Source organism: Panthera pardus, unplaced genomic scaffold (assembly GCF_024362965.1).
Source record: "Panthera pardus isolate Hobbes unplaced genomic scaffold, ASM2436296v1 HiC_scaffold_13, whole genome shotgun sequence".
Classification (NCBI taxonomy): domain Eukaryota; kingdom Metazoa; phylum Chordata; class Mammalia; order Carnivora; family Felidae; genus Panthera; species Panthera pardus.
Genome location: NW_026526688.1, coordinates 148358215 through 148430303, shown reverse-complemented (window position 1 = coordinate 148430303; position 72089 = coordinate 148358215). Strand labels below are relative to the sequence as shown.

General features: G+C 35.0%; 1 protein-coding gene, 1 long non-coding RNA gene, 1 other non-coding gene and 1 pseudogene across 3 annotated transcripts; 3 read left to right on the top strand and 1 right to left on the bottom strand.

The window, feature by feature from the left end:
• The first annotated feature begins 29519 nt into the window (after nucleotides 1-29519).
• On the top strand, nucleotides 29520-37488 carry ODAM (odontogenic, ameloblast associated). Its single transcript, XM_019463045.2, has 10 exons — nucleotides 29520-29581; nucleotides 29670-29711; nucleotides 30242-30289; nucleotides 30833-31066; nucleotides 32392-32439; nucleotides 34727-34831; nucleotides 35643-35690; nucleotides 36696-36767; nucleotides 37196-37342; nucleotides 37477-37488. Exons 1-10 carry the CDS (start codon nucleotides 29531-29533, stop codon nucleotides 37486-37488), a joined length of 807 nt encoding a protein of 268 aa, XP_019318590.1. The 5' UTR covers nucleotides 29520-29530.
• Nucleotides 37489-37569: 81 nt separating this feature from the next.
• Nucleotides 37570-39426, top strand: LOC109275386 (uncharacterized). The gene is made up of 2 exons (XR_002084105.2): nucleotides 37570-37630; nucleotides 39090-39426. It is a non-coding gene; the product is annotated as an uncharacterized LOC109275386 (long non-coding RNA).
• A 7650-nt stretch (nucleotides 39427-47076) lies between these two features.
• On the bottom strand, nucleotides 47077-50889 carry LOC128776461 (SNRPN upstream reading frame protein-like; annotated as a pseudogene).
• Nucleotides 50890-63595: 12706 nt separating this feature from the next.
• LOC109275381 (uncharacterized) lies at nucleotides 63596-65105 on the top strand. The gene is made up of 2 exons (XR_008421483.1): nucleotides 63596-63804; nucleotides 65017-65105. It is a non-coding gene; the product is annotated as an uncharacterized LOC109275381 (transcript).
• Nucleotides 65106-72089: the final 6984 nt, after the last annotated feature.

Here is a 72089-nt window from a genome sequence, read left to right as displayed (position 1 = left end):
GGATGGTAGCAGGTGAGATTATAAAAATGGAGATAGTGAAAATGAGAAGGCAGAGAAAGAATATTAGCTAATGGATTAGGTTTGGGGTGGGAGAAAAATAGATTAAAATCTATTCTGATCGTGTGAAATAAGTGATGCTAGCAGACACTCAAGTAGAGATGTGGTATATGTAGCTGAATATGTGTACGGTTCTTAGGGAAGAACAGTGAAAAGTTCTATTCAAATAAAATTGTATTAGGTATATGACCTAGATTGGTACTTCTTAAGCCACCTTTTGGTGAACTTTGTTACAACTCTATAATGAAATAAGGATGCATCCAGAATGCAAATCAACACACTGCTTCCTAAATTTGAATCCACTGACATCAGAGACCTTGTACTTCCATAACAAACTTTTAGCCTAAACTCCATCCAAATTCCCTAATCATGACTGAGCATGGTGGGAAGTAATAAATATTATCAATAACAACATCTTGTCTCTTCTATAATCTCCAGATGTCTCTATCAGTCCTCTCCCACTTCACTCTCACTGACCCTGCCTCAGTTCTTCTCACTGAAAGGGACCTATTAGTAGCTCTCCCTGATTTCATTCTCCTTTCCACACACTTCTTTTTATCCCACTCAGTCTCTCCAGAATAGCCCTTCTCTCCTCAATCTACTCTCCACTGATGGGAAGGGATCTTTCTAACAAAAACTTAAATACATTTGAAATTTTTGCATTAAAGTTTTTGCAGGAACTCTTGACTGCATTCTTAGGCTTTTATTTATGCTTGTCCCTATCTTCTCCCTTACATTTTAATGGTCTAACTCTCTTCAAACTGATCTTTACTTTCAATGCAGTCATAAACAAAATCCCATTGGGGTTCTTTGGGTAGAACTTGATTAACGTATTTATTTTTAAAATTGATGTGGAAACACACAACATAGAGTAGCTGAAACAAGTTTGAAAAAGGAAAACAAAATAGAGAACGTGTATTAGCAAATTTTAAGCATATTATATAAGGCAATATGTGAATATGTAAAGATATCATGGAATAAAACAGACTCCAAAAATAGGCCCACATATATCTTGTCATTTAATTATTGACAAAGTATTGATTTTCATAAGAAAAGATGAATGTTTTAATTAATAGATGATGTTGAAAGGAATGGATATATGCATGAAAAAAATAAACACTGTCTTCTACCTCACAACACATAAAAATTAATTTGCATTATATCATAACCTTAAAGTCAGGCTAAAAGATAGAGCTTCTGGAAGAAGACATAGAAGCTATTCTTGACCTTGGGTAGGGTAAAGATTTCTTGGACAAAATGAGTAAAGCACAAACAACAAACTTGACATACTGGAATCCACTTAAAAGGGCAAAAAGACTTTTCATTAAATATCATCATTAAGAACATGAAAATTCAAACCATATATCAGGAAGAAAAAATATATGAATATATATCAGTAAATATAAATCAATATTTATGAATATAAATTTATATAAACCTATGTTTACATAAATATGTAATACACACATATACATACATATATAGTGTATAAAGGAAAGGCCTTATTTCTAGTATAGATATACTATCTATGGTTATAAATCAATAAGAAAATGACAAAGAGACCAATAAAATAGGCACAATATGTAAACTGCCATTTCTCAAAATAATATAACTAAATAGAAAATAAATTTATGAAAACTTAATTAACATCCTTTCTTACCATAGAAATGTTTACTTTTCCCTCAGACCTTAATCCCTACATGGCTTAATATATTTCATTTTCTGAACCATCTGATACCCTTTCCTGCGACCCTTCCAGTATACCCTATGAAACTCATGGTCAGTCACCAGCAAATCCACTGTATTCCAAATCTCTTCTATGCATTTTATTTTATCTCTTGATCTGAATGAAACCTAGATATCAAGTTTATCATTCCTAAGGATGACATCATTGAAATAACAATTTAAAGACCTAAATAAATGAAAAGATATCCCATGTGCATGGATCAGATGACAATATTTTAAGATGGTAACACTCCTGAAATTGATGTATAGATTCAGTGTAATTATTCTCATAATCGCAGAAAAATTGCCCTTTTTGGAAAAATTGGCAAGACGATTCTAAAATTCATGTGTAAATGCAAGGGATCTTGAATAGCTAAAACAATCTTGTGAAAGAACAGTTAGCTCACTCTTCCCAATTCCAAAGTTTACTACAAAGCTAATCAACACAGCATGGCACTGACATAAAGATAAACAGATAGACTAACAGACTAGAATTGAGAGTCCAGAAATAAGGTCTTACATTCATAGCCAATTGGTTTCCAATATATCTGCCAAGAAAATTCAATGGAGGAAAGAATAGAGTGTGAGTTTTTATCCTGCCTGCCCATTATCCACAACAAATCTCTAAAGGGTTGATAAGGGTAACCTTTCAGCCTTCATAGCATAGGGCATTGGTACCAGTATCACCAATGAGCAAAGATAGAATGTATTTGAGGATCTAGAATTAAAATCAGCAAAACATGTGAAAGAATGTTATTCTACTCATCAGCATAGATATTATACTTCTTTCTATCATTTCCTTAGTACTTAAATAAAAATGAACATGATCAGAGTGATAATCATATTGAACACCTGACTATAAAACAGACTCTCCCTGATGTTCTGGTAATCCGATATACTTCGGATTTAGGCTCACCATTAACAGATACAAGGTAACTTATGATTTATTTCTGATTATATAAAAATAGGTTCTAAGCTGTTTTGCTTTTAAATATTTTATAAACTCAGATTAAATATGTGTAAATATTTGTGCACAGTGTATTGGTTTAATGATTATATGGTATGGATGCTGGAATCAGATAAAATAGGTTCAAATCCCAGGTTCAGTAAATAAAAACATTGTAACTCAAAGCAAATTATTAAATTTCTCTAGTGTTGATTTTCTCAACTAGTATTTTCTCAACTAATACTATTGTGTATGTCATATGACATTATGTAATATATCTGTAATCTAGTAAGCACATACTAAATCCCGTTATTGCTGTGTCATTTTAAATATCAATGGGATTTTTCCTCCAAAATATTTCTTTGCTGAGTAAATAAAATCAATTGAGTATGGAAAAATAGTCATTTCTGGTCTAACCTTATGACTTGTCTACAATATAATAGAGAATGTTTACAGATACAGTTTAGCACCAAATTGCACTTCTGCTCTCCCATAGGAGGAGACCTTTTTAAAAAATGTTATTTGCTTACTGTTTTCCAGGCATTATATTTGATGCTTTCACATAAAATCTAGAAGCTTTTTTAAAAATTTTTTAATGTTTATTCACTTTTGAAAGACAGAAACAGAGCATGGGTGGGAGAGGGGGAGAGAGAGAGAGAGAGAAAGAAAGAGAGAGAGGGAGAGAGAATCTGAAGCAGACTCCAGGCTCTGAGCTGTCAGCACAGAGCCCCATGTGGGGCTCAAACCCATGAACTATGAGATCATGACCTGAGCCAAAGTCGGATGCTTAACTGAGCCACCAAGGTGCCCCAAATCTAGGAGTTTTTAAATAATAAACAGAGAAGAAATATTATTCTGACATCTAATATGATTTTTTAACTCTACATAAATAGAAAAATACTGTAAATACAGTTGTACATCTGGTTCCTTCATTTTATATGATTCAGGCACACTTTTGCATTGAACAATAATTTATTTTCATGGCTGTGTAATATTCCATTGTGTAATAATACCACAAGTTATGTATCCACATTTGTGCTTTCCAATTTTACATTTATGTGAGTAATGCTTTTATGAACATCCTTGTACATGTCTTTTGCTGAACGTATCAGTCATTTATATCGGAGATGAAATCGCTTGGTCGTAAAGTATGTACACGCTCAACTTCAGTAGGTAATGTAAACAACTTTCCAAATTAATCATGGAACTTCATGCTACAAGCACTTAGGATCTGGAAATACGTGGAAGTGTTCTTGAAAACAAATTGGTGCTATAAAGCTCTATATTTGCCTTTTATGAGAGTGCAAGGACAGCTTGTTAAAATAGTACATTAACATAGTAATCTGAGCACATTCTTGAAAATAAAAAACTTACTGCATATTCCTTTCAACATTAATTACTATAACTTTTGATACACTTAAAACCTTTGTTTGTGAGCATAATTCATTCCGGAAACTAGCTTGTAATCCAAAGCATTTGTATATCAGAGCAAATTTCAAGAACCATTGGCTCAACTATGATCATGTGCCATTTGGCATCAAGTACTACTTGATTGCAAGACCTCGTTTTTTATCAAGTTAAAATTTGTTAGCAATGTTTGCTCACCTGGCAGAACACTGGAAGAACAAGTTTTTACTGTTCACAATCCAAGGTTTTATTGTATTTGTCAGATTGAAGTAATTTGCTATTATTTTTTACTAACTACATTGACATATATTATTGTGTTTAACAAGCTGAGAAATTATTAACAGTTTGCCAACATAATTTCAAAGATAAAAAAGTCACTTAACAGAACTTAAAACTTCTATATAATAAATTCAAAGGGAAACTAGAATTTTAATGCTTAGAGAATGTCTGGAAAAAATAATCCCTCTCTCTCTCAAGTCTGTATTTTTCTGGAATTTAAAGTAAACACACACACACACACACACACACACACACACACACACACACAGATTAAAACCACTGAGAGAATATGTTTATCAATTAACAGTTTATTGAGGTACTAATATGTACCAGGCATTTTGGCTTTATGTTTATTTTTTAAATTATTTGGGGGGCACTTGGGTGGCTCAATTTAGCGTCCGACTTCAGTTCATGTCATGATCTCACCATTGGTGAGTTCGAGCCCCGCGTCAGGCTCTGAGCTAATAACTCAGAGCCTGGAGCCTGCTTGGGATTCTGTGTCTCCCTCTCTCTCTGCCCGTCCCCCATTCTCACTGTGTCTCTGTCTCTCAAAACTGAATAAAAGTTAAAAAAAATTTTTTTTAATTATTTGAGTATATGAGGGAGGCTTAATATAGAATGACATTCTGGTACTACACTGTACTAAATTTCACCCTTGAAAATGATCAATCTTTTCCTAAAGCATCTACTGAAGATTTGAATTAGATTACCAAAGTGAAGTATTTTAAATATAATATTTGCCAACAAATCATGTATGATGCAATAATGGAAACATTATAATGGAAAACTTTATTACATCTCATGTTATATAGAATATGTGTACAGGAAATAATATTTATATTAAATAATATTTATTGTATTTCATGCTACACTACACTTTTATTTTTTATTTATTTACTTTATTTTAGAGAGAAAGCATGAGCAGGGGAGAGGGGCAGAGAGCGGGAGAGAGAGAGAAAGAGAGAGAGAGAGAGAGAGAGAGAGATAATCCCAAGTAGGCTTCATGCTCTGCGTGGAGCCCAATGCAAGGCTTAATCCCATGACCCTGGAATCATGACCTGAGCCGAAATTAAGAGTTAGATGCTCAACCGACTGAGACACCCAGATGCCCCAACACTTTAAAAAAATTATTTATGAATTCTAGACGTGACACAAAACCGTTACATATGAATTAATAGGTGCTATGATGCTGGCTATTCTGAGAGAAAAACAGATTGGTAAAATTTTGATATTGCTAAGAAAAGACAGAATCCACATACTAATAACATATCATTTCATCGCGGCATGGTCTTGTTCTACACCTCATTCAGTATCACTCTACTTTGTTTTCTACACAGGCCACAGATCAGTGTCCCAGCTACTAAACCCTCTGCCAAATGCCTTTTAAATGAGACCAAACCAAGAATTCTTTTACTATCAAATATAAAATGCATTCAGTTTTCTTTTAACGATTTTTCCATTCATTCTGAGTGTCAGCAGAGAGCAGAATAGAAATGTTTTTCAGTAAATTTAAAATGTGTTGCTTTCCAAGTTTCTCTCTTGAAGATATAACATGCAGTTTTAAGACACTGATACATATTTTGCTTTTTCAGTCTCTAGCTTTTTAAACATAATTTTGCGGGGCGCCTGGGTGGCTCAGTCGGTTAAGCGTCCAACTTCTGCTCAGGTCATGATCTCGCGGTCCGTGAGTTCGAGCCCTGCGTCGGGCTCTGTGCTGACAGCTCAGAGCCTGGACCCTGTTTCAGATTCTGTGTCTCCCTCTCTCTCTGCCCCTCCCCCATTCATGCTCTGTCTCTCTCTGTCTCAAAAATGAATAAACGTTAAGAAAAAAAAATTTTAAATAAAAAAAAACACATAATTTTGCAACTAAAACGATCCAAATTCTTCAGTGCAATTATGTTAACTTTAATAATCTAAGAAAGTAATTCTAAAATGCTTATTTTCTTTCTGTGGCTGGATGTGGTGGAAATGCCTGGAACTATCATTGCTTTCCACCTTTTCCCTAAGACTGCAAAAGTTCTCTGTAGTGTCTGATTTCATTATATCAATTTACTCATTTATATAAACAATGTTTTCTTCTTGAGAAACTCAATGAAACATAAGCAAGATCATTACTTTATACCCAAACCCATGTTTAACATTATAAATAAGATAAATATTCCAAACTGGGAACACTATAATAAATTAAAATTATTTATTACAATACTAAGTAATAAATTTAAAAACTGGATTTGCATTAATATAAACATATTGTTGAAAAATTTCAATAGAGTTGATCATATTTTAAAGACCTGATATAAAACTTTTAAAGTACTTCATTGAATATATAGATATTGCAAATAATGAAATGCTGGGTTCCCAGCATAAAAACAAAATGAGCCTGCAGTGAAATCTGGAAAATTATGAGTAGAATAAACCCTATTAGTATGTGCAACATTAAAAAAAAATCTGACTTTTCCTGAAAAATTCTTTTTTTTTTAATTTTTTTAATTTACATTTATTTATTTTTGAGAGACAGAATGAGACAGAGCATGAGTGGAGGAGGGGCAGAGAGCGGAGACACAGAATCCAAAGCAGGTTCCAGGCTCTGAGCAAGCATTCAGCACAGAGCCCAATGTGGGGCCCGAACCCATGAACTGTGAGATCATGACCTGAACCGAAGTCAGGCACCTAACCGACTGAGCCACCCAGGCACCCCCAAAAATTCTTAACCCAACTTAATACCCCTGCTATTTTCTAACAGGTTTACAAAGATGAAACTCAGAATTCTTGGGTCTCAAGCAAACATTGCTTATTTACCTACATTTTCAAAGTATGATAAGCAACTGTGAAGTTGGAACTTTTCACTTTTTCCCTCAAAATGCATCACTCAACCCACTTTGTTTGAACATGCTTCTGAAAAGTGGGTGACCAGACTAAAAAGATGAATAAGACATGGTTCTGGCCTTGAGGACCTCACAATCAGGTGAGGGACAATAAACACTTGACAGAAATTTAGCTTACCTTCCTCTCTTGTTCTCTGCCTTTGTTCATGTCTACTTCCCTAGGTAGCATTTCCTCATCTTGTATGCCTGTTAACTTCCCACTCATTCTCTCAATGATTCACTTCCTGAGTGGCTTCTTTGGCTCAAAGCACACATCTAGCTATCTGGGTAGGGCTGTGGTTCACCAGGGCAGGTGGTTCATATGAGCACAGAAAGGAAGGGGTCTAAGACTGACAAGAACCAGAGAGAGGAGGTCAGGATGACCACGACATGCCTTGAAATGTTTCCTTCAGGGAAAAAAAAGTTATTAAGGACTTTCATAAAGTGAAATGTTATGACGGTATCTCTATTTTAGAAAGATTCAGCTCCTGGCAAGCTATGTTTATCCTTAATATGAAATATGAAGATATCACAGGACTCAAAATATGTTATCAAAGAGTGACTAGTTGAAATTCTTTGATTCAGTACTATAAATAAACCACATTTTTCTCACCATAAAAATTCTTCTTTTGTTCATAGAAGTTTAGAAAATATCTATAAAAGAGAAAACTATGGCACTTCCATAAATCATACATGATGATGGGATGATGGGATTAAAACAGATTAAAAGACGAAGTTTTACATTCAGAAAAGACCACTGGGCCAGTCATTAATGACAGCTCTTGAGATATTTTTACTAAAATAAAGGAAGAGAATAGGATGTTGAGGACATAAACTACAGAAGACAAATGATTATGGACTCACTTCATGAATACGTGGAGAAATTTTTAATTCATTACATCTGGAAAGAACCAGTCCACATTTGCAAAATTAAAGTTATTCTTTAAATTAATCCAAGGAAATTATTACTATAATATTTAAACATATTAGTTATCAACTTAAAGGAAGAGTAACCAGAGGCGCCTGGCTGGCTCAGTCAGAAGAGCATACAAGTCTTGATCTCAGGGTCGTGGGTTAGAGCCCCCCCCCTGCATGTACAGATTACTAAAAATAAATAAATAAATAAATTTAGAATAAAAGGGAAGAGTAACCATCTGAGGGTCATACACATTATAAAAACCCAATACCTGCTCCTCATACTTGCCTCTGTCTCAGAACCACAGTTGTAAAATATATACTAAAACTACACAGAGCTGAAACATCTATAACCCTTCCTTTTTCCCTCCTCCTCTCTTCAAATCCCTCCTCAATCCCCATCCCAATCTCAACCCCCCAGATCTCTTTCCTTCCCTTCCTCCCCACCCTATCCCTCTTCTTTTCCGTTTGTTCCTCCTTACCCTCCCTCTGCCGCTCTCTCTCCAGTGCTTTTCCAGTTGGCATAAACATCACCCAGGGATCTTGTAGGTTCTGATTCAGTGGGTCTGCAGTGGAACCTGACTTTTTACATTTCTAACAGGATCCAAGGCAATGCTGATGCTACTGGTCCAGAGTCCACACTTGTGCAGCAAGGTTATCAATAAGAACACAGAGGCAATCTGGCCATTCTAATTCTATGTCCTGTTCCTTCATCCCTCTACAAACAGTTTATATTTACTTACAATTATTCATTGCAGGAAAACAGCAAAGCTTTAGGCGTCTTTGTTGGCAAATGAAAATCTCTGCTGAGTAGGAATCAGTAACTTGAAGTATACTTCAAACACAGATTTAAAGCAGTGATGAGAGTTCTAACTACATACATTGCTCCAGTGATTTAAAACCCTGAAAGTCATTAACTCATGACAATCGCTATATTCTTTTTTCTTTTGATTATTCTTACTGTATTACAAAAGATAATATTGAACAGTTTAAGACAGAATCTATACTTAGTTAAGGAAAATGAATATGATTACTATTCATTTGTAATAGTTTTTTTAAAGCTTCTTAGAAAAGAATCTCAATATGAAGTAGAGAAAGTTCATCAAGTATAAGTTTCCAACGACAATATGAGTAGATAGTGTTGATCAGATAATCAGAAACCACACATGCTGCATATCCAGACAGGAATCACTAAAATACAAAGAAAGTTCTGAATTTTTTCCAATGCCTAAGCCTATCACAATTCTGTTATTTTAAAAGGCTATTGACTCTCAGGGGTTTATGTAAGAAACATTAACTTACAAGAAAAAAGAAAATGTTGAAATTATAAAGTCAGAGAAACTCCAATTCTGTTTTTGAGACTTTACATATGGCATAAATACCAACTTAACATTATTCTTTTTTTCAGAGATGAAGAAATAAAATCTAAATAAAATATTTCTTCTTTAAAAGTTTATTTCTGATTCTATATCAAAATATGTCTCTTTTGCTTTCTCTTTTTCAGTCAGCTTAATTGCAAAAATAATGATTACATATATGGATTTTCTTCTGTTCTCTTTTAAGGAAAAACTCTATACCTATAAAGATAATTGTTAGAATTGAAAATATGTGAAACAATAAACTTTTTGGAAGATAAATCCAGTTCATAAATAAACTGTATAAATTATTTCATTTAAATTTGTTCTTTTTTTTTTTTTTTTTCCTAAACCACCCTCCCCTGAAAGAGGACAGGAAGTAGCAGGTGGGGAGGAAGCTATCAGTGGTGACTCTCTCCCTACTCCTTTATGCCTAACCTACATTTCACATCTCAGGGAAGGGCAGGGACATCTTTGAAGTGGCTCAAAGTAAGAAAGGAGTTTGACTTCACATTCCCTTCCTCCTTTATCTCACCAGTCACCAGGTCTTACCTATTCTTCCCACATCCCAGTTGTTGTTAGTTTAATCTAGAGACATAAAGTCGGTGGATATGTTAAAACACTGCCCCGTGATTTTTTTCTGAATTTGCATTCAGTTTTGTTGCTGGTTTATAAGCATTCATACTTAGTTGTTAGATATTTAATAAAGTCTCAGATCTTATTTGCAGGACTTACATATTTTAACATTTTGAGTTTTTCTTGTTGCTGTTGGGTGTTTATTTATTTTCAAATATTTCATTGCAGTGTCACATCCATACCAAAAAAATGTACACAACTTGTAATTTTGAAGCTCACTGTATTACTACAAAGAGATCTTATTGTTAGAAAAAAATCTGAGGTGCTCCCCTCAGGTCTTACAAAGACACACAAACTGCTCTATGCATGACCTCCTATAGCTCAGTAAATAAGAACAGTATTATTCTAGTCATCCTTTACTCTTCTCTTTGGCACATATGAGATTATGAGTAAATCACATCTTCAAAATATCCAAAATCCAGTCACCTGTCATAATATACACTACAAGGACTTTAGTCACAATCACTATCATTTCTCATCTGAGTTTCACAGTAGCCCCAGGACTGCACCGCTTGCTCATCCTTCCCCTTTAGGACCTATTCTCAACATAGTTGCCACAGTGATCTTTTCAGAATACTAGCCATATCCTGTCACTCTGCACAAAGCCTTCTAAGAAATTCCCATATCCAAATAAAAGTCAAAGTCCCTTCAAATGTCGGTTCCTCTCAATCCTCTGACCTATCTCCCCTTGGCTTCATTTACTCAATCACATTGGCCTTCTTGCTATTCTTTGAACACCATGGATATTGCTCTCAACTCATGGCTTTTGCACCTACCGTTCCCTTTGCCTGGAATGCTCATTTTTTTGCACAGTTTGCATCCTCGTCTCCTCTGGATGTTTCCTCATCTGTAGGGTTGTCAGATTTAGCAAAAATAAATAAATGAGAAATAAGATATCCAGTTAAGTTTGAATTTCAAATGATATATTTTAATAAGTATGTCCCATGCAATATCTAGTATATATACACATTAAAAAATTATGTAATTGTTTATCTATAATTGGATAATATCTTTAGAGAAGAAGAAGAAAGAAAAACTAGCTTCTGTTTACAGTTCTTCTACTTAATCTCTTAATTACTTAAACAGAGTGGACAAAAGCTATGTGGTATTATTATCCTAGTCTCTGGATCCAGGTAAGGCAGAATTGCTTACAGAATGATCTATGAAAAAAGGCCTATTTCCATTTGATTTTTCTAACACTCTCGCATGTGCACACACACACACACACACACACACATAACTGACTATATTTGCTCCAAGTATTTTGTCCTTTTTTATACAGCTTTGGTTGATTCAACCTCAACTTTCTCAAACAAAGAATCAAAAGAAGGTGAAAATAACAATTTCGCCACAATGAAAAGAATCAAGGCTTGAAATTATTGTGAAAGATCATAGTTTCTTGTGAAAATCTGGCCACTGTCAATTTTTTTTATTTAAAAAAAAAACTTTTTTTGATGTTTATTTACTTTTGAGAGAGAAAGAGAGACAGAGCATGAGCGGGGAGGAGCAGAGACTGAGGGAGACAGAGAATCTGAAACAGGCTCCAGGATCTGAGCTGTCAGCACAGAGCTCAATACGGGGCTCGAACTCGGGAACGGTGAGACCATGACCTGAGCCAAAGACAGACACTTAACCGAATAAGCTGCCCAGGCACCCCATGACCACTGTCAATTCTTAAATTGCAGTAAAATTATCCATTTCCATATCTTGACTACTGTGAATAATGCTTCAATGAGGATGGGGGTGCAGATAACTCTTTGAGATACTAATTTTGTGTCCTTTGGATATATACCCAGAAATGAAATTTCTGGATCATATGGCAGTTCTACTTCCAATTTTTTGAGGGACCTTCACACTGTTTTCCATAATGACTACACGGATTTACATTTTCACCAACAGTACACAGGGTTTTTTTTTTCTCCACATCCAAGCCAACACTTGTTATCTTTTGATTTTCTGATAATGGCCATTCTAACAGGTGTGAGGTGATATCTTATTGTGCTTTTGATTTGCATTTCCCTAATAATTAGTGATACTGAGGTCTTTATGTATAACCATTGGCTGTGTAACCTTAAAAAGGAGGAAATCCTACCATTTGTGACAACATGGATAAACCTGGAGGACATGATGCCACATGAAATAAACCAGACACAGAAAGACAAATATTTCATGATCTCACTTATATGTGGAATCTTACAAAGTCAAACTCATAGTTACAGAGAGTAGAATGGTGGTTACCTGGCTAGGGGTGGGGAAAATGGGGAGATGTTGGTCAAAGGGTACAAACTTTCAGTTATAAGAGGAGTAAATTCTGGATATGTACTGCATGGTGACTGATTACAGTTAATAGCAATGCATTGTATACTGGAAATTTGCTAGGAGTCTAAATCTCAAGTTTTCTAGCCACACACACACACACACACACACACACAAATGGTATGTGAGGTGACGTTATGTTAATTAGCTTAATGGTGATCATCATCTCACAATGTATATGAAACCATAGCATTGTATATGTTAAATATGTATACTTTTTATTTGTCAGTCTTACCTCAGTAAAGCTGGGGGGGCGGTGGCAATCTGCAGTAAAGTTAGGTGAAAGTCTTTCTGCAAGTAAATAATTGATGCCTGATGGCAAAGCACAGGAGCAAAATTGATTAGTACATTGTAATTGCTGCTTAAATCACCAAATAATTATGGAAAGGAGTTGATTCATTCTGAGATATGCAATAGAAAAGCAGGATGATGCACATGAAGAAGGGATTCAAGTATGATATCTGTAAAGCCCTCCAACTCTTTTGCTATTAAAGATTCATAGGTGCAAAGGAATTTCACATTAAAATATTTTTTGTATTGTCTAATTTCAATCCCTGCAGACTCACTGTAAGCTGTATTTCTATCACAAATTTCTCCAGAAGAAAGAAAACAAAGCATCCAATGGTGACTCTAGAAAAATATCAAAGCAGCGTTCCTACTTTAAGCTCCAGAAGAAGGGTGATACAGGGAAGAGGTACAAGACACCACTTTGTAACTTCATGCGATATAATTTCAGACACCTATGGTACTTGCTAGTCCTATTTTACACGAACCAAAAGATCTCAGTCCTTTACCCTACATGCAGAAATCAATTTGCTAGACTTTTAAGTATCTCACTTGTCTCCCTGGAATTCCCTATTAATCCTCCAAATGCCTCAAATATCACAAATCTAACAATAATATAAATACTTGGCATTTATTTGTCTAATTTAGAATGAAATTTTGCTTATCTCAGGAGAATTGTTCTTTAACCCCAGCCATCTGAAGGGTCAAGAAAATGACAATACACAAAGGACAATTTTCAAGGATACCACTTTCAGGAATAATTATACAATGGTCCAAAAATCTTTCATGCCCCCCAGGCTCATAAACCTGATCCTTTCTGCCCCAATATATATCCTCACTTTCTTCCTCGTCTATTCCTACCTAACCTTGGTCTCTCCAGATGTCATAACAGCACGAGTGACCTTTTCCAACCACTTCTTTCTGGGGACTGCCTGTAGTTCCATCTCCAACCTTCTGAGAGTCTAAGTTCTCAGCACTTATTCATTTAGGTAAATGAAAAGGCAGCATGTAAACAGAGCTTAAAACTCTAATGTAAAAGACAACATTTAAGCAGATTTTAAAAGTTTTAATAAAGATGAAATCACACAATTTTAGGGAAAATTCTGGCATCAGTGAGCAAGTGATAAGCAGATGAATGAAATGGATGGGGAAAAAAAATCAGCCCTTTGAAATTGCCAAACCACAGAGACAACTGGCAAAAATACTGTTCAATTATGCCTTTGGGTATGTACACAGGTGACTGGCCTCTGGTCTGTCCTTTTAAGATTTAGGAAACCAAATATCAGCATTATGCACGGAACACTTTGAAAAAGTCATTGAGTTTATTTAGGGTAAATTTAGACGTCTTTATTTTTCCTCATGTCTTTGTTTCCTTTGGCTTTTCTCTGGCTGGCAAACAGCATGTCTCTGTTCTTGTTTGTGAATGTCTTTATTGATTCCGTTGTCACATTTATTTTCCTTGTACTAAACTTTAATCCCTGGTATATGCTTTGAGTGAATTTGTCCTTTGTTGCCATAAATGACCTTCGTCTATGCTCTCCTTAGGGGAATTCTTACGGAAGCTGGATATACCTCCTAATGTTGTCACAGGGGTTAAGGAACCATTTTATAAGCTTCTGAGTTGGCACTGAATTTCCTCTAGCATTTAACATTCAAAAGTCTGTCACATTAAAAAAAAAAAAATCATGTGTAGATTCTGATTCCCACGGCAAAGGATACCCCTACCTTATCTTTCTTTTAAAATGGTTCTCTGTATTGCCATTACTTATTAAACAGTAAAAGCCAAATAAATGGCGCCTATCCATCACATACTAGATTTGAACAGATACAGCGCCTTTCTGACAGCAGTCTGAATTTTTCAGCATTTTACAACTCCTTATTTCACTTACAGAAAAATGCCAGGTATGCATCCACATTGATGATTAAAAAATGAGTACTCTCACCACAAATCTATTCAGTGCAATTTGTCCCTCAGCCTTAGCATGTGTAGCCTTTCATATTCTTTAACATATTCAGTTGGCTAAAATTAAGTTTAGTTATCTGCAGTTATTTGGAATTTATTTTACATGGCATGGAGGAAAATTTAGAATGTGTCATGATAAAGTACAGTGTATAGTTTCTATTAGGGAAAAAAGAATGACACTGAAGAAAAAACAAAACACTAAACATATGTGTACTTGATGAGGAGAGAACCCCCATGTAGTCATGCACAAACAGATTCTGCACGCGTTGCTGAATGCCTACCCTGCTTTACGGCTCACAGAGCATTTTATCATGTCCTGGGGCCCCTCCTGTTCCCATTACAATCATTTCTAATTGACTTAGCCTTAAAATCCCAGTAAGACATTCTCAGTAGCTGTACACAATTGTGACTGGTACTTAAGATAAAATTTTAGTTTCTTTAATTAGCCACAGAATTATTTAGGTAAAGCATCTAAAGATAATCACATTCACCAGGAGCTAGTAAGACTCAGGTGTCCAAGTCTCTGATTTCACACTTTATTCAGTAATTTTCTTTACATTTTAATCAATCTATGTTAATGATTTGACTGTCCAAAAGCAGACAGGAAATCTTGCAACAAAAGCAGAACGTAATCTTGCAACAAAATTACATCACTAACCATATATTCTCTCTCTCTCTCTCTCTCTCTCTCTCTCTCTCTCTCTGTCAAACCCACACACACAGACACACAGACACACACACACACACACACACACACACACTTTTCTTGAACATCATTTCACTTAGGGTCCTCTCAGCCTACTACCTGCAGCTTATTCTTACCAAGGCAATCTGATGATGTATATTCTACTATCTACCCCATCTATATACAAATAGAGTCATACATTTGTAACGCTGACTGGCTGTATGAACAGTTCATGGACACTGAGGATTGTGCATCCTAAAGTAAAATAATTGATGAAATATATATAAGTATATATTCATAAATAGGAACCAACTTGGTAGTGAAGTTGCAATTAAAAATCATAGAGAACTGATAACATCACAACTATCTCTAGATCAGTGAACCTCAAAAATTGCTGAGGCATCAGTAATAGTTATAGGACTTGAAGTTCAAACGGAGGCCATGATTGGTCACTGAATTGATAACCTACTAAAGACATTGAGCATCAGGAGTTGAGAGTTTGAGATAAATGAAGTGGAAATATTACCAATATTAGTAATAATGATTACAGTTTCTATTTAATGATTACCCATTATATGCAAGACAATGATCAAGTACTTCCTATAACATGTTTTAATTCTCACAATATGTTGGTTCTAAACCTCAGGCACTTCCTGAATAAAATCTGAAACTAGACCCTGTACATGGAGGGCAAGGGAAAACAGATGGAAGAAAGAGGCATGTCACTCCAGACTAACAGGTAGCAGTTATAAGAAGCAAGGGAATTCACATACAAGGCTCATCTTGGGTAGCCACAAGATGATTAAATCTCTGCCCTAGCCTTCCAGAATCTTAAAAATCTATATGAACGTAACTGGGTTCAGTCACATAAGCCATCTATATGATCTTAACAACACACTGCTCTCTCAAGTGGTATCCTTGAAAATGTCTCCACTGTCTCCAGTGGTAAACAGAATATACATTCCAAGATCAGAGAAGGAGGCAAAAAGCATCCAGTTGCCCTGGTCCAGCCTCAGATCAGTCAACAGTCATGTCCTCTCAATGACCTCCTCCAACACAACAGACCCACAGGCAAATATTATTAGTCTTATTTTACAGAGCAGAAAACTAGGGCCTGGTAAGGTTAGGTAGCTCACTTGAAGTTATGCAAGTAATGTATCACAGAGCTAGAATGGTGACCTTATTAGAAAAACAGATAGATGAGAAATCCTAGGAAAAAGCATTAGTCGGATTATGGGAAAAATTTATTCAGATGAAGTATAAGGAAGGGTCATGGTGAGGTAATAATGTTGCAGTGTAATAATGAGTATAAGCTAATTTATGCTGTGTAACAAACAATCCCAAAACCTCAGTGGCTTGAAACTATAAGATTTATTTCTCCTTTACACTACATATTTACTGTGGGTCAATTTAAAGTTTTTCTCCATATTGTTCTCATCAGGGGGATCCAGGTTGTAGAAACGAATGTTGACAGAAAACCTAGCATCTGGAACATTGCCAGTGGCCCAGGAGAAAGAGAGTGGTGAATTATTCGAAAGCTTCTAGCCAGAAGTGACACATACTATTTCCTGCTCATATGTAATAGGCCAAAGCAAGTCACTAATTTAAAGGGCTAGAAAGTAGAACTTTACATGTGACCAGAAAGAAGGATGACTAATACATGCATCCTTTGCTTAATTGATAAAGGCCAGCTGTCAACAGGATAAAATCTAAGTACACTTGCTGTCTTAGAAAGCCCTGTATGATGTGGCCTCTATCTTCCAAACTGCATTCCAACAATTTCCCATAGGAATCTGTATTCCAATTATCTTGGAATAGTTATGCCCCCATAAGTACCAACTTTTTATGTCATGCCCCAGGCATTTGCACATAATTTATACTTTGCTTCAAATTTTCATTCTACATATGTCTTCCCTGTGAATTCCTACTCTTCTTTCAGGGCCAAGCTCAGGGTTTCTCTTCCCTATAAACAGTTCACTCTATCCTTAATCCATATGTGCCATGACCTTACCTCTATTCAATTCTCATCAAACAGTATCTCACCCATTCATTTACACAAAATTCTCCTATTTTAGACTATAAGCGTTCTGAGTAAAATATCTCTGGATCATTGCTAATAATAAATAATGTTTGGTTGAAGGGATAAAGTCATTTGCATTTTAATAGGGGATACCAAGATTTAGCAAAGAGAGTATATCATGAATATTAAATTATCAATAAACCAGCAAAAGTTTGAGAAAAAAATGTAGGACAGCACGGGATAGTCATATGGGCAGTCGCTTTTTTATTCCTCACTGATAAAGCTAACCTTTTATCCAAGTAACTTTTTCTTTTATTATTTTAAACTGCAACATGATAATTTTAAATTAGATAGTCACATATATGTGAGTCAGATTGGGACACTTTTTTTAAACTAACTTTGCCTCTTAGACACTTCTCCCTAGAAAATCAAATGTGTCAAGTTTCCCCTAATATGGTTTATTGAAAATTATTATTATGGTGACCAATGCATTTTCACATTTAGCAACATTTACTTTCCATCAATACCCTGTAGATAAGCATGTAATTTGTCCCATTTTACAGAGAAGAGAACAGGTTCATAGAAGTTAGTTAAGTTGCCCAAAATTATATGGCTGGTAAATGCCTCAAATAGACTTCAAACTCAACACTTTTTGGTGATGAAGCCATGCTATCAACAATGTCGTTTATGCAATAAATGTAGTGAATAAATTTATTGCACTCATCTGTTTATTCTAATAAATTATCCTACCATGTGTTTTATCAGAGATCTTCTCTTTACCATATTTTTATCCAAAGAACATTGGTCGGTTATAAACTTCAGGCTTTATCACTTATACAGGCGATAGTTTGGAACTCACACATTTTGATGAAATTGTACTTCACAAATAGCTGTTGCAGTTTTGCCGAAGTTGACCTATGTTGGGCCTAGTGCTGCATGGAAGTTACATATCCAGAAATATGTGCTAGTTGGGGGACCATCCCACCTCCCCCAACTAGCACATATTACTGGGTAGTATATGTCCTTGAATTCTTTGGTACTTTTGACATTTAAAGGAAAAAAAGCAATGCATTGGCTTTCTAGGAACCTCTCCTACCAACAATTTCCTAATATCCTAATGGAACTGCCAGAGATTTCTAAAACACAGCCCTGTGGGTGCACATCACTGGCCCTAGGCTAGGTCTTCACAATTATTCCTTTCTGGACTCTAATTGTATCCACCTGTGCCAAAAGAAATTTTATCCAAAGGCTTATCTAATCTCTGAATCTAAGTCAGTTCTCTGAAGCACCTACGAAACATACAGCCAGGAACTTCATTCCACCATCCGACATAAACTGATTCTCTTAGTCCTTTACAGATATATATGTACAGAGAAATATTAAAAGCGTCTTCAAAAAGTCTTCTTGGATAGAGATTTTACTTGTTTATTCTAGCTTTCAGTGGTGATTCTAGACTTAGAGTTTATGTGAAATTCCTAAGAAAAGCAAATTGCTTGTTTCAGCAATGAGAAAACCCAATGAGGATACTTCATTGGGCCACATGATAACATGACTACTCGGTAAATTTTACCTTCCAGAATAATCAGGATGAGTAATTACTGAAAAAAGAGGGTCCAAGTAGTTCTGCCGTACTAGCAACCAAACAGGCCATGCTATATCAAAATGACTTCCCACAAATTGCTTCACTGACGTTGGTTTTTAAGAGTCATTTCAACCCAACCTAACACTTATTCAAAGTCCAGGCTTAGACAGGTAACCCAAACTCAGACATTTTGTAAATCATTACACAATGTTTATCCATGGGCTACTTTAGTCACCTTTATAGAGATTAGCTGCCAATTTCATGAATCTTTCTCGGTAATACTTCTTTCATTCGTTCATACCTTCAGGGCCTAGAACTCATTTTATAGCATTTATAATTAATTTTTCTCCAAAACACTACTTTTTTCATTTTTGACTGGTAAGTGACAGCGTAACAAAAGGATATTTTCCACAATAATGTAAAATAGGTATCATAGCAGAAAGGGACAATTTAATAAAAATACTATTGTCCTAATATTACAAAATATTGTCAAAATATCAAAAATATATAAAATAATAAATATCTTAAATTCTCTATGGAGTTTATAACAGCATAGAAAAGAAGAAAAGTACATTTGTAGAAATATAGGTTCACATCCATCGGATCCATGCCAAAACACTATTTGATTAACTAAGTGATTTCCTAAAATTTGCACATATATGAAAATGCAAACCTTGAAGGTTATGGAATAGGTCTTTAATAAATTATGTGCTTCCGTATAGTATGGTTGTTAAGAAGATGATTCTGGAATTGTACAGACTTCAGATTCTGCCCCCCAGAGCCCCATTAACCACATACCTCTGGGAAGATTTCTGAATCTCAGGGATTTCTATGTTTTTTACTATAAAATTAGAATGTCAATATCTAAAACTCAAGGTTGTGGGAGGATTAATACAATTGAGTTGATTTATATAAAGTGCTTAGTATGACACCTGGCACAATTCAAATGTTAATAAGCAGTATTTTTGTTCTAATTATATCATCATTCAGAAACAGATACCAAATGTGATGCTTTATAGATAGAAGTGTGCAAGTAAAATGTTTACATGTTTGGTATACACATCTATACATGGAAAACCAGAGAATGCAAGAGCAAGAATAAGCTATGAAAGGTAACAGTACATACATTTACAAATTTGATGAGGCATCTAATGTAGTCATGAACGTAATTTCAGAAGGAAAGCAGAAGTCTTTGTAAGTAATATTACCACTTACCAGAAATCCCATGCAATTCTTATTTGGCAAAAATAGAAATTGACTAGTAATTTATAAATGGTTCTGGCTGCTGAATCTAAAATATCCAATTAAGCAGATACTTTATGAAGACACAATATTGGTATTTCCACAGTTTCTAAATTCCTGGAAGCAGTCCTGATGAGGAAATTTGTCTGTGGCACTGATTTATTAGTTCTTGGCTTCTGTTGTTTTAAGTCATTGTTTTTGCAGGTGGAAGACCTTCTTGGAAAAGGAATAGAGAAAATTAAACTTCCTTCATTGAAATGTGACCAGAACAATAAGCACTGTTCTTAGGAGATCTTCATGGCTTATCATCTCAGCTGAGGGCCCTTAAGCTGTTTTTAGAACAATAATCCTGGACATATTTCCTTATATCAGTAAGGAGTTTCTTAAGACTACTAAAAAGACAGAAATAAAATTTATGCCTTAGTATCTGTCTTAGAAAATTCTCAAATGATCTAATGCAAGTTTCCAAAAATCCAGAAATTGGGAAACACTGACTATAACAGAATATATGTCAGAGATTATACTTTCAGGAAATGTGCGAATCCTCAACAAACCATGAGAAAGAAATTTTAAGCAAGAAAATCATGATGTTTATTTAATTTACCTCAAAAGTACATGGGAAAAAATTATCCAGTATCTTTGTCCCGTACAAACACTTAGAGAACAGTGTAGAAATAAGTATTTACTTTGTGAAAAGACCTGGGTTCAAATCAGAGTTTTATCACTAAACAACTAAACCACCTTAGGCAAATTATTTAATTTCTCTGAATCTCAGGTTCCATGTAAATAAAATGATAATGAAAATACTATGCAGATACGTATGAGGATCAGTTGAAAAAATGCATTTAGAAAACATAGCTGAGAACATGATACAGTGCAGTAAACAAATGTTAGTTTCACATATCTCTAAACACCTATATCCTTAGCATAAATTGACAGCTATATGAGATACACCATGTGAAATACTTCTGACTAGGGCAACAGAACTTCATTATTTGGGTGATTCAAGCTCAATCCATTATGCGAAGGCATTAATTTGTTGGACTTGACTTTTATTGCATTTTGAGATTCAAATTTTAATACTAGGAATTTTAAAAGCTAGTGTGCTAAACAGTCAGTAATTTGAAATGGACCCTGGTGGGAGTATTTACAGTATGGAAATTAGATAATACAACAAAAAAGAGGTTTGCTGTTTGCTTGCTGTCAGAGCTCCAGTTTACCAGCACACCACTTTAAAAGAAAGAATAGAATTTGAGGGAAAGAGGAGTTGGTAAAAACAAGTGAATTTTCCTTAATAAAATGTTGAAATTTGTATTTTGGAAATTTTTTCAAGAATATTTTTAATTAACAGACTAGTTGATCAATAATATATATGTTAGTTTGTTTCAGGGGCCTACCTTTTTACCCAAGTGTTCTGTGGATATTCTATTTATTCTTTTTCAAATTTTTTAATGTTTATTTCTTGAGAGAGAGAGAGAAAGAGAGAGCACACATGCACGAGCAGGGAAGGAGCAGAGAGAACAGGAGACAGAGGTTCCAAAGTGGGCTCCATGCTGACAGCAGAGAGCCAGATGTGGGGATCAAACTCACAGGCTGCAAGAACATGACCTGAGCACAAGTCGGAGCCTAACCAACTGAGCCATCCAAGCACCCAGGATCCTCTATTTTAACATCACGCTGGCTTTTTGCGTTTTGCTTCTATTCTTCTACATCAAGTGCTATTCAATTTACCATGCTGGTCTCTGTAAGAAAAGATATTTCTGTATTATGCTTCATTCTTTCATACATTTAACAAATAAATATTCTGAGTCAATCTTGTGCTAGGCCCTGGGGACACTCAAGATGCTTAGGATCTAATCCCAATGTAACTAAGATCAGATACTTTTTATATGAACAGAGTATAATTATCTTATGAACCCAATGAGGTTATCCCCATTTTACAGAAAGGTAAACCCAGCCTCAGAGAAGTTTCAAACTTGTCCACAGTTCAAGTGCTTGCAGATGGCAGTTAAAAGTGGAGCCAGGCAAAATGGCTCCAGAGTCTTAATCTTGAGCTGTATTTGAAGTTCTTTGAGATGGAGATGAGTTGAAAATTGGTAACAAATAAATACAATAAACTGTGAAGTTTTGTAAAAGTTTTTGGAAATTAAATATCCACAGTCCTAGTTTATCTTAGTCCTGACTTACTCCACAAATGTATGCCGTCCTAAACTTTCTGGTGTGAACATTGCAAAGCTGCTGGGTGCTTCTGGCCCTAGTGAGATCTCTGTTCTCAATCTCTCTCTCTCTCTCTCTCTCAAAAGCTTGGTCAGAAATACTTTGCAATGATGCGGTGGGGGGGCAAGTTTTGGAAACCATTATATGAAAAGAATAACCAGCAATAATTTCCCATCATGGACTCCATATATAGGGCCTTGGAGTTTTCCCATTTAACCATTTTATGGCCATTATTTCAGATAATATTTGTTCTTATTCAATATACAGTAAAATATATAACAGTAAAAGTCTAATGAAAAGCTTAGTTCTGTATATCAGACCATGGCCTAAGGCACAGAAATAATGACATTCACAATTCAACACATGATAAATGAGAGTAGCACATTAGAGGCTACTTCTCAATACAAATAATCTATTCTCTCTAGTGATTCAGAAGTGGCTAACGTGATGAGAAATTAACACTTGAGGAAATATGATCAAATCTTTAGAACATGTCACTCAAAGGTAATATTTCCATGATTAACAACTTGGTGACTGTCTCAGGTTGAGATCCCCAAAGCAGTCTGAGGTAGAGATTAACATGCAGGAAAATTATTAAGAGTCTTCAGACTTAACATCCATGGAATGGAGGAGAAGGAAGCAGGATCAGCTGCTGTGTCAACAAAGGCTTTGGTCAATCCCAATACAGAATTCTGGATCTGGGTGGTAAGAGGCCTGGCCTTTAGTGGACTAGTTACAGGGTGTTTGTTGGCCCGGGAAGAGAGAAGCCCTTGAGGGAGGCAGGAGAGGCAAATCTTGAAGAGGCTGACTGCTGTTAGCACTCCCAGAAGCTAGGGCAATAAATCCTTCATTTCAGAACGGGGCTCTGGTTGGGACATCACAGCATCCACTACAGAGACAAATACGATTCTGAAAAAGAAGAGTTAGAAACTAAAGAAGAGTTTTTTTCATCAATAATTCCAAAGGACAGGGTAAGGTGAATACGGGTGACCAACTGACCCAACACTGGTAATTCAGACAGAATTATTTCCAAGGTGGAGCAGAATGACAGAATAATATCTAGCAGCACATTTAGCTATATTCGTCTTCATAATCTGAGTCTATTATGTTGAGTGACCCCCAGCATACAATTCCCATTTATAACATTATTTTTCATAAATTTTACACTGATTTTTTCCTACTTCTAATCCTTCTGTCTAACAATTTAGCTCCAATTTCTTTCCTTAATTCTACAATCAGACTTGACACTGAGCCATTTTCCAAACAACAAATATCAGTTCTCCTTTTGGTGTTCAAATAGCAAGCAGGAAAAAAAAAAAAAAGCAGACACTTCTAAAATTGCTAAGGTGTGGACTAAGACATTACTAATAGAGAAACACATAATTACAAATGACCACTCCTTTCTACCAAACTCTTCATGTAAGTTCACCAGAAATGAGGTAACAGACTCTATATTAGAAAAGTGTTTAAACCAAGCCAGAGGTATAATTTTTGTTTGGAATATGAAAGACACTGCATTAATAATTTTGTTGTATTATAATATGCCTATATAAAAGAATAAATTTCTAGAAAGAAGAGTAATTTATTAAACAATATAATGTCTCCTCATCAAACACTTCAATGACTTTCCATATCTGTCAGTGCTGTAAGTAACATTTAATCTCACTCTGTAAGTGTATCTTTGGAATTTTCAAGTCATAAGAATTTTCATACAGTCGTTCAACAAATACTTGAGTATTTATTATGGGCCCGACACTACTCTACGCACTGAGATAAAGAAGTTAAAAAAAAAAAGATTCTGCTGTAATGGAATTATATTCTAGTAATGGAATGTAAAAAATAAAAACAAATAATTATTAATACTACTAAAAAGAATAAATAAATAAGTAAACAAATTATCAGTTATGAAACAGTGATACAGCCTTTGCAGAGAATTTAAGTAGGGTGATATGACAGAGGTGGCTTCTCTAGATTGGGTAGTCTGGGAACATCCTTTTGTAGGATGACTCCTAAGCTGAATGATAAGAAGACTCTGGCTCCTCAGTGATCAAAGAGACAGCATTCTGGGCGTAGAAAACAACTAAGGCCTTGAGGCAGGAATAGATTTTACATGTTCAAACTTCAGAGAGAAAACTAGCATTGCTGGAGCTTGGTGAACAAGGACTGACATGAGAAGCAGTCAAGTAGGGGAACAAGGCAAGAGTCAGATCACTGGACAGTTTGTAAACCAGGAAAGGTGGAAGAAAAGGAAATAAATGGAGTAGGAGACAAAAGAAGAAATGAGTAAATATATAGAAGAAGTCAAGGAAAAGGAAGTGAAGAAGAAAAAAGGAAGACAAGACAGCAAAATTTGGAGCCATAAAATACCAGTGCTGTCAGAAAGCATAAAATCTTGTTGAGATACACTCTTAATGTAACAAAATAGAAAAAGAAGACAATCAACACAATTCTGAGGGAGAATTAAGTCAGACTGGTCTGACTACTGCCCTTGACCGAAACATTAACAAGAAGCCCCATGACCACAGTGTGGGCTTGGCTAGATGTCAGGGGGGAAAAGCCAGAAATCACCCAAAGACCCTAATCTTAAATCAAGTTACTAAAACTACAATATTTTTATTAACATGGAGTTTGTTTCTGAGAAGTTATCATACAGAAACCAGTTTAGTGCCAGAAAAAAGAAGAAACAGATACATGGGTCATGAAAGTAGTTGTCTGAAATTTACAAAGAGCAAAGGACACAAATAAATATGATAGTAGTTCAGCAGAAAAAGAAACCATTTCAGGTTAGAGGACAAAAGAAGTGCTTTTCAGAAAAGGCGAGTGTTGATTATGCCCAAACCAGGATGGGGTGTGTTTGAGACAATGTGCCTCCCACAGAATGCTCTACAGGCTACACTTTATGGAATTACAGTCAGTTGATAGTTTTGTAGCCCAAGCTTAATTGTATAGTGGCTTCTCAATTACTCTGAACCTCCTGGGCCCTTTTTTGAAAAGAGGAGGTATATATAACCTTATTTTTCTTAATATCTCTATTCCTGAACAAGTTAATCCTGGAAATTATATTTTATAGACATAATTCACATGCATGTACCTATAAATCTGAAATATAATAAATTTAGACTCATATTATCAAGCCAAAGCCATTAATCTAGAATGTATTGGCATAGTGGGCAGGTGATGATTAATATCCAGTAATGTACACTATTAAACAGAAGGGGGCACTTCAGTAAGGTCTCATAGAAGTTAGAAGTAAGCACTCTACTATGTAATAGAAAAGATATGATTGACAGCTTGCTTATCCTCTGTATTTACTGTACAAATTAATAACGAAGTAATTGTTAAGAGTCACCAGTTACCTTGATTGAACTGAGATTCATTATTCAACTCTGGCAATAAATGAAAATACTCACTTTTATCATTTATTATTTTGTTATTGTTGTTGTTAATTATCTTTGGAATTGTGCTGTCTCTCTTCTCCCTGGTTAGGCAGCTTGGTGATTTGGAAAGACTACTTGATTAATAATCAAAAGACCAGTATACTGGCCATTATTCTGGAAATCCTTTGATAGTAGAAAACTAACAGTAATTTCCATGAAGCAGAAATCATGTCTGTTTTATTAGTACTAAGCTCTCAAAACCCAATAAGGACATGGATATAGAAGTTATACAATAAATGTGTGTTGTATGAATAAATGAATGAATGAAGTTGCTGAACCTTGTGCCTCAGCTTTCTCACTGAAATGTGGCAATGATATAAGTATCCTGTTTACCTTGATATGTCATTAGAAGCTCCTAGAAAATTATAACTCAAATACAAGAAAATTATTTTATTATAAGCAGTGCTAAAATTCAAACTCTATTCTCTTGATGTGCAGAATACTGATTTACTTCACCATGGCTCTCTGTCAACCTCTTAACTGATTTTTCAGGTTGGTTTAAGGGAAAGGAAAGCAGAGATAACATTTTGAAAGGACTAATATATAAGCCATTGTTATTTGTGCTTCACCATCTACGTTATTGGAACAGAGTAAGGGTACGGATCATTTTAATGGTACATAATCCAACAGTCATATGTACTTGGCACTGATGTGTGTTTTTGTACTTTTATTTGAATAAAAGGGTATCTGGTGTTCTGGTCATCAAACTAAAACAAAGTAATGAAGTCACAGTCACAATCTCTGGCTCAGGATATCCTCATTGTAAGGTTTCCTCAACTTAAGGTCCCTGTACCTTAATCCATAAAGACTGACATTGCTCTGGATGTGTATCACCTTTTTCTTCTTTGAATAAAAGAACCTATTTATTTCACAAAGTCAATGGAATAGCTACTGGGTGAATGGACCAAAAAAAAATGAATAAGTTCAACATAGCTCAATGTAAAAAAGAGACACAGACAATATCCACACTATGGTGTGGTAAGAATTAAATGAGAACCCCTTGCTACTTTCCCTCCTGCCCAGAGATAACTTTGCCACCAATGATATAGGGAGGTATCAGGTAGGAAAGTATAACCTGCTCTTTTCTACTTCAATTTGTTGTATAACTGGAGAGTTTCAACTGCTTTGCTTTAGAATACTCAAGTGTGGAAAATAAAAACAAAAAGAAAACAATAACAGAAATTTCCTTCCAACTGCCTTCACATTTAAGGAATGTAGCTAGTTGAAACTATTCATCATCAAGCTGATTTTTACATTGACTATATTTTGGCTCTGTGATACAGTCCCTAACTTTTCCAGTGCTGGGCCCTGACAACTTTCTGGCTCGGTAGTAGTGTTAGCTGCCTAAGACCCCAACAATGCAACAGAAAACCTCTGAGACTGAGACCTTAATGGTGTACTAAATTTAATTTGACAATATTCAGAATAGACCAAGGTCATTAATTGGAAGTATGTCATCAGACAATTTAGAGCCATCTATCTAGTTCACCCACCCACCCAAATACTGGATTTTCCGGGCAACAACTGGTTACATTAACCACCAAGCTCTAGTTAAATCTGCATCAACATCTGGGGCAGTCTAAATATTTGGCTAATCTAAAAGGAAACTTTTGTAAATCTTGGGAAAGTTCCTTTCTAACAGATAGAAAATCCTAGTTGTGGCTTCTCTGCTTTAGTAAAGGAAGGGGTCTTGTTATCTTTACTATTTTTTTCCCTTGTAGCTTTTCTTTTTTTTTTTTTTTTTTTTGGCTATATAAAAAATGGCATATTTTTCAGCATTAATGAACCATGCAAATTCAAGAAGTGTCTCATCCTGCTAAGAAAGACAAATTCATTGAAAGGTAATAATGTTGTTTTCCTGCATGATAGCTACCATTAGTTATTCAAGATTAAGTTAGCAAAAGAACTCTTCCAATGGAAAGTAACTGATAATACATTATGGCAATGCTTATGATCTTGGACTGTCTACTAGAAGAGGGTCAATACTAACAGCAAAGAAAAACAAGACAAATGCAAAACACATTATGAAGAAAATTTAAGTAACAATGAAGTATGGATCATAACAGTTGTATTTTGAATGCTAAAATCATATTTAGCAAAAGGGATGTTTTAAAACACAAAACATTCACCATTTATTTTTAAAATGTAGGCCATCATGCTTCATATTTATTAAATTACTTATTCCAAGCAACATGATCACATGGGTCATAGATGTGTCATAGATACATAGAAATTAGTAACGATTTTAGGATTTCATTCTGTAGGTAAATGGAGATATACTGATATTTTCAAGGTTGAACCTAAATAAAATTAGTTCATATTTACTCAGTCCAACACTGAAGAACCAGAGAATCTTAACTGCCTCTGAGTAGGTTTTGGATTTTTATCTTTTAGACCTCTTACATCTAGTAATTCTGTATTTTACTCTTGAAATAAAAAATAATCACCCAGTAATCCTTGAATAAAGGCCTAAAGGCTACTCTATTACTGTATCCATTTTAAGATGATAAATGGAGCAGAATGAAATTATTCTAGAAGATGTAGTCATAACCAAAGCAGAAGCTAGGAATGATCACAGGGAAACATTTGTCAGAGGATAATTTAAGGACATTACTAAAAGTGTGGGAATCCCATGTACTACCTTGATGATTAGGAAAGTGGTTATTAGCTAAGCCATTGTCTGAAACCCACTAAATCACTAGTCCCTTTGAAAAATGATTGGTCATTCTTTTCTAAAGATGGGTTTTTAAATTTAAGAGAAGCTTCAAGCAGCAGAGCTGAAAGATAAAAAGAACACAGATCTTGCATGGGTTTAGATTTCTCTTCTTAGGCAAAGGATTAAGGTAAGATACCAAAATATTTGCTTTCATAATTTTAAGGGCCCAAATCAGTCAACTCCTGTAGAATAAACTACCAGGGTCACCCTAAATGCTTATGTAGGTCAGTAATTTGAATTAGGGCAGGAGTTTTTACATCTGGAGGACAAGATATAATATGCTTCCATGCGTTACACTATAAATCAATATTACAGTTTTATTTGATAATCTTTCCCCAAATTAGAAAAATATTGACTCAGTTGCCTAGTTTTAAGATACTTTAATGTCATTAGATTTTTAAATGAACTTTTATCTGTTATTAGACTGCTATTGTCAGATATTTATTGTAGTATTTTTACTACTACATTAAACAGACATTAAAATTATCTTTATCATAAAGACCTACTGATGGGCCTCTCATGATCAGAAGGACCCATCCCCTTAAGTACAAAACATCGCAAGGGAGGATGCCACCTTGTTCTTTAACTCATTCAACTACATCACATGCCACCAAATGAACGATTTGGTCAAGCTAAGAGGAGAAGCAAACAATTCTGGTTTTTATAAAGAGCTGCTCTGAGAAAAAGAATAAGGTCTGTTATAGATATTTATAAGTATGCCTTTTTTATTTTAAATCCTAATATATAAGTAAATACTATAGAATTCACCCAACCACTCCTCTGATGGAACAATACTAACAAATTATTGTTATCATGATTTTTACACAGAGGTTCTCTTTAAAGGTCAATTTTACAACTTATTTTCTAGCTATTTCATCTGAAAATGAAAACTATAATTCTTCTTGGGCTTCTGGGAGCCACAATGTCAGCCCCAGTAAGTGATCTCATGGTATAACTAAAACCATTGTGGGGAACCTTTAACAAATCCTTCTTTCACCATTTGTTTGTTGTTTATTTTTTAGCTTATCCCACAGCGCCTTATGTCTGCAAGCAACAGCAATGAGGTTAGTTGAAATACTTACAACGATCTCTCCATCTTGGTTGTTTCTTTCTATGGAAACCCAGTAGAGTGGAGATAAAAGCCTTCATTAATTTACCCTGCATGCCTATCCATTAGCTCTTATATCCAAATACACTTCCAATACTGATGTTTATTGGGTGTACCAGGTTATTTCTAGAATATCATTTTGCTCCCCTGTTTGACAGTAAACTCTTTAAAGGCAGAGATAGTATGTCATATATATTTTTATTCTAATAGCACCTAATACAGATGTGTATAGGAGTTTAAGAGCATAAAGTGAGTGGCTAACCCACTGGAATGGGCTGAAGTTTTGCAAGTTTATACACAGCAGGGGAGAGGTGGTTAAATCCTAATCTCTAATCACAGTAATTTAGCATAAGTTTAGTGAGAAAACACCACTAGCAGGAAACGGATCAGTCAGCTCTGACTTGTTCTTTATTTGTAGTAAACATCGTTCTTAATCGTTTTAGCATGTGTAATAATCTGGTTTTCATATTATCTTTCCTTTTCTAGTTACTTCTGAATCTTAATACTGCTCAGCTTCAGCCACTACAGTTTCAGGTACCTCTTTGATTATTCTAAGAAGATTTGCCTATGACATTTTTTTACAGTAGTTTGTATGAGGACAAAATGTTTTCTGATTTCATTTCTGAAATCTCAATTATCAAGGTTATGGATTCATCCCATATATTCTAATGACCTTTGTTTGAAGACAAAAGTAAAAGCTGTAATCTGATTAAGATTTATTTACTGAGAACTTGACACATACCAGACACAAATTCTCACAACTATGAGATAGTTAAATTAACTATTTACACAAAGTCATACTCAGTTGAAGAAGAAGATTTACAACCAGTCTGGCAACTGCAGAAACCATACCCTTCATCCACCTCACTCTGCCCCATATTTTTTATGATCTCTGGGAATTCAGCATTGGTCATGCTATTTGCACAGCTCATAATGTCCTAAAATGCTGTCCTTTTTTATAATGCTGCAGTAGAATTGCAGAAATCGTTTACATTTTGTCCTTTTCTTGCTCAGGACTGATTTTAAATTCTTTCTGAAATGAAAGAGAAATTCTTCCTTTCTTTCATGTCCTCCCAGGGCCCATTTAATTCATGGATTCCTCCTTTCTCTGGGATTCTACAACAGCAGCAGCAAGCTCAAATTCCAGGGCTCTCCCAATTCTCTTTATCAGCTTTTGACCGGTTGGCTGGACTGTTCCCAAATCAGACACCTTTCCCAGGATGGGTCAGTTTTGCCCAGGGAACTCAGGTGGGACAGCTGGACCCCTCACAGCCTCAAACATCACCACAGACCCAACAGGGCTCTAATCATGTAAGTAGAGCCTCTCCCATATTATTCTTTGGAGAGGTAACTCACTTTGAATGTGAAAATGAATTATGAATCAGCTTTAAAATAAGACAGGAGCAGGGTGCCTGTGTGACTCAGTCAATTAAACGTCTGACTCTTGATTCCAGCTCAGGTCATGATCTCTCTCTCTCCCCTGCTCATTCTCTATCTCTTAAAAACAAAATCCAAACAAACAAACAAAAAACAAGACAGGAGTTCTTTAAAATAAGACAGGGGTTACTGAGAGAGAATTCTTTCTCATAATTTTCTCTACCATCACTGGAAGTACTTCCCTATCTTTTCTGATTTCTCACATGAAAAAAAAGCTATTTAAATCAGCTATTATATCACAGTCACAAATCAAAAGTGATAAAACAAGTCTTAGAAAAGATAATTAGAGAAATTTCATCTTTAAAAAAGAAACAATTTTCATTAATGACATACACATAATAGATACCCTTTTGTTGTCACAGAATTCTTGTATATAAATTACACATGTAGTGGCTAGGTCTAAGAAAAACAGCTCCGGAATTTTATGTTAAAAAGTCGAGTACAGGGGTGCCTGGGTGACTCAGTTGGTTAACCATCTGACATTTTTTAATGTTTTATTCATTTTGAGAGAGAGAGAGAGAGACAGTGTGAGTGGGATAGGGCAGAGAAAGAGAGAGATACAGAGTCCAGAGCAGACTGCAAGCTCTGAGTTTCAGTCAGCACAGAGCCTGATGCAGGCCTCGAACTCACCAAGCATGAGATTATGACCTGAGCCAAAGTTGGCCACCTAACCAACTTAGCTACCCAGGAGCCTCAAACATCTGAATCTTGATTCTGGCTCAGGTCATGATCTCATGGTTTGTGGGACTGAGTCCTGCATCTGGCTGTACACTACAGCACAGAGTCTGCTTGGGATTCTCTCTCAATCTCTCTCTCTATGCCCCTCCTCTGCTCATGTGTGTCCGCTCATAAGTGTGCATCCTCTCTCTCTCTCTCTCTCTCTCTTTCTCTCTCTCTCTCAAAATAAATAAGTAAACATCTAAAAAATATATCTTTAAGGGCACCTGGTTAGCTCAGTCAGTTAAGCATCCAACTTCTGCTCAGGTCATGATCTCCTGGTTTGTGAGTTCGCACCCATCAGGCTCTGTGCTGATAGCTCAGAGCCTGGAGTTTGCTTTGGATTCTATGTCTCCCTCTCTCTCCCCCCCTCCCCCGCTTGCACTCTGTCTCTCTCTCTCTTTCAAAAATAATCATTAAAAAATATTTTTTAAATATATTTTCAAAAGTCAAGTATAATTTTTTATACCTTTTTTCGGCAGGTTATGCCCTATGTGTTCTCCTTCAAAATGCCTCAAGAGCAAGCACAGGTAAATAAATGGAATACTGTCACTCCTACAGACAGATGGCTATATATACTCTCCACCTAATGCTTTCTTTTATATTTGTAGCTCTGACTCCTATAGCAGGGCTATGAAACTTATACAATTATCTCTGTCTAGTGCCACCATTGCTGGGATTGCATCAGTTTGTTAATTTTAGGCTTACATAATAACTCCTGAAGGAAGAACAGCTAAGGAGATTCCCGAGTTTCCAGGGCATTAGTGTATTGGGAATAAAGGAGCTCACCAAGCCGTAAGTCACGTTCCCTCTGCATGGCATTTGTACTGGCATTTGGGAACTAAAAAAATACTGTAGGCTGACTTTTTCCAACCCTGAATTTTGTTTTAGAGGTAGATGTGTTAAATTGATAAATTATGATATGATGAAGAGATAAAAAAACGCTTACCATGTTATTTGGCAGTATGGCACTCTGCTCAAAATATTTCCAGGTTCTTGTGTGTATTTTCAATTTAACTTCATATTACAATCAAATGGTGATTTCTATTAAATAAGAGATCTTAAAAAATGAATGCCAACTAGTATAATCATTAGAGTAATACGAAAAACCCTCTTAAGATTAGTTTAATTAATTTTATAATAAACTAGGTTCAAAGAAATAGGGACATAGATAAATCATTCACCAGCAGAAAACTGACCATTTCATCAAAAGTTACACCACTTGGCTCCCATGTAATCATAATTATGTAATTTTGTCCCACCCTTATCATAAAATAAAAGTTACTTCTAGACATTACCTCATTCTATACTTGGTAAGTGAAACTGCTTCATTTTAAGGATCAGGAAACTAAGTCTTAGTGAGATTAAATTCCCAATCCTAATGGAAGTAAATAGATGACTGGGAATATAATTCTTCATCCTTCTTTTAACCACTAAACCAGTGGCTCTCCACCCTCTGTAATTTTCAAAATTACAAATGCCCAGACCCTGCCCACACCTAATGAATCAAGACCTGATGAGTAGATCCCAAGTATGATTATCTGTTAAAATGCTAAATAGGTGATTTTAACTCATAGCCAAAAGTAAGAACCACTGCATAAAATGTACTTCTCAAACTACACTTGTTTTTGTTTTTTAACTCTTATATCTATTATTGTCTCTTATTTAATTATGCAAGGAAACAAAACAGCATACTAAACTCTATGTACATACTAAGGTCCCCATTTTCTGTAAACAAGTATACATGTGTAGACACACACAGCTATAAATGGAAGCCAATATATGATAATGTGTGGCATGTTAAACTTGCAGTTAAAGCATTTCCTTGTCTATTTCTGGGTTGCCCAATATTCTAAAAATGCATAAGGATTGTCTCAAAATGGCAATTATTAAAGCAAAACATTCTTGAGAATTCGTTCCTTATCATAGAACTTCTAATACCATATCCTGCAGAATAGTGATTCTCACAAAATATGGAAAATGCTGCTAAACTATTCTCTTCTTAGATATTCGCAAAGTAATTTGTACATGATGTCTGTATATAAAATCTACAGTTTTTATGTAAGGCCCAAGGTGCCATTTTTGAAAATCTTGTTATTTTACTACTTCCTTAATGTGTTTGACCAAGCAGTCTTTTTTTTTTTTTAATATGAAATTTATTGTCAAATTGGTTTCCATACAACACCCAGTGCTCATCCCCACAGGTGCCCTCCTCAATGCCCATCACCAACCCTCCCCTCCCTCCAACCTCCCATCAACCCTCAGTTTATTCTCAGTTTCTAAGAGTCTCTTATGCTTTGGCTCTCTCCCTCTCTAACTTTTTTTTTTTCCCTTTCCCTCCCCCATGGTCTTCTGTTAAGTGCAATCTTAAAGTCCAGCATCATGTGTAATATGAGTTATTTCTAAAGTCTGAGAAGGACTACTTTATGCATATATGCATATATGTGCTTAAAGAAGGACTACTTTATGCATATATATATATATATATATATATATATATATCAGCTGTAAAACAATATTGACATTAGAAGACTTTTTTTTTTTTTAACGTTTATTTATTTTTGAGACAGAGAGAGACAGAGCATGAACAGGGGAGGGGCAGAGAGAGAGGGAGACACAGAATCTGAAATGGGCTCCAGGCTCTGAGCTGTCAGAAAGAGCCCAACGCGGGGCTCGAACTCTCGGACCGTGAGATCATGACCTGAGCCGAAGTCGGACGCTTAACCGACCAAGCCACCCAGGCGCCCCTAGAAGACTTTTTTAAAGACCTATGTGGATCTAATGGAAGCTCTTATGTACTTTTCTGTTTACAAATAGATGTTTCAGTACTATCCAGTCTACATGCTCCTACCTTGGGAACAACCTCAACAGACAGCCACACAGTCACCTCCACAAACAGGACAACAGCAATTTGAGGAGCAGGTAACTACTAGTTAATTGTAATCTGACTAGTTCCTCCTGAGAATAGAGAAGTTATAGTAAATTTTCAGAGAAGAGAATATCTGAGTATATTTACTGCAAAAGTCAACAGCCCAGACTGATGGTGACAAAAAGATATAGTGCATTCTCCTAACATATCACTAAGATGGAAGTGCTCGAAGCTGAATTTTAAAAAGAACGAAGTCAGGGAGTGGACTTCAGTAAAATCAGAGGCCAAAGGTTGCATCATCTTGGAAAAAATCTTCTAATTTTTTAAAAGTTACCAGCATCCCTCTTGTCATATTTACATGTGGCTATTATTAAAAAATAAATAAATAAATATCCCCCATGACAGACGGCACCTAGGATCACTAGATACAATTAGATAACTTTATATTGAGCTTTGTGGCCCTGCAATACATTTTTGGAATTCTAATGTAATTCCAGGTGGCACATACATAACTAGATTTCTTTTAGTTAGAATGGGGGAAATTTTTAGTAGTTTATCACCACTCTAAAACTAAATTAGAGAAAACTGAAAATTATGCTTTAAGAGACTGGTAGTAGTAATTCTGAGACGTGTTAATTTAGAGAGAAAGGGGAAATTTTAAGCTAGGAATAATACAGTATTAAAAAGATGCTTGGCAATTTATCAATAATTTTTATCACCTAGAAGATATGAACTTTTATTTAAAAAGTATGTAATATAATTATAATATAATACAATATTATATATAATTTTAAGTCATCATTTATTATAAAATTATGAAAAAATCATACAACAAATCTAACACATTTTCCAAAAATCTGACAGATGCCATTCTATACCCAATTTGGATATATTCCAGTACAAGTAGAACCTGTAAGTAATGCATATTTTTCTTTAAAAACAAAACTAACTTTTCAAATGACTTGCTTCATGACCTATTAAATCCATCAGTGCCCTTCATCCAAAACCCATCAGGAACACCACCATAGTTGAACAAAATTAGATTTATCTACTCATTGCAACAGCGGAGGACACACATAGGGAACTCTGGGTGTCTTTTTTTCTTAATAAATCTTTTTTTAAGTTTATTTCTTTATTTTGAGAGAGAGAAAGAGAGCACATGAGCAGGATGGGGCAGAGAGGGAGGGGGAGAGAATCCCAAGCTCTGTGCTGTCAGTGCAGAGCCCTACATGGGGCTCCATGCCATAAACCATGAGATCATGACCTGAGCTGAGATCAAATGTTGGACACTTAACCAACTGAATCACTCAGGCACCCCTGGGGGTGTCTTAATAGGAAGGTGACTCTTCTAGGCTTCTGTCCGGTGATTTTGGGGAGACTTCAGGAAGTAATGGTTCACTCTGAATTCGGTATTCTCAAGAAATGATTGATAGTTCTACAACTGGTTAATTAAACAATTCTTACCTAGAAGATAAGAACAACAAAGCAAGGCAAAGGCTATGATTCATAAAAAAAAAGAAGACTTACTCAGATTATCCAGGATATGAGGATACCTGGTATTTTTGTGGCTAGCATGGTGACCTTGCTTTACACAAAATTACAGAGTGATCTTGTTTTTGTTGTACTTCATCATGTTCAGACATGACCTTGTCTGATGTTGGTGTTCTGCAGGGTTGTTAATATTCAACAGAACACCAGAGCCCAGCAGAGAATGTCCAGCAAGCTCCTAACAACACAAGCAGAGTTGTATGTCCCATGTCACAAGTTACTTTTCTCTTTCTCGAATCTAAATGATTATGTTTGTTTTTAAGAAACTGAAATTAAAGAAGTTGAGACGTGTGTTAACTGCCTTGAATGTAAAACCACTATTTTATAGATGAAAAATTTAGGCTTTTTAAAAACTTTCCAATTTTTCAGGTTATACCGGGAGTCCAGCAGCAACTAGCCTTAGATCCCTTCACAGACACAGCTTCTGAAACTGTTGTGATGGTAAGATTCCTCACCACACTGTGCTACCTACCAGAAATCAGCAACTGACAACCTACAGGTTCCCGCACTATTGTGCATTTTAATGAAAACTTTATTATTATTTTTCCATCAACAATTATTCCTCTTTCCACCCATAATCTTATGCCAGTCAAGATTCAATTTATGCAGATTACCAAATATTTACTACTCTATATAAGATACACTCCTAGGTACACTCACTTAAAATCAGGTATCAAGAGACATCCATGTTTGCTGGTATTTATTTATAGTCTTTCTATGATAGATTGTAACCTAGAAAACCAATGAAGTCATTTACTTCTCAATCCTTTGCATCCCTTGCATCTCAATCCTATTGCTTTATATTCTTCCCAATTTTGACCTCATACTTGAACCAGTAACCACTTAGTTTTCTTTCTAATTCTTCATAGCCAGCAGGAGCACAAAAAGAAATGATAAACTTTAAGCATGCCAACAGAGGACTTTTCATTCCTTCTACTTCACAAAAACCCAGCACTACAAATTATTTTGCTCCTGCTATAGACCCAACTATTACCCCGCAGGTGATGGAAAAGAAGGTAAACAAAGATCCATTTTATGTAAGAAATTGTTATCTAATAGAAAATATAAAGTTAATGTTTATAGGACTTAGTCATGGAAATAATGAGAGAGGTAATGATATAGTAAAATATGTGGTCTTTACCTTGAATAGGGAGGCCAATAATTGATTATTCATAATCAATTAATTAGAATACAATTTAATTTTTATTTAATAAGAACTTCTTGTGAATGTCCTTTTCTCACTAGGCCAATACTGATTACCAAAAGGAACCATAAGATGGTGTCCTAATCGTTCAGAGTTTTTGGTAAGTATTTGCCAAGAGGCATGCATTAAATACCATGACATACCCTAAATTAAAAGAGAAACAAAAAACTGTCAGGGGAACTAATGAAGAGGTCTTATCAAAAGGGGGGAAGTTAGTGTTTAGATAGTCCTGCAAAGCTAATAATTTGGGGGACTTTAGCAATGTTTTTTAAAATAAAAATAAATTTTTGAGAATCATGTATGCCTATGCTATATGTTTGGTATTAACTCTGAAAACATAGGTAGTAAATGTGTAAAAGACATTCTACAAACACAATATAGAATCAGTTCTCCTAAATCATCACTTTGCTTTGCAAGGTAGAAGTAACTTTGCCAATACATCTGTGTTGGCTTGGAATGAAATAAAGTCTCCAAGGGTTAAAAAAAATTGCACAATCTCATGGAAATTAAAAATTCCATGACTTTTCTATCAAATATAACCTTAATTAATTACCTGTCCTAATGGGCTTGGTTGACCGAGGCTCATGGGTGTTTGATAGAAGGGCAAGCTGGAATGGCACCAAGTAATAAAGAGCAGACACTAAAAAGCAAACAATCTGGCCTCAAGGGAAAAGTAAAAGGCAAAGGTTTTTTTGAAATCTCCTCCCTGCTAAGAGTCTTTTCTGATTCCTCCTTCTATGAAAATGAATACTTAGCATTCTTCAGTTGAAAAAAAATCTACAAAAATCCAACCAGAATTGAATAGTTTAGCACCTCTTTAGAAAAGTCACTTTTATAATGTGACATTTTGTATAATGCAACTCAATTCAAGTTATTTAATCAGAAATACTAAAATATTTCAGTATAGTGTGACCTTTACTCTAGGTGACAACAGTGCCAGAGGTTAAGTTTTCTAACTTTTTGTTAAGCATTTTGGAAAATATCTAGAAAATATTACATAAAACAGTCTATTGGTATTAAAATATACTCCTTTTTTATATAATTTATTGTCAAATTGGTTTCCATACAACACCCAGTGCTCATCCCAATAGGTGCGCTCCTCAATGCCCATCACCCATTTTCCCCTCTCCCCCACTCCCCATCAATCCTTAGTTTGTTCTCAGTATTTAAGAGTCTCTTATGGTTTGCCTCCATCCCTCTGTGTAACTTTTTTCCCCTTCGCCTCCCCCATGGTCTTCTGTTAAAGTTTCTCAAGATCCACATTTGAGTAAAAACATATGGTATCTCTCTTTCTCTGACTGACTTATTTCACTTAGCATAATACTCTTCAGTTCCATCCACGTTGCTACAAACGGCCAGATTTCATTCTTTCTCACTGCCAAGTAGTATTCCATTGTATATATAAACCACCTCTTCTTTATCCATTCATCAGTTGATGGACATTTAGGCTCTTTCCATAATATGGCTATTGTTGAAAGTGCTGCTGTAAACATTGGGGTACAAGTGCCCCTATGCATCAGCACTCCGGTATTAAAATATACTCCTATCTTATTTTTCAGAGAAAAAGAAGTGGCGGTGCCTCGGATATCACTTTAGGCTATTTGCTTTCTCAATGCTAATACCAGTTCTTTGAAATATATGAAAAACTCTTCTCTTGAATTTCTTTTTACTTACAAATAGCATTGCACTCTTTAAGTAAGTCATAGAAAATAATACAATCATTTAATAAGTCCCGTCTTTACAAAATTATATTTCTTTTCAAATATCCTATCATTGCATAATCTAGAAAGTCACAAGAATGAGAATGAAGCTAGTATCACTGAATCAACTAGATCACTGATTGCATTGATAAAGAATAGCTCTGGAAAATGAGAATAAAGATACACTGTCATTGGATTTGTGAGTGTGGTGATTGTGACTAACGACCTAAAGTGTGTACCTGTCTTTGACATATCATCTCATTGTTACCCCCAGGCCCATTCAGCTAGACTCCTTCTGATGCACTTCCGCTTAGAATCAAAATTATTTAGTGGCAGATATCATGAAGTGCACACTCCCCGTAAGTCACAGCTACATAGAGAGGTGGATGTCATCACCTAAAAGGGTAGCTCCCTAGTAAGACGTATGGCGGCTTTGAGGAGGCAGCATCCTGTAAAAACTAGAGCACAGATTTTGGATTCCATCAGATCTGGCTCTCAATGTAGTTTTGAGCCTTTGGCAAGTCACTTAACCTGAAATTTGTTTTCTCAGGTGTAAAACATAGATAACAATACTTATCTTTCAGAACTTCTGAAGGAAGTACATGAAATAACATAATTAAGATAGCTGGCCATACAAAATACGTTGTAAAACTTTGGTTGGTGTGCATAATTTGTTCCAGAAACATGCTTATAATCCAAAGCACTTGTATATCAAAGCGAATTTCAAGAACCATTGCCTCAGTTGTGACCATGTGAGGTTAGCTGTCACGTGCTACTAGTATTGCAAGACATCGCTCGTTTATCAAGTCAAAATTTATTAGAAATGTTTTCTAGTCTTGCAGAATACTTGAAGAACAAGTTACTCACAATCCAAGGTTTTACTGTACTCAGAAAATATTAATTTTCCCCCTTTCACCTGTGATTATGGGAGGACTTCTTACTTATTTTCTCAGCTTTGGAGCTTCAGCTGAAATTCTGAGAAAACAGGAGAACTGACACTTAATATGCTTTACATATTTGTATGTAGGTGTGTGTTGATGTGTGTGAGTATATGCACACAGAAAGAAATCTGAATGTATAAATGAGTGACTGAATGAATGATTATTATGTGTTAGGTGGTTTCAAACAAATTTGATTAGTATCTTAGGCTTTAAACCTGATAAAAAAATCCCAGAATCATACCTTTTCCAGAATTTAATATCATTATGACTCTGGAAACTGCTACTTACCTATGGAAGAGCAACCCAATAATCACCTACTCTACTTTCCTCTTATATTTCATCCTTTTCCCCTAAATTAGTGAATTGAATGAATGTAATTCTAGGTAACTGACTGACCTCTTGATGTTGGACATGACCTAGAGATTCACACATCCAGATGTCTGATAAAAGCAGTATTCAGCACTTAGGAACATTGTGCCCCCAAATTCCAAGAGTTCATGAAAAATTACATGAGGTAATTCATGCTGTTTATTTAGAAAACATTATGGAACATAGCACACATTCAACTTCTCATTAAGGAGGAGGAGAAAGGAGATGGTCAGAGACTAAAGAGGAGAGATAAGCACAACATAGCTACTGTGTTCAAGGGCACAGTGAGGAGAAGCAGAATTCAGGGAAAATGGCAAAACTCTAAGCATCAAACGAAAATCAAGTCAAGAATTTGCAAATCAGGGATTGCAGTAATAAATATTGTGAAAAATATGAGGATTACATAAATACAATATTAACAGATGGAAGCATACAATGGATAAGTATTGCATAAATAAAATCATACAATGTTAAACATTAAGTTACTCTGAGAATGTTTTTATAAAGACATTAACATTAAGCTAAGCATGCTGAAATTATTTATTTATTCTAGGAAATATTAACAGCACCTTATTACTCTGGATAGCTTTAACAGATCCAATTTAGTGACTTAGCTTAAAAAATAAATTCCCTAATCTGTGACTGGTCAGTATCCAATCTGTTTCAGGAAGATGTTAAGTCACATTAAGGTATTCATGAGCAACAACTATGTTTGAAAATCTGAATAATAGACTTGCTATCAATAAAATATTCTACATTTTCAAAGTACTGCATAAAAGAGCTTTAAACTATACCTTTTTGTTATCAAAGAAGAAGTTATAGTTAATGGAAATATCACCAGAATACAAGCAAAAAACTATACTTTGCTTGCTTGTTTGTTTGTTTAAACCCTACTATCCCAATCTCCCCATCCCAGGCCAGTGAAAAAAAAGTGAAGCAGAGAAGCAGCTCAACCAATTCACTTTGTACTGATTTGAACAGAAAAATTCTACATAGAATAATTTGTCCAAAATCAGTTCTGCTTAGATTTTATAATTCACAATGGTCTTGTTTGTTTGTTTGTTTTCTTGCTTGCTTTAAATATTTGGGGGGGGGGAGGGGACATCACACTTCAGTTAAGAGAAACATTTTTACAGTCTTGAGGTCTTTTTTTTTTTTTTAACACATATCATACCATGAATTCATAGGGAATGGTTTCCAATGTTCATCAAAACTTTCCCTACCAACTTTCTCCTTTTTCCATTGGTTGCTTCCTATCTAAATGTACTACAGCAGCATTAGTTCAAGACTGAAATAGAGAATTCATACATGACCTCACTTTCAACGTTATACCCATAACCCATATCCAATCTATCATCATAGTCTAGTATCACTTTTAAATGCATAGATTTTAAGTATGTGGGTTTGATGAGTTTTATTCCCAGACACATATATTTATATGTACATACATAAATGTATGTACCTTGTAGCCACCACCCCTATCAAGACACGGAACATTTCTATCACCCCTAGAAAGTCCTTCCTGCTCTTTTCCAGTCAATCTAGTCTCCCACACTCATGCTAGGCTACTACTTTAAAATTTGTTTTCTTTCTATCTATCTATCTATCTATCTATCTATCTATATTTGCCTATTCTGGAACTGTATATACATTGAATCATATACTAGATATTCTTTTGTATCTGAAACCTTTACTCAATATAATGCTTTTGTCATTCATCCATGTTATTGCTTCAGCTGCGTATTACATTGTATGAATGTAGCAGGTTCTTTATTCATTCTCCTACTGAAGAACATTGGGTTGTTTCCAATTACTGACTATTACAAATAAAGCTGCTATGAATGTTCTTACACAAATTCTATCATGAACACACATTTTCTTTCTCTTTGGTAAATACCAAGAAGGAAAGCAAAATCATAGGGTAAGTGTATGTGGTAAGTAACTGATAAGTAGTTTCCAATGTGGCTGTACCATTTTATACTCTGATCAGCAATGTATCAGAATTCCAGTTCCTCTACCTCTGGCCAGCATTTACAATCATCATTTGTGTGTGTGTGCGTGTGTGTGTGTTTTAACCAATTTCATGAGTTGCTCTCCCTTCAAAGGTTAACCTTCAAAAGTTTGACCTCCATCCCCTTCTCTTTCTCAAAAATTGCTGCATGGACATTGTTGTGATTATTTTTTTGACTTTAGAAAACATTTATAAATAACCACTGACTCCTACACCTATATCTCAGCCTAATCTATTAAATAGTTTAGTGTATAGCTAGTCAAATATATGAAATAGTTCAAAATTGTCTTTTTAACATTACCTATTCTAACAAGCATAAAGCAGCATCTCATGGTTTTAATTTGTGTTTGCCTGATGACTAATACAGTTTTTCTATGCTAACTGGGCATTTATTTTTCTTCATTTCCAAAAACTATAATCAAATCTTCTGTCATTTATGATTGAATTGTAAGAGTTTTTAATAAATTATGGGTCAAATAAATGTATTTTGAATACTTTTCCCATTGTGTATCTTGTTCTTTTCATTTCTTAATGAAGTTTCTTAAAAATACTTTTTTTTTATTTTGATGTAGTTCGATTTGTCATTTTTTGGAAGATTAGTACCTCTTGTGTCCTATTAAAAAAATCTTCACCTACTCCAAAGTAATGAATATATGTTCCTATGTTTTCTTAAAGATTTTTTTAATGATTTAGCTTTTACATTATTTAGTTCTATAGCTATTAATTTTTATGTACAGTCTGAAGATAGGGCAAGAAAAATTTTTTTCCACACAGATAACTAGTTTATGTTACACTAGCATCATTTGTTTAAAAGACTATCATTTTCTAATTGAGTTGCCTTGGAATCTTTATTGAAAATCAATTGACTTTATCTGCATCTGTCTTTGGATTATAATCTATTCTATTTAAGTGTTTTTCTGCTTTTGCATCAATACCACATGGTCTTGGTTACTATAACTTTATATCTTTTGCATTTCTGTATAAATTTTAGAATCAGTTTGCCAATTTCTACTCTCCTCAAGTTTTAATGGGATGGTACTTAACTTCTAGATCAATTAGTAAAGACTTGATATCTTAACAATATTGAGTGTTTCAATTCATGAACATGATATATATTTACTTAGGTCTTTTTTAGTTTGTATCTTTTTTTAAGTTTATTTATTTATTTTGAGAGAGAGAGTGAGAGAGAACATGAGAGGGGAAGAAAGGGAGGGAGAGAAAAAGAATCCCAAATGGACTCTGCACTGTCAGCACAGAGCCCAATGCAGGGCTTGAACTCATGAACCGTGAGATCATGACCGGAGCAGAAATCAAGAGTTAGATGCTTACCTGACTGAACCACCCAGGACCCCTTTTTAAGTTTATCTCTTAAGTATATTGTGGCTTTCAATGTAGAGGTCTTCCAAATTTGTTAAATTTATTTCTAAGTATTTTATGTTTTTAAATTTCACTTTCCATTTTTAGTATATAGAAATACAGTTGATTTTTATACATTGTACTTGTATGATAAGATCTCACTAAATATATTTATTAGTTTCCATAGGTACTTGAGGATTCCATATCATTTCTACCTAAAAAATAATATTTTCTGGAAATAAAAATAATTTCACTTGTTTCTATTCAATTTATATGTTTGTAATTCATTTTCTTACCCTGTTAAACTGACTAGGGTATTCACTGTAATGGTGATTAGAAGGAATAAAAATGGGCATGTTTCCACTGTCCCTTTTTTAGGAAGAAAACATTTATTATTTCACAACTAAGTATGATGTCATCTGTGCACTTCCCACAAATTACCTTTATCAGATTGTGAAAATCCCGTTTATTTCTAGATTGGTGAGAATTTTTTTTTTTAATGAATCTTTAGCTGACTTCTGTCACATGACTTCTCTGTGTTCACTGAAATAATAATATGAATTTTCCCTTTGATTTGGTTATGTAGTGAATTACATTGTTTAATTTTTTAATGTTGAATCAACTTCCACGCTTAAAAAAATAAATGCCAATTTGTTGTAATGCATTATCTTTTTAAAATATTGCTGATATCAACACAAAATGCATAAACCTTTAGAATCCTAAAGTAAGAGAGCTTTATCTGAGCCTAAGTTAGGACAGCTACCCAGGAAACATGCTGTTCATAGGGAAGAAAGTGCTCAGAAAATGAACAGTTTTTACAGGGCTATATACTTTCTTACATCTTGTAGAAGTTCAAAAGATTATAGATTAACATATAGGTAAGAATAATAAGTATTTAACTTCAAGAAATGCAAGGAGCAGGAACATGGATCAATATCTTAAAGACTAGATGGTTTTCCTTTAGGCTGCTTATTTACAAAACAGGTGTGCAATGTATGCTTGGTGGGACATAAATCAGGCTTTTGGTTTAAACAAAGTTTATATACAGCCATGCTGCTTTAGAAAGAAATCTAAAATGTTTTCCCTTTTTTCTCAGGCCTTTACGAGGGCTTTTTCCACTCATCACTGGGTTTGATTCATTAATATTATATGAATGATTTTAACATCTGTGTTCATGAATGCTATTAGTCGGCGATTTTCTTTTCTTATAATATCCTTGGCAGTTTTTATATTGGGGTTTTTCTGGTTTTATAACATGAGTTGAGAAATGCTCTGATCTTCCTAAGTGAGTCTGTGTGCTACTAATATTATTTCTTCTTTAAATGTTTGATAGCACTCACCAGTAAAGTCACTTGGGCCCAGAGCTTTCTTGGGGGGAATATTTTAATTATACTTTATTAAATATAGGTTGTCTCAATTTTTGTTTCTTCTTACATTGGTTTTAGATGTTATGTCAATGAATGGGTATAGTTGTGTTCCAATTAAACCTTATTTACAAAAATAAGCATGGTCTACATTTGACTCTCAGGCTAGAATTTGCCAACCTCTAGCTTAGATCACTGATACTAAACATTTCTTTTATTCTTATATAAACATTTTATTTTATTTTACTTTAATATGAAATTTATTGTCAAATTGGTTTCCATTCAACGCCCAGTGCTCATCCCAACAGGTGCCCTCCTCAATACCCATCACCCACCCTCCCCTCCCTCCCACCCCCCATCAACCCTCAGTTTGTTCTCAGTTTTTAAGAGTCTCTTATGCTTTGGCTGTCTCCCTCTCTAACCTCTTTTTTTTTTCTTCCCCTCCCTCATAGACTTCTGTTAAGTTTCTCAGGATCCACATAAGAGTGAAAACATATGGTGTCTGTCTTTCTCTGTATGACTTATTTCACTTAACCTAACACTCTCCAGTTCCATCCACATTGCTACAAATGGCCATATTTCATTCTTTCTCATTGCTACGTAGTATTCCATTGTTTATATGAATATCCATTCATCAGTTGATGGACATTTAGGCTCTTTCCGTAATTTGGCTATTGCTGAGAGTGCTGCTATAAACATTGGGGTACAAGTGCCCCTATGCATCAGCACTCCTGTATCCCTTGGGTAAATTCCTAGCAGTGCTATTGCTGGGTCATAGGGTAGGTCTATTTTTAATCTTTTGAGGAACCTCCACACTATTCTTATATAAACATTTTATTTTTTTTTATTTTTTTTAACATTTTAAAGATATAAAATTCTAATCATTGCTTTCTTTTTTAACTCATGCATTATTGAGAAATGAATTGATATATATCTAAATGGTTGAGTATTTCAACATATGTTATTATTATTAACTTTAAATTAAGCACATTGAAATCAGAAAATATATTCTTTTTCATGGATAATACTTTTTATTATATTGTCAGCTGATTCAAATCCATTGTTGAAAACAAAAAAGGGAGAAAAAGACAAAACAAAAAAGGAATAATTAGTAAATAAGCATGGGAAAGTATTTCACATCTTATTTGATAATGAATATGATGTGTATTTATAACTCAGTAGGCACAAATGATACATAATTAAAACAACCAGTGTAGGTAAAAGTGTATTGTAATGAGCATTCCATTTTCTCAAAGCAACAGGGAATTTATAAAATTAAGTTTATATTCCTTGATTTAATTTATTGCATACATGCATATATAAGAAAAATATCCTATCTGTTATACACAGCAATTTACTGAAGCTTTACCAAACTACCAGAAAAAAAAACAAAACAACAAAAAAAGAAGCCTTCTAACAAAAGGGAACTACAAAACATTCATTAACACGGTATTTAGCAGCCATGTATAATGAAGTATGTTCATATAATATTAATTTGAAACTCAACATAAATTAACTGTGAATAAAACTACCCCCAAATCACGCATAATAATGATGGCAAAGTAACACAGACAAAGTGTCAAGGTAAGAACATCAAAGTACTGTGCTTTTACTTTTTCAAAATTTTCTGCAATGTGTTTATCATGTGAAATTTTTAAGGAAAACTATTTCTCTTAACACATTCCAAATAATTAAGTGACCTCCAAACACCCCATTCTTTATTTCTTCATTCCTGACCATGATTGCATCAGTTCCAACCCAGTTTTTCTCTTGGAAATCAGCTACCTGGATGTCCCAATACTGCTTTAACCATCTCTTAGTGTCTCAGCTAAGAATGCCTGCTCAGTTCTGGCTGGAAACCACCAGAGGTCCTTGCTGCTTCTGAGACTCAGTTGGGTACAGCTGACAGTCTTGGTTGCTCAGTGGGGCTGCCTTAAGTTTGACTTGGACACCCACCTCTGGAAGATCCTTAGTCATCTTAGGTGTAAGCGGTCCCTGGCCCACTGCTTCTCAGAACAGAACGTCAGACATATCTGACAGCTGTCCCATTCTGCCAGAATATTTTATATCATTTTACTCCTCTGAAATTTATTGTTACTAGTCTGTGCCTCAGACTATAGTCTGTCTTGGTGAATATTTTCTGTGCACTTAAAAATAATGCTTATATTGCAGTTGCTGGGTCCCATCTTCTACATTCATTAGATCAATTTGGTTATTTCATTCAAATTTCCTATATTTTGAATATAGGAAAAGAGTTAAAACAGATGTGAAACTCTTCAAGTGCAAGTGCTGATTTGTTTATTCTTCCTTACTTCTGTCAATTTTTATTTCATATATTTTGAAGCTCTGATTTTAGGTGCATACACATCTGGGACTCATATTTTCTTAAGGAGATATCTTTTAATTATGACATGACCCTAATTATCTCCAATAATACACCATGTTTTGACTCTCACTTTGCCTAATATTAATGAAGACATACGAGCTTATGCTCAGTATTTACATGATATATCTTTTACCATTCCTTTACTTTCAACTTTGTCTTTATATTTAAAGAATGTGTCTTATACATGTCATATAGTTAGTTGGTTCTTACTTTATTTATCCAGCCTCAAAATTTGTCTTTTAATTGGAATATTTAGTCCATTCAAATTTCGTGTATTTGTTGATATGATTGAGTTTAAGTCTACTCACTTGTTTTCTGTTCTCTCCTGTGTGCTTTGTTTCCCCTCCCTGTTTTGGATTAAACCTGTATTACTATTTTTCTTTCTATCTCCGTTACTGGCTTTTTAGCTAATAAATTTATATCACTTAGTGTTTTCTCTGAGGATTATTTTACACATCCTTAATTTGTCATGGGCCATGTAGAATTAATACCCTACCTCTTTTCCTGTAACAAAATTATATTACAATTGTATAATACCATATTATATACTATTGTCCTTTGTGTTAATACTTTCACATATTTTACTTCCACATTTGTCTATTAATTCTTTTTTTAATGTTCTTTTAATTTTTTTTGAGAGAGAGAGAGGACGATCAGGGTAAGGGCAGAGAGAGAGAGATGGAAGATCCATAATGGGCTCTGCGCTGAGAGCACAGAGCCCGATGCAGAGCTCGAACTCAAGAACAGTGAGATGATGACCTGAGCCAAAGTCAGATGCTTAACCAACTGAGCCATCCAGGTGCCCCAATATTAATTCTTAAAGGATTTTAAGAAGGAAAAGAAAACACCTACATTTACTTACACAGTTAGCAGTTTCAGTGTTCTTCCTTACTTCTTTCCTATAGGTGTGAATTTTCATCTGGTATAATTTCACTTAAACCTCAAAATTCCTTTATTATGTCTACATTGTTATAGATTATCTTTTCTGGATGTAGAATTCTAAGCTGATATTTTTTTCCTTTTCGCACTCTAAAGACATTGTTATATTATCTTTTAGTTCCCATTGCTTCGGGTGAAAAATCAGCTATCATTAATGTTGACATTTCCCTATATGCAATGTATCTTTCTTTCCTTAAGCTGCTTAACAGACTCTCTCTGTATCTTTGGTATTAGTGGTTGACTGTAACAGACTTAAATGTAGTTATCTTTCTATTAATCTAACTTGCTGTGCACTGAGTTTCCTAGATTGGTGTGTTGGCTTTTTACCAAATTTGGAAAAATCTTCTCAATATTTCTTTAACCATTTTTCTGTTCCATTTTCTCTCTTCTCTCATTCTAGAACTTCAATAACATACATATTAGATTGCTTAATACTATTCCCCAGAGCATTGAGCCTTTGCTAATTTTAGTTTTCTCAGTTGTTCAGTTTAGAAAATTTCTATTGACTTTCAAATTCATTAGTCCTTTCTTCGATTATAGCCGATCTGCTTCTGCTCTTAATATCATGCAATGAATTTTAATTCAAGTTTTTAAATTTTGAAGTTCTTGGATTACTATTTGATTTTTTAACAACTTTCTTATCTGTCCAAAAATTATCAAACTTTTCAGTCAATATTTTAATCATATTCCTATAAATTCTCTAACATGTTTAATCCTAGTTATTTTTACGCCTAGTGCAGAAACCAGTGCAGGGCCTGAACTCTACCTTAGGATTAAGACCTGAGCTGATATCAAGAGTCAGATGCTCAACTGACTAAGCCACCCAGGTGCCCCTAATCCTAGCTATTTTTAAATCCTAATCAGTTTATTTCAATTCCTCGACTGTCTGTGGGTCTGTTTTTATTGATTGATTTTACTTCTGAGTGTGGGTAACATTTTCTTGTAGAGTGGGTAATTTATGTGTCATTTCGACATGCCACAGAGCACTCAAAGTAAACATTATTTCTGCATGTGTCTGTGAAGGTGTTTTGGGGTGAGATTAGCATTTAAATTGGTGGACTCAGTGCAGTAGATTGCTTTGCCCAATGTAGGTAGGTGACATCCAAGTCACTAAGGGCCTGAATAAAACAAAAGACGGAAGGAGGAATTTGCCCCTTTTTTCTGACTTATCCCTTGAGCTGGGGCATCTAATTTCATTTTCTCTGATTCTTAAATTGGACTTCTATGATAGATTCTCCTGGTTCTCAGACCTCTGGACTGAAGCTGAATTACACCACCAGCAATCCTGGGTCTCCAGCTTGCAGATGGCAGACTGTGGGACTTCTCAGCCTCCATATCACATGAACCAATACCTCATAATAAACCTCAATAAAGATATACAGACATAGATATACAGTTGGCCCTTGAACATCATGAGGGTTGAGGTGCCAACCTCCCACATAGTCAGAAACCTATATATAACTTTGGTTTCCCCAAAACTTAACTATTTAGTAGCCCACTGTTGACCAGAAGCTTTACTGATAACATAAAGCATATGTTGTATGTTATATGTATGTATTATAGTTGTATTCTTACAATAAAGTAAATGACAGAAAAGAAAATGTTATTAAGAATACTGTAAGGAAGAGAAAATACATTTATAGCACTTTACTATAAAAAAATCCACATTTAAATGGACCTATGCAGATCAAATCCCTGTTGATTATCAACTGTAGTAACAGAAAATGGATATTATGGTTCTATTTCTCGGGAAAATCTTGACTGATACACTGTGGATTTTTTTGCATATTTAGTAATATTTTTTTTGCATGCTGTCTTTGTAAATGATTTATATCATAGGGACTCTGCATTCTGTTACCTTCCTCTGAAGAATGTTGTAATTTGTGCTCAAATAGTTAATATAGTGGAGGATCACACTGGTCTTATGAAGCCTTTTTTTTAAACTTATTCATATATTCATTTCACTTTTATCCTCAGTGCCAGAGCAAAACTGAGCCCTGTTAACATGGCCAGAAGGGTTCCAGTACCACAAGGGTTCACCTTCTGGTACTTGAATAGAAAATTTATATTTATCAAGCTCCTCAGAGTTGATGGAACTCTAATTCCTAACTCAGTCTCCACAGCAATAGGAAGCTGCTGAAATCTCTACTCCCCTCTTCAACTTTCCAGATATTGTTTTTCCCTGGGATCCTTGAAATCTTGCTTTGCACAGGCATATTTTAGTGGTTACCCAAGAATTTGGGAACACTTTATACACAGATTTTGAGGCTTCCACCTCAGACATTCCCTCCATTATGGGACTTCCCCACTCTGGCATCCCCAAACTCCTTCCTCTGATATCTCAAAGACTGTGATTTCCTTACTGAGGATGCCACCACCCCCACATCCTGCAGATGAAGAGTGTTTAAAAGGGAAAAATTCTATAAATGCAGATTTAATCTTTCTTGCAAGAGCCTAATTTCCTTAAGTTTCTGCCTGCTTTTGGTCATTCACCAATGCTTTCCAAACATTGTTTTTTATATTATGTCCAGAGTTTATATAATTGTTACTGGCAGGAGGTTTATTTCAATATAAACTTTTCTGTCACTAACAGAAGGTGGAAAGCTATATTCTGAAGATTTTCTCTCATAAATACCTTTGGAATATCTTTATCTTTACTGTCTCTACCCTCCTGAAGGCAATACTCATCTCTTATGAGGATTAATATATTACCACCTCCATATTTGTTCCCCCTCAAAGAAAGTGATCATCCAAAAATGGAACCTTGATCATGTTACCGCCGTGCTTAAAACCATGCAACACCTTCCCATTGGTCTCTACTTAAACACCAAATTCTTTTAATTGGCTTCAATGGTTCATATTACTTGGTCCACTAATACATCAGTTATAAACCCCTTGATCATTACATTCCAACCAAAGTAAACTCCTTTACATTTCATAAAATATGCCATGAACCCCTGATACCTGAAATTTCACACTGTTCCCTCTGCTTGGAACATTACTCCTTCTCTTCATTTGACTAATATTATATCACTTCTTAGGTCTTTAAATTTTCTGGTATATTTTCTCATGGATCCCTTATATTATACTAGGGTGTCTGTTTTGTATTTCTACAGTACCCATAAGTAGTCATTTCACTTATAAATTCAGTTGTTACTTGTATTTTGTCTAACAGGCTATAAGCTCTAGTAAGGCATGAACAGTGTCTTCGCTACTGAGTACTATAGAGTGACTTCCACAGTACCTGACTTCTAGTTACAGCACAATAAATGATTAATAAACTCATAAATTAATGACTATAACCAAGTTTTAACACAACCTGAATCTCCATTGATAATTTCATAACTTAAATGACAAGGGCTAACAGCTGAGCAGCATTGTTTACCAATTATCTCAAATAATAAGACACAAAAATGTCACCAATACACTTTGAATATCAATTTCCATTAAGAATTCTGTTTGACATATCTTAAAAACAGCTTTTAATATTTGCCTTCTAAGATGTCCAATTATTATAAAAATATTTTTGTGACTAATCCAAAACTTCCCTTGCCCAAATCAAAAAAAAAGCATTATCTTTTTGAATATATAGTAACTATTTTAATTTTATTATATTATTTTTAATGTTAATATTTAATTTAATATATTATTATATATAAAATTAGAAGACTATCTTTATTATAGATTGTAGCCTTATGTCCAAAAGGGGTTGCAATGTAACCTCTTCTGATATAAAACGTTTTTAAAATAACAGATTATACAACTATTTAAAATCTCTATAGCCCCCTTGTAATTCACTATGTGGATTTTTCCCTAATTCTTTTCATGTTACGTGTATTACGGTTAGGAAAAAATCTTGCATTCATTCCAGTTACACAGTTTACTAGATTTGTGATCTCAGGTACCTTTCTTTTTGTTTTCTTTTTCTTTTTCTGAAATCCAAAGCTATCCAAGCTGCATTTTCCTTATCTGTAAAAATAGACATAAATTACATAGCTTATCCCATAGGGCTATTGTGAATATATTTCATGTAAAGCATTCATCAGCTTCTAGCACATAAGCATTTTTTACCTTAAATAATGTAAACTAATAGAACATTTTGTAAGTATACTAGATCCTGTAGGACTTAGTATAACTCTAATCTCTATTAAATACAAAAAGCTTCTTATAATTTAATAATTCAGACATAAAAATCAAGGGGGGAAACTTGAAATTCTAGAGTACTATGGAGATCAGATACATACCTGAAGGAGACTAGCAGTTCAAGTTCAAAATTTGATTTCAATCCACTGCCATATAGAAAACATCAGCTTTATTTAAATTGTTAAAGCTAGGAGGCAAACAGGAAAAATGTTATTTTTCCTTTAATGCTGAATAAATGGGTGGTTATAAAAGGCAAAGAGAATTATCCAAGTTGAGTAAGTGGAGAGGCATGATTCAGATCCTGGATTCATGAGAATACAGGCCACTTTCTTAATCTCTGCATGAAGAACATGCATCAGAGGAAAACGTCTATTTAGGAGGAACCATAGGCAGTATCTACAGAGCTCTGTGTAACACACACAGGGTAGCAGCACCATAAGTCATGATCTGTATCAAAATATTTAGGTTCTATTCAAACATTTTAGAAAATATAGTACATAGAAGGAGGTCATTAATCTTTATATTTTGTATTTAACCAATATTAGTTTGATTTTGAGAAAATAAGTTACATATCTTCTAGAAAGAAAGGGAAGTTTCTGGAATGGGCTACAAACACTTTTTGAAATATATATGTATGCTAATTTCCATACTTTGAGCCATGTGCAAAATATCAAACTATCAATAGAATTTGGTATAAAACTCAAAATATTCTGATAAAACCATGCCTTGTGAGTATGGGGACAGTTAATAAATGGAGCTTCTCAGTTATTGGCCTTTTGGTTTTGAGCTATTGTATGACTGATAAAGAACACCAAGAAATATAAAAAGCAACTTCTGATGAGCCTAGTTTGTTCACTCAATAACTATTTTTTAAGCATATAATTAGTGCCATGGTAAGCCAAGCCCATTCTAGGGAATAGTATGGTGGTCATGGGGCTGTCTGCCCATGACTCTGGCACTTGCTGGTGCTGACTCCAGGCATGAGAAATCTATGACCACTTAACAAATGGAAGTTAGGTGTGCCAGGGAGATTGTGGAATTGACAACCACTCAGATTCTACAACCTGGACATATAGGATTTGAATTCTTTTGCAGGAATCCACAGTCATTAAGTGTGGGGAATAAATTTAGGTATTCTCTGAGCTTGCACCAATGGGTAAACAAGGCATAAAGAATTAGAAAGCCATAGGATTAACACACCCAAGTTTGGGTAAACAAGATTAGGTAAATAAGATTAGGTAAACAGGGCAAAAGCACCCAGTATAAGACAAAGGTATAGGAATAGGATACCTCAGGTTGAAAAACATCCAAGATTAGGTACACAAGATTAGGTATTCAGGGCGGAAGCCCCCTCCAATTTAATACAGTAGCAAAAAGCTGCTTTCACTGGAAGGAAGGACAAAAACAGGTAAACCGGGCCAAGTTGCCCAATCGGGTCTATTTAGCAAAAGAAAGGTGCCTTGTTGACCCTGAGGTAGCATGCTCTGTCTTTCTTGTTCCCTAGTCCAGCTCAGGTAAACAGAGGTGGAGCCTCATGTCTGCTGTAAACAACCTTCTACCCAGCACCAGAATTTTGTTTGGTATTGACCCAAACCCCTAACACCACATATCTTCAAAACCCCTTTTCCCCCATGCCCAGGAGTTAATGTTCATGGTTTCATTGTCTCTTTGTGCACTCTCATCATGTTGTAAGCCTTCTGATCCTAATAAAAACAGAGCAAGGACCCTTACTCGGGGCTCTTGTCTCCTCCTAGACATTAGCCTCTGTCACACTTCAATCCAGCATCCGCTCTCTTGCTAGGCAAGAGAGAACTCCAGACCCAGAGTCTACAACAACTAAGGTCACTTCTAGTTTAATGTATAACATTTACAGGGGCTTTGAAGATAATTCAGAGATTTATCTTTATCCATTCTCTCAAAGAGAAGAGGTCACAAACTTTTTTAAATAAAAAAATTCCTCCTGAGTACTGAACAGGTTAGATCATTTCTCATCGTTTTCAATGACCAAAATAGTAGAAATGCCTAAGGAATGTGTATGTATTGAATTTCTACAAACTTTGCCAGCCACAAGATGTGGAACAAGGTATTTCTCCTGTTTTATTGAGTTAATCCACTGATAAGCCTTCCCAGAGTATGGCTTAAAATGTGCATATCCCTACCACTAATTCTAATCCTTTAATGAAAATAAACCTTTGAGCTTTTTTTTTTATTGCATTAACTGCTAAAACTGTTCCTTTAGGTACTCATCCCCATTTACCATCCAGTCTGAGAATATTATAATTGAAAAGGCGTAGAGAGGTCATTGAACCATTCTAAAATCCCCTTCTATAGACACTTCTCTAAAGAAGACATCCGGATGGCCAACAGGCATATGAAAAGATGCTCAACGTCGCTCCTCATCAGGGAAATACAAATCAAAACCACACTCAGATATCACCTCACGCCAGTCAGAGTGGCCAAAATGAACAAATCAGGAGACTATAGATGCTGGAGAGGATGTGGAGAAACGGGAACCCTCTTGCACTGTTGGTGGGAATGCAAATTGGTGCAGCCGCTCTGGAAAGCAGTGTGGAGGTTCCTCACAAAATTAAAAATAGACCTACCCTATGACCCAGCAATAGCACTGCTAGGAATTTATCCAAGGGATACAGGAGTACTGATGCATAGGGGCACTTGTACCCCAATGTTTATAGCAGCACTCTCAACAATAGCCAAATTATGGAAAGAGCCTAAATGTCCATCAACTGATGAATGGATAAAGAAATTGTGGTTTATATACACAATGGAATACTACGTGGCAATGAGAAAGAATGAAATATGGTCTTTTGTAGCAATGTGGATGGAACTGGAGAGTGTGATGCTAAGTGAAATAAGCCATACAGAGAAAGACAGATACCATATGGTTTCACTCTTATGTGGATCCTGAGAAACGTAACAGAAGCCCATCGGGGAGGGGAAGGAAAAAAAAAAAAAAAGAGGTTAGAGTGGGAGAGAGCCAAAGCATAAGAGACTGTTAAAAACTGAGAACAAACTAGGGTTGATGGGGGGGTGGGAGGGAGGGGAGGGTGGGTGATGGGTATTGAGGAGGGCACCTTTTGGGATGAGCACTGGGTGTTGTATGGAAACCAATTTGACAATAAATTTCATATATTAAAATAAAATAAAATAAAATAAAATAAAATAAAATAAAATAAAATAAAATAAAATCCCCTTCTACTACACCACAGTTTATAGTCACTCAACATCTCCTTGAATACCTGCAGAGATAGGTCTTTAACTTTTAAAAAAGTTTTTCCTTATAGATTATTTTTAATATCTTTTTTGAAGTATAATTGACATAGTAGTTTCAGGTGTAAATCCAATGATTCAGTATTTGTATACACTGTAAAATAATTACAACAATAAGTCTACTAATCACCATATTGTTATGAAATAAACCATACAGTATTAGTGATTATAGTGCTGTATATTACATTTCCATTTCTTATTTATTTTATGACTAGAAGTTTGTACCTCTTGACCCCCTTCTCCCATTTCGCCCACCCTCCAATCCTCCTTCTCTCTGGCAACCACCAATCTGTTCTCTGTTTCTGTGAGTTTGGCTTTCTTTTGTTTTGTTTGTTCGCTTGATTTGCTTTTTAGATTCCACATATATGTGAAATCACATGGTGTTTGTCTTTCTCTGCCTGACTTGTGTTAGCATAACACCGTCAAGGTCCATCCATGCTGTTGTAAATGACAAGATTTTATACAAGGTTTCTTTTCTTTTTATAGCCAAGTAGAATTTCATTGTGTGAGTTTTTGCACGTGTATCTCACATCTTAATCTATTCATCCATCAATGGACATTTTGGATGTTTTCATATTAATATCTTATATATTAATTTTCTTCTTCCATCTGATTACCCAAAAAATAAACTTATGCTCTCTTTCCTATGATAGCCTGTCCAGCTTCTGAAGGTCACTCACAACCTTTTCATGGGCAGAACATCCTGGTTGCACTTGCTCTTTGAAGGACAACCACATGCTGAAGACTTTGCAGAGTGGATTTATATATATATATATATATATATATATATATATATATATATATATATTTTATATATATATAATATATAAACTTTTTATATAAATTATAAAATAAAATTTATATAAATTTATATATATTATATAAATATATAATTTTTGTTCTTTTAGGCAAAGGTGTTTTCTGTTTATTATATTCTAATCATTTGAATTAAGATTTAACACATGAAAGTAATAGAGGCCAGGATTACAGCTTGTTAGAGCTTGCTGGGTTGGTGTGGAGGATGAAGTTAGACCACCAACCAGAAAGAGTAATTATTCCCTCCTGATAATACTTGGTTTCAAAATTCCACCACTTATATTCAGATTTAACTACATATTAAGCCCCTATCTGGTTCCAATTACTATATAATATGTTTTCCTATATCTTTAGATTAGCTGGAGAACATAATTACCTAAGGATCCCTGAGGATATGTAGCAGGAAGAGGCCTGACTTACTCAAAGCTTCAGCTCTGATGCTCATGAAACCATCGTTTATGAAGTCAGATACCATGATGAGTGCTTTTCTACATTTCATTTCACTTATTTGCCAGTTCCAGGATAATTATTTTTATATTCACACTAAAGATAAAAAAATTCAGACTCAAAAGTGTGGCTTTCCCATCCACAGCTAAGAAGGAATAAGATCTAAAAATCTAAACACATATCTGTCAAATCTAGAGCTCTCACTACCTTATTTAGTGTGGGAGTTTCCATGGCTGACATCTTCCTTATCCCTGCTGCCTCCTGATAGCTAGAATTTCAATAACAGGACATCCGCAGCCTTATACAGCTGGCTAGTAATCAGGATTACCTGTTTGCCAACACAAATAAAAACCAAAGATTGAGTAAGCAAAACCACTCATAAGAAAAGTGCTCATCAGCAAGACAAATACTTCATGATCTTGCTTATATGTAAAGAAACCAAATTCCCAGAAACATAGAGTATATTGGTGGTTGCCAGGGGCTGGGGAGTGGAGGGTTTATAAGATGAGTAACTTCCGGGGACCTAACATACAGCACTGTGACTATAGTTACTAATACTGTATTAGTATGGTATACTTGAAATTTGCTAAGAGTAGACCTTCAATGTTCTCACTACACACACATATACATACACATGTTCCCAAAGGTAACTATGTGAGGTAATGGATTTGTTAACTAACCTTATCATAGTAATCATTTCTCAATATATACATATATCAAATCATCATATTGTATACCTTAAGCTTACTCAATGTTATAGGTCAAATATATTTCAACAAAGATGGAAAAAGTATTGTGCATTTTAAAAAGCTTAATAAGTAAAGCTACTATTTTTTAATCTTGTTTCAATTCTGTGTGTGTGTGTCTATGTACTAAGTTATGACATATAATACATTCTTTTAACCATGGGTGAATTTAAAAACATTTGAAAGCCAACTTAGTAGAATCACTATAGCATTATTGAGGAAGGTGGATTAGAGACAGAGTATTAGAGTAGAGAATCTGATTAAGAGGCTATTATAATAGTCCAGAAGAGAATGAGAAACTAAACTAAGGAAATGGCAATGAGAATGCAAGAAAATGATTATCGGAGTGTATAAAGGAAAATTTAATTACCAGAATGAAGGGACAAGGAAAGTACAGGTGAGTTTCAGATTTCTGGCTTGGATGAATGAGTGATGTATGACCATTAGCTGAGGGATTAAATAAAAGTGAGAAGCAGATTTTCAAGGAAAAAATAGTACGTTTAGTTTTGAATCATATCCATCATATATCTAAATGAAATATGCAGTTAGATATTCCATTCTACAGGACAAGACTCTGGACTAAAGGTATAGGTTAGGGACTCAGAAGTCGATTATATGATTCATAACAAGAGTGGACTAAGATAAGAGGTCAACTACAATAAGTTGAGGGAAAAGATTCAGTGAATAAGACTTAAAGTTACTGTTAGAAAAGTTGAAAAAGAACAGAAGAGAGTGGCTTTAAGAAGCTAAAGGAGAGAAAAAAAGGGTTTCCAGATGGAGTAGTCACCACTATTTAAATGCCAAACAATATAATATAACATGAGGACAGAAGAACATCTATGGTTTTCACAATAAGTGGTAACTGGCAGGGCACCTAGGTGGTTCAGTCAGTTAAGCCTCTGACTTCGGCTCAGGTCATGATCTTGTGGTTCGTGAGTGCAAGCCCCACATCTGGCTCTGTGCTGACAGCTCAGAGCCTGGAGGCTGCTTCAGATTCTGTGTGTGTATCTCTCTCTGCCCCTCCCCTGCTTGCACTCTGTCTCTCTGTCTTTCTCTCAAAAGTAAATAAACATTAATTAATTAATTAATTTAAAAAGTGGTAACTGGAAACTTTTATTAGAACAATTTCACGTAAGCACAGAAATGGAAACACAGATTGTAAGACAAGGAAATGAACAGTATGTTATACACACATGTACAAACACACACACATACATATGCACACACATATACATACAGATACACCCGTTAGTCCTTGGATAATCTACTCTGACCTCAGATTGGCCCAAATTAAACTGATGTACAGCAACATGCTAGGTTTAATAAATTAGATTTCTGATTGAGGCAGTTTGCTTTAAATAAGTGAGATAAGCTAGAACATTCAGTTATAAGAAAGTTTAATGTTTCTCTGGGTTTTCAGTGATTTTTCTGTACTTCTGCCACATGACAGTATAAAGCATTAGTTAAGAGGGTGGGCTTGGACCCAAATTACTGATGTTCAGTACCATCTCCGCCACAGTATAATATATAGTAATTAGCATTCTCTACTTCTCTTTTTCTGTAATGGGGATCATGTGAACAATAATGCTGGGCTCTGAAGGTTGGTTGTTTTGAGGATTACGTGACAATACATATAAAGCAGTTAGGTTTGCACTTGAGCACTTAAATGTTACTTTTTTTCTGAGTTCTAATTCACATAAAGGAAACAAGGGAAAGGACAGATTTTGATGCATTACTAAAATTTGGATCATATAAACTCTGCTGACATAGAAATTGAACTGAAAGGATACAACATTCTTGAGGACTCTCAAATAAATGGTAAAAAAGCCCAAGTTTTATAACTCTTGACTACAGACATGCAATCTGCATACATATTTAAGGTAATTCTTGAAGTTTTTGAGGGCTCTCGTGTTCAGTCCCACATTTGACTGTTATATCCTTTCTATTGTGTTAAGTGCACCTTTAATTGAAAAAGAGAATATAGTATTTCATAAGGTAACCATGATGCTTTGATCCTCCCAGATATGGTCCATTGATATGTGAAGCTCTAACTCTGATCACTAAAATCAGAGCTGAAAGAATCATGCAAAAGATTTTAATCTCTTTAACATTTTTAATAGTCTTTATTTTTTTAAATTACAACACTACCAAACATGCTATCCAGTAGATTATAATCAATACTGATAAGATGCTTAGAAAATATTTTTAATTATGGAAATTAAGTTTTAAAAAAATAAGAGCATGGGGCAACCTTATATGATATTATAAGCTTTATATATACAAGACAGAAAATTTGATCACAAATAGATGTATTTGGTAGTCACTCAGTTTCAATGAAACCACAAACATTGGCTATTCCCCAATTTCAACACATTGTGATAGTTGATGATTCAATTCAGTAATAACTGATCCCAGGGAGAGGCTTTCAAGCCACAAACTTTTCCATACCATTCACTTCTGAGTCTATAAAATAGCTGTAATAATCCAGGGCCAGTCACTTCTAATTTCTTACAACAGCATCCACGAGAAGGAACTGGCTGAGAAGTCTGAGGTAAGAGAGGTTTTAAATATGATAAACTAAGGTAGATAGATGATAGATAGATAGATAGATAGATAGATAGATAGATAGATAATAGATAGATAGATAGATAGATAGATAGATAGATAGATAGATGTTAGGTAGGTAGGTAGATAGACAGATGATAGATGGTAGATAGATAGATGATAGATAGATAGATAGATAGATAGATAGATAGATAGATAGATAGATACAAATAGATGATAGATAAACAGTAGACAGACATATCCTGTAAAATGCCAAAATTAAAATTATTGAGACTGTCATACAATGGTTGCTTGAATTTGTAAACTTAGTAATTAGCGATTTTGGGTATCGTGCTTTATCATTATACCCAACAGCACCCAGTACAATGCTTTGCAGCTTAGAAGTTATGCTCTGTGTGTGTTTATTTATGTCTGTGAGAAGTGTGTGTGTGTGTGTGTGTGTGTGTGTGTGTGTGTGTGTGTAAAATTGCCTATTCTGCAAGTCCTCCCATAGAATTCTAAACTTCACTGCAATTTTAAATGCCTGTCTTATTACAACAACATCATCTGGTATTTTTCCAAACCCCAATTTGAATTTTGAACAATATGATCAAAAATAAAGACAGAGTTCAAAATGTGAGTACATTTTTTCTTTTACATTTTATTTTTCCATCTCATAGAAATTTAGGAAGCATCAAGAGGTGATAAAATACCCCTAGAATCTCCATTAATTGCCCAAAGCCATCCCCAAATAATAATAATGATATGGACAATTGACATTTTCCTGAATGTAAAACTTTAAAAAATCTTCAGAAACTTTGTAATGTGTTGGCCTATAATTGCATAAATAAATTAATTAAATACTTAATTTAGCTCAGTTTTATAAAAATTATTAGCAATTATAACATTCATTATAACAACATATATGATAAGATAGAGTCTACAACTGAAATTAAAATATAAAATGAAATGCTTTGGAAATGTTCTTTCCCATATGTCAAAAATATGTCCTTCTAAATAGTGTGGAATTTTCAGGGTTTCCTGAGAACCAATTCAAATCATTCTTTCACCGAAACTAATTTATAGACATTATTACCATGTTTTGAACATCCTGAGATCAACTGCTTACCCCCACACTACCATTCTCTCTATATAAACTAAGGCTGTATTTTACTCCAGAAACTACCTTTATTACCATATATGGAGAGGTATTATTCTGAAATGATATGTGAAAGTTGATTTGTAAAAGAATTGAGGTAACATAGTTGTAAAGTCGCAAAGTACCTTTGATTTTACCTAAAAAAACAATGTGCTCCATTAACAAATAGATTGATGCCCTAAGATTAAGTGACTTGCCTAAAGTCAGAGTTGTTAGTAACATAATCAGTACTACAACTGGATTTTCTAAATTTATGCTAACATTTGATCTTTCTCCTGATTTCTAGGATATTTCTGAATAAGATGAAAGTTCTCCTTCTGATCACAGCCATTTTGGCAGTAACTGCTGGTTTCCCGGTAAGTATCTGTTTCTATATTCCAGAGTATTTATGGTCAATATTTCAGAGTATTTATGAATTTGAATTTTTTTGTTCTAATTCGAGAATCCTGGGAATTTTCCCCACACACACTGTATTCCTACTTTATAAACATGCCTGATATCTGCCCCTTTAACATGATGTAAATCATATATTGTTCAGTGCTTAGTTCGTTCAATCCACATAGCATTGATACAGTGGTGAATTTTAATCATTTAGAATACATATTAACACTTTCCAGGAAAAGGGTTACTCTAATGTTTTCTGGATGCTCAAATCCTAGATTTTTAAAAACTGGATAGTATAAAATAATATTAAGTAGTAGAGAAATTATTTCCTTCACACATATGTATATATTTCTCAGTTTGTGTGTTTCATGAACATGAGTTGAACTAATTTCACTATTGGAGTTTTAGGTCACTCAAGACCCGGAAAGAGAACAACCAAGTGTAAGTTACATATCCTCTTTTTAACATGTAAGATGTCCATGCGACATATCCATAACTGTGGTTAAAGTTCCTTTATCTAACCTTCTCAAACTCTAGATAAAACCTTAAAGAGTTTATATAAAGCAGTCAACAGAACAGACTTCAAAAATTTGATCTTGCTTGTATGAAGGGAATTATATCAGCACCTCATGTTAACAGTGGGAACCAAAATGAAACTTGAATCACTCTGAAATATACTCGGTTATGACATTTTTGTTAGAATTATCTAGACTAATAGAGGCTGTTAATTATTCATGTCTCCACTCTGCTTAACTCTACAAAGTTCATTCCACAAAAGGTAAAATAATAATAATAATAATAATAATAATAATAACAATTAAAACTTGAGAATTAGGAGATGTGGACCAGTTTGATAATCTTGCCAGTGACAAATTCACTGAAGGATTATTTTGTCTAAATAGTTAATCAAATTTTTTTAAGAAAAGAAAAATAAAAGTTGAAGAGGAAGGTTCTTATTTAAGGATCTGCTTATACTCATAAAAATCTTATTATCTGAAAGGAAGTTTGGTTTTGAGGCCAAAGATACAAACAGTGTTAAAGATACAGAAATTGATAGGGATATAAATAGAAGATAAGAGACAGAAAAAAGAAAAATAAAGAAAGATAAAGAGGATACAGGGCCAACACAAAGTTTGGGTAAAGATCTAGTATAAAGACAAAGGGAGAAATCTGATGTTCCCTCATTAATCCCCCTCCCTCTTGGCCTTCTAGTTAAAAGTGATTATCAGAAAAATTTGGCCATGAGCAGAAAGGTATGAAGATATAGTTATCTTTAAGTAATTTCCTTAAATTTTCTAAAATAATGTAAATTAAATCCCTGTTCATAGTACACAGAGAAAAGGTAAATGATCCTAGAACTTCTAAACTCCCTACTTAAAAATGAAGGCCCACATGTTAAAAGGCTATTTTATCTCTCTCCAGCATGAAAAGTAAAACAAGTCTTTTTAATTTCTTTCTTTCAACAGGTCACTCAGAGCAATGGATCACCTTCACAGTTTTATGGATCCCCTTTCCCATATCCATTGGGCCCATATTATGTACCATTCCTGTATCGAGGATATCCATGGTATCCATATAATTTTCCTATTCCAATACCTCTGTCTGACCCTACAACTACACCTTCTAGTGGCCAGTAAATAAGAAAAAAAAAGTCCCACTGCAATTTAAAATGAAATAGGTGGTAAGTACACATAATACAAAGCATGTGTTTTTTAAGTTATTTGTGAATTATAATGTACCATTCCATGAAAAATATATTGCAATGTTCCCATTTATCCCCATTAAGTTACAATTTGTTTTCATCTTTTTCTCTGGTATACATCGTTAGTCTCCACTCAGCAGTTAAGTTCCTGTGTCTTTCCATGATCACAGTAGCACAGCAGTTTAAATACCTCCTTTGCTATGATATAATAGAAACAAACCCTTTCCTTTCTTACTAACATACTTCTAACTTTTTAAATATTTTCTACTATCAACATTTGTGCATATTTGGACTAAATCAGGAGTCTAAAGGAGGCAAAACTTCAACTAAAGTGCATATCACAACAGATGAACTTGTGGATGTAAGGTCTAAGGCAGACCTCAGACTATTCCTTAGAAAATCATGTATTTTTCTAATTAATATTAAAATTTCAAACTAGCTTCTGATGGTCATATCATAATAAAATCCTTAAGGCTGAATATCCCATGTACAAAAGGGGCCCCTATCATCTCATCATACCAAAACCAAAGTTACTGGCTTAACTGAAGGAATGCAGACTAAAGATTACACTAGGACCAAGAGGACTGTTTTAGGAAACAAAAACTTTCAGCTATTACCTACCATTAAAGGCCTCTGCCTTCTTTCCTGCATCTACTCAAGTTTTCTTGAACATAAAGTTTCCCAGTCGTTGGACTAGATTTACTTTTTTTTTTTTTAGCTGGAAACCAACATTTTATTGAGCTCTCCTACCCCTCCCAAATCTATTCCAGCAGATTCTTTGCTGCGGGCATCACAGACACGGGGGTGCGGCCAGCACTCCTCCCGTTGCCTGCCCTGTGACCGACCTGTAGATTTACTTTTAAAACAACCTTTGTGGGGTGCCTGGGTGGCTCAGTCGGTTAAGTGCCCGACTTCAGCTCAGGTCACGATCTCGTGGTCTGTGGGTTCCAGCCCCGCGTCGGGCTCTGGGCTAATGGCTCAGAGCCTGGAGCCTGTTTCCGATTCTGTGTCTCCCTCTCTCTCTGCCCCTCCGCCGCTCATGCTCTCTCTCTGTCTCAAAAATAAATAAACGTTAAAAATTTTTTTTTAAATAAATAAAGCAATCTTTGTAATTAAAAAGTAAAAAAATTATAAGTTCACAAGCAAATTACCCATCTCTATTAATAACTGAGCACTTATCATTTATTTCAGGTCTCTACAAAGTTGAATGTCAGCCACTTCCCTGAAGAGTCAATATTCCTGCTAATAAAATAAAAATAAATATAACTGAAGTAGCATCAGTATTCTCTCACAGATATCTTTTGTGTCCCTCTTTAGTAAATAGAAGATCTTGGTTTCCTATTTTCTAAATGTGCTTTGCTGGTAGGAATGCAAAATAATTTTTAACAGATTTTAATATAGATTTCTTGATGACTAACCATTCTATAAAAAGTATGGGGAGTGGGGCGCCTGGGTGGCTCAGTGGGTTGAGCGTCCGACTTCAGCTCTGGTCACGATCTCGCAGTCCGCGAGTTCGAGCCTCGCGTCGGGCTCTGGGCTGATGGCTCAGAGCCTGGAGCCTGCTTCCGATTCTGTGTCTCCCTCTCTCTCTGCCCCTCCCCCATTCATGCTCTGTCTCTCTCTGTCTCAAAAATAAATAAATGTTAAAAAAAAAAATTTTTTTTTAAGTATGGGGAGTGAGGTGACCAACATCAACCAGTCCTGGAAGTACCTTGAATAAAAGTCTATCCACCATCTTCTGCTGTATAGTTGCACCAATTGTATTAACAAGAGCCAGCAGTTGATTTAATTTACTTCAAAAAATATTTGAGTAATTGTGCCTCAATTACTCAATTGAGTCTGTAATTTATATACTGTAGGATATAAACTTGATATGTTGGTAAGGGATATCAAAACAATCAAGTACTTAATCTAACTTCAAAAAACTGATGAGTAAGATCCTAAAGCTAGATTGATACCATGCTTGCAGGTTACAAAGTGTTTTTCTGAATCATTAGATCAGCAAATTATCACCTAATCTCTGCTCAGTAATCACAATTCATATGTGGGGAAACTAAAGACCATGAAAGTCCTATGGAACTACACATAGACCTAGCCCATGGCAGAAAAGAAATACAAACCAAGCCTATTCAACTCCTATGTTTTTGCCAGCAGCATATATACTAAAATAAATCCTGAGTCTAGGACTCTACAATGGCAGTACCAAAGTCTGTCTGTTTTCAGTTTATTTCAGGAGGAAAAATCAAACCCCTGCTAATAAATGCAACTACCACCCATTTCCTTCTCTGCTAATCTAGATGTCACACTGCCACCAGAGTTATCTTTCAAAACATACACTGACTTATATCTCCGACCTCTAAAATGCCTTGGAAGGCTTCATAGTAGCTGCAGTAGAAATCCATTTCCCCCTACATGGCATTCAAGACTTTCTACAAAGTAACCTTGAGCTTCCTTTTTTTTTTTTTTTTTTTTTTTTTTTGAGCTTCCTTTTGAATTACCATGCCATGAGCCCATCTCTCTCCCAGCCCCAGGTGTTCTGCCACACTATTGCCATTCCCCACAACTGGCTTTCACTCTCACACCCTGTGCCTCTGCTTAGGTGCTCTAGCTTCATGCAACGTCCATTCCTCGGGTTCACTGTTTAAATCCACTTTATCTCTCAAGATCTAAATCCAGTATCATGACCGTCATGAAAAGCTTTCTCCTATCTCTCCAAACAGAATAACTCACCACTCTGACCTTTCTCCACTACATTTTACTTCCACTTTAAAAAAAAAAAAATCTTATTATACTTTAATTTCTAAAAAATCATTCATTTACATTTCTGTATCTTTCTTGAGAAGACTGTAAGTTCCTGCAGTAACACAATAATATAAGTATTCCTCAGCACTTAGCAGAGTACTCAGTGAATATTTGAGAAATAAAAAGTATTAAGAAAACTTCCAAATTCTTAATGTTAAACAAAACAGCTTTTTCATATCTCTGACCTATATCAATACATAAATTAGCAGAGTATTCCTATTTTTGAAAAAAAAACTTCTTAAAATCAATATATCAATGGTAACAGTTTTCTCTTAATCAACTATAGCATTAGCCCAAAAAAATGGGTAAATTTGTGTCTATCCATACTTTGCCATAGAAACTGCCATAAAATGTGAAGTCATAAATAAAATTTTTTATCACAAGACAATACAAGTTGGATACAATAGAATAGATAGAAAGATAGATAGATAGATAGATAGATAGATAGATAGATAGATGATATATCTCAAAGGATTTAACATTTGTGTCAGTTATGGAAAAACCAAGTTCAGAGGCTTTTAGTTAACCAAGTATATATTCCCTTTCATAGAAATGAAATGCACATAGCAAAGAGTTTGCAAACTTTATTATAGAACAACATGTCCTGATCATCAGCTTCCATAAATCTCATGATGAACATTCTAGAAACAAATCCCTGAAAGAGGAAAAGGTAGCAAGTGGTGATGAAAATAAACTCTCCTGCAGTAAATGACAAAACAGCATCCAACAAGATTCTACTTGCACAATGAGCCTTTCATTGTGTCACAATGGCAACCTTTGTCCCCATAGGTCAATTATCAGGAAATAAGAAAAATTCTCTTTGGACAAAGATTACATTTCTCCACTCCAAGTTAAAAGTGTTCATGGCTAACCCCTCAACATCAATGAGGGAAATTCTGCCATGACCCACTAGCTGGCTACAAATCAAGGTCAGCCTAATGAGCCTCTCAGCATGACTTGAACAGGGAAACTGCTGTCTCCCTTGGTCATTTTCAAGGATCAGAGCTTCCTCAAACATTAAATATTCATCCTTTGGTATTAAAGTCAGTGATCCCATTTAAAACTATGGGAGGGAGAGCAAGAAGACTAGACTGTCCTCAATATAACTTGGTAAATTAATTTTATAGCAATTGTTTCACAATCTTACAGCTGACAGATTGGAGGTGATTGCATGACTGAGGAAAGACAGTCAAAGGAAACCAAGATAGAGGAAAATGAAGAAGGTAGGAAATCAAAGCCCTGAAGACGGGCCAAAGGCAAAGCTTGGCTGCTCTGAAGTTTGGGAAGGCCAACTTTCTAGTTTACTGTCTTTCCTCTGTTTTCTTTGTTTAGGCTTTGATATATGTCCTTAACTCTCAGATTGGAAGTTTTATTTTATTCACTTCAAATTATATCACTGTAACTCCCTGGGGGGAGAAAAACGAAGAAACTATCATTTACTTTTAACTACTGTATTTGTGAAGCAAATGCATTCTATTAAAATTCATCAGCTAGTCCCCCAGGGGATTTGGGCAACATCATTCCTGGTCCTGACACTTTTGATTGTGGTGACTAGGGAGATAATTTCTCAAAGAGAGTGTCAATCAAACCTCCATTTTATTTTGTAATCTAATGTTGGTTTATGGGAATAGGATTCACAAGAACATTGTCTCCCAAAGTGTGTATCTTGAAGCATGAATCTTACCAGATGGACTCAAATTAAATATTCACCCTCAAACTCAAAATATCTCTTGAAAATTTATAGCAAACATACATAACATTCTTGAAAATGCCAGTTTAATACATCTTTTGCTTAACTATGCTTCCCAGACTAAACTGACCTTATTATAGCATGTTTACCATCTCATCTAAAATAGATGATCAAATTAGTGTGCCCCTGAACACACTATTATTTTAAAACGTAATCAGCTGTAGAGACACTACTTACCACATTCACATGGAGTTTATATACCAACTATTGAAAAAGGCTTTTATGGAAAAGTAAACAAAAAGCTGAATTTATCTCCATTATTTTCCTTGAGAAGAAGACTCACATTTTCCCAGATAATCTTTCATATTTCATTCATTCACTAAAAACTCAATGTTCATTTTGTGTCAAAAATTGTGCTAAATGTTAGAGATTTGGACAAAAGGATTTTTTTTCTTCTTTAAGTAGCTTATAGTCTAGTGAGAATAGAATAACATGTATACAATTTCAATAAATGTAATAAGTGTTCCAATAAAGTATTCACAGAGGCTTTTTGGGAGGAGAAGGATTTGTTTGTTTTTAAAGCAGAAGGGTAGGGGTGCCTGGGTGGCTCAGTCGGTTAAGTGTCCAACTCTTGGTTTCAGCTCAGGTCATGATCTCATGGCTCATGTGTTCAAGCCCCACATTGGGCTCTACACTGACAGAACGGAGCCTTCTTGAGAATCTCACTCTCCCTCTCTCTCTGGCCCTTCCCTGCTCATGCACACTCTCTCTATCTCAAACTAAATAAATAAACCTTTAAAATATAAGGGAAACTAGACTGACTTACACAAATTAGGAAAGGTCCCACAGGTGACTTGGAGCTGAACCTTAATGGATAAAAAACAGTAATTGACAAGTAAGTACAAATTAAATGTTTAAACAGATGTCTACTGAATGGATAAACTCTGTACCCAAATGAGTATTTTTAATGAGATTTAGCTTCATTGGGCAAAGTAAAAAAGAACAAAAGATGGGACTAAAATAATTTATAACCTGTTTCTAATGGATAAAAAGTGAATATATAAAGTTCTCTTAACCTTAGGGATAACCTCTGATCTTAGAAACAAAAGAGAAGGTGGTAAATATCTTACTATATTCTTGTTCAGTACATAACATTTCTGTTAATATTTCATATAGATATAGAGAACAAATATCACCTGATGAGTCATCTCCTTATGTAAATGACTAAGACATCCAGGAGGCAGTATTTCTCCAGAATTCTATGTGAATTCAATAATACCTTGCAGAGTTATTCCTGTGGATAAACTTATGGCTGAAGTTTGGTCAAACCAAGGCAGATGAAAGAAATTAGCTGCAATAAAATAAGGTGAAAGTAAGGCACCATCAGCTGAAGGACTCCTCCCTCCAACAGTTTAAGATGCATATTACTTCTCTCATCTATCCAAGACTTCAGTAGGGGAAGGAAATACAACCAGGATATCTAGCAGCAATCACTCCAAGTGAGAGCCCAGTGAGAGCCCAGCTCCACCGACAATCAAAGGGAAGTCGGTTTTAATGCTCTTACAGGAAAATCCGAGAAAACCTATTTCTTATCCACTAGCTCTTCAGTGAAGGAAATCCGAATCCCAGGGATAACAGAGAATATGCCTGTCCACTTCTGGAGTTCTTCATGAACAGGTTCTGATTTCATCCAGAAGAAAGTAGTGAATCCCAAACTTTCAAGTGTATAAAAAACTATTTAGGTGCTTATTTCTTTTTTTTTAACTTTCTAAGTTTACTTTTATTTATTTTTTGAGAGAGAAAGAGCAAGTGGGGGAGGGGCAGAGAGAGAGGGAGACAGAATCCCAAGTACAGACAGAGCCTGATGGAGGGCTCAAACTCATGAACCATCAGATTTTGACCCAAGCGGAAGTCAAGAGTTGGATGCTAAACCAACCAAGCCACCCAGCCACCCCTAGGTGCATATTTCCTGTGCAGATTTCCAGGGACACTACTCCCCTGAAACTTATGGCTCAGAAGTGTGCAGTGACATAATAATTTGCAACTTAAACAAGTATCCAGATAATTTGTGCAACAAACATTTGAATGTCTAAAATGTGTTTGACATAATTCTATGCAGTGGGGAACTTAGATTCTAGTGAAAGAAGACAGAGAATAGTAAATGGACATATATAAATTTTGAAAATCATTTCATAGTGTAATATGTTATGGAAAAAATAAGGTAAAATAATAGAATGATGATGGAAAGGAAAGGGCTATTTAGAAAATGTGGCAAGAAACATCTCTGATATAAAGAAGACACTATTTGAGGAGAATTGGGGTAAGAATATTTCAGAGACTATGAACACAAGTAAAAAGTGATTTGGGAAAGAGTATGGCACCTTCTAGAAACAGAAAGTTTATTGAGGCTGGCACAGAGTGAGAGAAAAAGTGGTGGAATATAAGATATGAGGGATAGAGAAATAATAAATTATAGAAATTAATAGGCTCTGAGAAAATGCTTGGAATTTATTTTAAGTGCTAGAAGAGGTCATTGCAAGATTTTAAGCAGGAGAATAATCATATCAGGTATATGTCCAAAAAATAACATTTTTATAACTGTGTGAGGAATGTTTACAAGGTGACAAGAGTAAAAGTAGGGAGACCAGAAAGTACTGAGATGATCAAGTGTGTGATGTCAGTAGCTGGGATTGACTGGAGCAATGTTTTTTTGTGTGTGTGTTTTTTTTTAATGTTTTTATTTATTTTTGAGACAGAAAGAGACAGAGCATGAATGGGGGAGGGGCAGAGAGAGAGGGAGACACAGAATCGGAAGCAGGCTCCAGGCTCTGAGCCATCAGCCCAGAGCCTGACGCGGGGCTCGAACTCACAGACTGCGAGATCGTGACCTGAGCTGAAGTCGGACGCCTAACCGACTGAGCCACCCAGGCGCCCCTGGAGCAATAAATGTTAAGACTAGAAAGTGCTGGCAGATTCCGGGTATATCGTCAAAGATAGGGCTTATAATTCTAATGGACTGTTGAGGATGGGAAAAAAAAAATGACTCACGGATTTTTGTCTTTATCCACAGAGAGCATCATAGTTTCATTTATTAAAGAGGGGAAACACTAGGAGAGTTGAGAAAAGAGATGTGTCTAAAAATCAAATATTCTGCTTTATTCATAAATGTGGGTTGTCCCCTTCACATACAAACGGGAATACTAACACAACTGCTAGATACATGAATATGTAGTTCAATGAAGTTAAGAGTATGTGTACCATATTTAAAGGGAATGGAGTAGGTCAACTATAGTGATACAAAAGATAGAGAGGGAAAAAAGGTAAAAGGGTGGTAAGCCCAGGAAGAATCCATGAACGTTTCCCCAAATTGAGAATTTGAGAAAAATAAGAGGAACCAAAAGAGAATGAAGAGCAGCCAATGGTTTGAGAGGAAAAACCAAAAGAATAAATCATTACAAGTCAGAAAGATGAATCAGCATGCCAAAGGCTGCTGAGATTGATGAAGAGAAAGATCTAAACAGTAGCACTGGATTTGACCACATGGATGTCATAGTTGACCTGGATATTTTGAATGGTATGAGAGGAATAAAAGATCTATTGGAGTAAATAAAGAACAGAGTTACTGAAAGTGCTAGGATCATATTGGATCCTTTACAAAATTGATACATATTGGATCCTTTACAAAAATTGAAAGTTTTCTTGATTACTCCTTGTATTTCTTAATGTGTTATTATAGTGGACCCAGAAACTTTGGGATTCTAAAAGTTGCTAA

Bases quoted from the DNA above. Each gene is read 5' to 3' on its own strand.
- ODAM (XM_019463045.2), top strand. From the start codon at position 29,531: ATGAAAACTATAATTCTTCTTGGGCTTCTGGGAGCCACAATGTCAGCC. The intron at 35,691-36,695 runs GTAAGTAATGCA...CCAATTTTTCAG, and splicing joins TTCCAGTACAAGTAGAACCT to GTTATACCGGGAGTCCAGCA. The intron at 36,768-37,195 runs GTAAGATTCCTC...AATTCTTCATAG, and splicing joins CTTCTGAAACTGTTGTGATG to CCAGCAGGAGCACAAAAAGA.